This window comes from Xyrauchen texanus, chromosome 15 (assembly GCF_025860055.1).
Source record: "Xyrauchen texanus isolate HMW12.3.18 chromosome 15, RBS_HiC_50CHRs, whole genome shotgun sequence".
Lineage (NCBI taxonomy): Eukaryota > Metazoa > Chordata > Actinopteri > Cypriniformes > Catostomidae > Xyrauchen > Xyrauchen texanus.
Genome location: NC_068290.1, coordinates 29748796 through 29820884, shown reverse-complemented (window position 1 = coordinate 29820884; position 72089 = coordinate 29748796). Strand labels below are relative to the sequence as shown.

The 72089-nt window shown below is 39.6% G+C and overlaps 2 protein-coding genes across 2 annotated transcripts; both read right to left on the bottom strand.

The window, feature by feature from the left end:
* Window positions 1–33913: 33913 nt before the first annotated feature.
* LOC127656183 (src kinase-associated phosphoprotein 2-like) lies at window positions 33914–61418 on the bottom strand. The gene is made up of 13 exons (XM_052144373.1): window positions 61299–61418; window positions 60690–60795; window positions 60558–60583; window positions 59622–59723; window positions 55951–56031; window positions 55782–55865; window positions 55557–55681; window positions 48107–48170; window positions 47867–47998; window positions 47589–47666; window positions 43376–43491; window positions 34349–34451; window positions 33914–34189 (listed from the first exon to the last, which is right to left on the bottom strand). The coding sequence occupies exons 1-12, from the start codon at window positions 61336–61338 to the stop codon at window positions 34359–34361; spliced, it is 1047 nt and encodes a 348-aa protein (XP_052000333.1). The 5' UTR covers window positions 61339–61418; the 3' UTR covers window positions 33914–34189; window positions 34349–34358.
* A 5881-nt stretch (window positions 61419–67299) lies between these two features.
* Window positions 67300–69163, bottom strand: LOC127656112 (homeobox protein Hox-A2b). Its single transcript, XM_052144295.1, has 2 exons — window positions 68791–69163; window positions 67300–68240 (listed from the first exon to the last, which is right to left on the bottom strand). Exons 1-2 carry the CDS (start codon window positions 69149–69151, stop codon window positions 67510–67512), a joined length of 1092 nt encoding a protein of 363 aa, XP_052000255.1. The 5' UTR covers window positions 69152–69163; the 3' UTR covers window positions 67300–67509.
* Window positions 69164–72089: the final 2926 nt, after the last annotated feature.

Here is a 72089-nt window from a genome sequence, read left to right as displayed (position 1 = left end):
GCAGGAACGGGCCCTGGGGAGAAAACAGAACGAGAAAACACAGGGGAGGGGGAGGAGGGGGGTGGAGACACAAGGGAAGGGGCGAGAGAGAGAGAAGAAGAAGGCTCGTCCGCCCTCAGGATCACCGCCAAATGGTCCTCCGCCAGCCGAACAGCTTCCTCCAGCGATGCCGGGCGGTGGCACTGGACCCACTCCGCCGTTCTCCTGGGCAGCCGTTGCGCAAATTGTTCCAGCACCACCTGATCGATGACTCCCTCGACATCGCGGTCCCCCATGAGCAGCCACCACCGACAGGCGTCCCGGAGCCGTTGAGCAAATGCGAACGGGCGATCGGACTTCTCTAACTTCATGCCCCGGAAGAGCTGGCGATTCTCTTCCGGGCTCCGACCGACCCGTTGCAGAATGGCCCTCTTCAGGTCAGAGTAAGCCAAGAGATTTGTCGCCGGCAGTTGTTGTGCCGCGAGTTGAGCTTCCCCGGACAGGAGAGGAATTAGGCGGGCTGCCCACTGTTCGGGCGGCCAGCCCCAGATTTCTGCCGTCCGCTCAAACAAGTCGAGGAAGGCCTCAGGATCATCTGCTGCCCCCATCTTCTGTAACGTGGGCGGGGGTAGCGTAGCGCGGATGTCCGGGGTCACGGCTGTGGCCGGCTCCGTCTCCTGGCAGAGGAGGCTCCGGATGGCGAGCCGGTCCTCTGCCTGAGCCCTCATGATCTCGAAAAACCGGCGATCTTGGTCCTGCCGGAGCTCAAGCAGGGATTGCTGGTGGCCTTGATGCAGCGTCGTGAGGGACTGGAGGACTTCTGCCAGCTGGAAGGACTCTATGGGGCGACTTTGCTCCATGCTTGGAAAGTAAAAATTCCCGGGTTTCGGCACCAGTGTAGCAACGTTACAGGAAGGATGGTAAAGGAGGACACAGGAAACGGGGTTCAAATCACTGAAGGTAGGCTTTTTAATTGCTGTCTTACAAATAGCACAGACTCAAACATATGGCACACTGAGTTGCTTTTTGGGCTCTCTCTCTCGACTGGAGGCTCGGAGTCTGCTTTTATGCCGCTCTCCTCGTGCTCACTGGAATTAGAGACAGGTGTTAGGCATAATTTAGCTCAGGTGTAAGCGCCCTTACCGCTTTCCTCTCCCGGACGGGCGCTTGACCACGCCCCCGCTGCCACAGTTACCTTTAACCCTCACTGTCTCTGGTAATCACAGCGAGACCATTTCCTTTTTTATTTTCCAGTCACCATTTGCTCCTATAGTATTAGGCCATCCCTGGTTAGTTCGACATAATCCCTCTATTAATTGGTCTAAAAATACCATCCTTTCTTGGAGTGTCTCTTGTCATGTTAAATGTTTAATGTCTGCTATTCCCCCATCTCCTCTGTCTCTCTTTTTCAGGAGGAGCCTGGCGATTTGACAGGGGTGCCGGAGGAATATCACGATCTGCGGACGGTTTTCTGTCGTTCCCGGGCCGCTTCTCTTCCTCCGCATCGTTCGTATGACTGTAAGATCGAGCTCCTCCCGGGAACCACTCCCCCCCGTGGAAGACTTTACTCACTGTCGGTCCCCGAGCGTCAGGCTCTAGAAGATTATTTATCTACTGCGCTCGACGCCGGTACCATTTTTCCCTCCTCTTCTCCCGCCGGGGCGGGGGGTTTTTTTGTTAAGAAGAAGGATGGGTCCCTGCGCCCGTGCATTGTTTATCGGGGGCTGAATGACATAACAGTCAAGAATCGTTACCCGCTCCCTCTTATGTCTTCAGCTTTCGAGATCTTGCAGGGGGCCAAGTTTTTTACCAAATTGGATCTACTAATCGCTAATTTTTATCGACGCTTTATCCGCAATTTCAGTCAGGTGGTCTCTCCCCTAACAGCCCCCACGTCCGTCAAGACGTGCTTTAGATGGTCCGCTTCCGCTCAGAGGGCTTTTGACCTCCTCAAGAGGCGCTTTACGTCCACGCCCATCCTTGTCACCCCTGATTTGTCCAGACAGTTCATTGTCGAGGTTGACGCGTCCGAAGTAGGCGTAGGAGCTATTCTTTCCCAGCGCTCTCTCTCTGACAACAAGGTCCACCCGTGCGCCTTCTTCTCTCATCACCTGTCACCGTCTGAGCGTAATTACGATGTGGGTAACCATGAGCTGCTCGCCATCCGCCTAGCTTTAGGCGAATGGCGACAGTGGTTGGAGAGGGCGACCGTTCCGTTTATCGTTTGGACTGACCATAGAAACCTAGAGTACATTCGCTCCGACTTAATGCGCGCCAGGCTCCCTGGGCTCTTTTTTTTACTCGGTTAGATTTTGTTATCTCCTACCGTCTCTCGTCCGGCTTCCACCCTCAGTCTAACGGTCAAGCCGAACGGGCCAATCAGACTGTTGGTCGCATCTTGCGCAGTCTTTCCTTCCGTAACCCCGCGTTCTGGGCTGAGCACCTTCCCTGGGCTGAATACGCCCATAACTCCCTTCCGTCGTCCGCCACCGGTCTGTCTCCCTTTCTAAGTAGCCTTGGTTACCAACCTCTGCTGTTCGCGTCTCAGCTCGCCGACTCCGACGTTCCCTCCGCTCAGGCTTTCGTCCAACGCTGTGAGCGCACCTGGAGGGGTGTCAGGTCAGCCCTGTGCCGTTATAGGGCCCAGACTGTTAAGGCTGCCAACAAGCGTAGCACTAAGAGCCCTAGATACTGTCGCGGTCAAAAGGTGTGGCTCTCTACCCTCAACCTCCCCCTAAAATCCGCCTCTCGTAAGTTGACCCCACGCTTCATCGGCCCGTTCCGTATTTCTCAAATCGTTAGTCCTGTTGCAGTGCGACTCCTTCTCCCCCGCTATCTGCGTCGTATCCACCCGGTTTTCCATGTCTCTTGCGTTAAGCCCGCTGTCCACGCTCCCACTCGCCCCTCTTCCCCCCCCGTTAGTGTTGAAGGCACGCCCATCTACAGGGTCCGCAAGATTCTAGACATGAGTCCCCGGGGTCGTGGTCATTAATTTCTGGTAGACTGGGAGGGTTACGGTCCCGAGGAGAGAAGTTGGGTTCCCTCTCGGGACGTGCTGGACCGTTCACTAATCGACGATTTCTCCGGCACCGCCAGGTTGCCTCCTCTGGAGCGCCAGGAGGCGCTCGCTGAGGGGGGGGGTACTGTCATGTCTTGTCCTGTTTTGTCACGATATGTTTATTCCTTCCCTCTACTCTGTCGCCATCTGCTGGCCCTTCCAGGTTTCTTCTCCCCCCTTTTTCTCCCTTCCTCCAGCTGCTCCTCATCTTCCCTTAATTCTCCGTTAATTCTCTTCGCACCTGCTCCCGCTTCCCGCTGATTTGATCTCTACTTATTTCTCTGCTTTCGCTGTTTCGTTGTCCGAGTCTCACTCGTGTTTCGCACTAGAAACTAACCATAGTATCTTTGTCGCTGTCCAGTCCTGTCCTGTTGGCATCTGCCCCACTACTCTATCTGTACACTGTTAATTACCTGGATGTATCTGTGTTCCGTTCAGTTCGCCCTACGCTGCTAGAGGTCTGGTCTCCACGGTCTCGCCTTGACCCTTGCCCACCCCTGGGGAGCCTACTGCCGGCCATCGCTACACCGCAACCCCAGTCTGCAGCCTAAGAAAACTCTCTAGAGCTCTGAAGAGGCTCCCTTACTTATCGCCCTCTCTGCGGGTCGTTTATGTTTTTTTCTGTACCTCTCAAGGAGATGCTTTGTGTTAATCTTTTTGGCTGCTTAAGAACTCTCATTAAAAGACTTTATTTTCATTGGCATCGCTCTTGGGTCCTCACTTACCTTCATAACAAAGACGCTGAACCCCAAGTTGCTCCCAATGGCAGGCTAACTCCTTGCATGGCAGCTCTGCGGTCATTGGTGTGTGAATGTGTGTGTGAATGGGTGAATGAGATGCAGTGTAAAGCACTTTGAATCGCTAAGGTTAAAAAGGTGCATGAAACAAAAATAGCGACCGACTTTTCTTTTGTAGTGTGACATATTTCCGAGTTAAACTGCTTATCGAACAAGAAAAAATATGTAGGTTGGGACTTGAATTATCCATCAGTTGTTGATTGAATTGTGAAAAGTGGGCATTGCATATTGGAATGGAGATATCGACACACACACCGTTTCCACCGTGCCCACTGATTTGAGAACTGAACGATAATCTAACTGACAACATTAATCAATAACCAGCCCACAAAGGCACACAACACATCGTGTTCATTGTTGCCAACTTAACGACTTTGTCGCTATTTTTAGCGACTTTTCAGACCCCTTTAGCGACATTTTTTCAAAAAAGCGACTAGCGACAAATCTAGCGACTTTTTGGACAAACCTTAGCAACTTTCCAAATTCCAAATATCGCCAGTACTGCAGTATGGCGACATTTAGCTACTTTTCGAGCAGGCTTTAGCTACTTTCCATTGAAAATAGTTGGCAACACTGATCGTGCTCTTTGCTTATGATGAGACTGGAGCCCATTGCATATGAATGAGAAACAAGCGAGTAAAAGATCACAATATTCCAACTTTTTGAATCACAATACGCTAAATATAAAGGAAACAAATAACACTTATTTGTGCTCGTGGTACTTGAGTACATCCCAAGATCTGCATTAAAAAATACGAATAAACTCCAAACACATCTGTCTGGTGTCTGCGTATTCAGTAGTGATCACCTCTGGAAGCGTTCAGGCATGAAATATTTTGAACACAATCGCAAATAGACCTTATTCACAGCAGCGCCATTTATTTTTTTTGACATACTGTACATACTGTACAGTCACTTAAATTGGTTGTGTAGTTGTTTAAAATGTTTTTGGATCATTCCACTGACGAAACACTGAAAAAATTTAATTTCAGATGACATGAGTTGTGAAAATTGTGATAATCTTTTTGATAGCTTTATTACGGTGGTCGACAGAGCTCAACGTGCTGCAACCTAAAGAAGACGCATGCAAATAGAAAAAAACGCATGCAAATAAAAAAACACCCGCAAATTAAGAAAACATCTTCATCAGTTTCACAACACACGTGTGCTCCAAATACTCACAACACAACAAAATACAGAAACGCGCTGCAAAAGCTCACAACACAACCAAATATAGAAACGCGCTGCAAGTAATACAGACCACAATGGAAATGTTTCCGGGGAACCAAATAAGTTTTTTTTTTGTTTGTTTTTCTTTTTATTGAACTATAGCATATACAAACAGCATGGCAACAATCATATATCATTGCAATATAACAATGAAATCAGGTGCAAAATTGCATTACGGAAACAAAAAAACAAAAAAAAGGAGGCTAGGGTTTGTTTTTTAAATCATATTCTTCAATTATTTCAAAAAGTTTTTGTGCATATTTACTTTTCATCATTTGCAGGGCCTTTGTGTAATAAAGAAACGCATTGTGAAATGCAGAAAACCTGGGTTTAACTTTCAAAAATTTAGATTTGTGTATATAAAATTTTCCAAAAATGAGAATGTCATTAACCAGAAAATCATCTTTGTATCTGTTCATAACAAGTCCAAAGACAATGTCCTTATGAGAGAAATCTGAAAGAAGAGGAACCTTTGGGAAAAGCCACTCATGAATATCAAGCCATAAAGCCTCTACATACATACATTGAAAAAATAAATGATCAGTGGTTTCTACTTCATCACAAAATACACAATTTCTAGTTTCAATTCCAAATCTTTGTCGTACTAATTCACTGGAAGGATAAACATCATTTAAAATTTTTAAATGGATTTCCTTGGCTTTGGGGGTTAATGGGAATTTTAAATAATTAGTTCGTAACCTGTAAATTGTTTCTTTTGAGAAGAACTGGGATATCAAGTTTCTATAACCTACAAAAGGGAATAAAATGTTATCAAACAAATTTCTGATAGATTTGTTTGAGAATGTAGTTTCTTTGAAATCGTAACCTCCAATTAAATGTGATGGGAGACACAGGGTGGTGGAATTAGAGGTTGAAAGGAATCCTTTGATTAAACATATAATAGAGTTGGGGATAGCTTTGATTATAGAATTAAATGTGTTCCGATTACAGATAATATCATATTTAAGACAAAACTTCTCATATGAAATAAAACATCCTCTGCTATTGATTAAATGAAGCACCGACCAGATACCTTTCTCCATCCAGTCCTTATTATATAGTGATTTATTTCTTGGGAACCAAATAAGTGACGAACCCGGCTGGGACGTGCTTATTGCACGTGAGCATCCCTATGCCCTACTCCCTTCGAAGGGCAGACGGCAGAGCTCTTCAAGTGGGACTTTGAAGTGAGCATGGCACTAGTGTGCCATTTATGTAGCCGTTTGGAACGCACTTGATGAAGGGAGCAATGAAAGACAACTTCCAACGTAATTATTTTCACCTGGGATGTTCCCATGACAACGCAGCACGTTGTCCATCAGCTGAATAGCTGTTCTGAGGACAGAAATATAATGCTGTTAACATAACGGTTGCAAATAAATTTATTTTTACTTTACAAAAAAACTGTTAAAATATGCGTTTTATATATCCGTTATATATCTGTGTGTCAGTGTCTCAACTTTAAAACTTTGGAACCTACATTACCTACACCTTCTTATGAAACTTTTCTTTATGAAAATTTAAACATAACATGAAACAATTTGTATAGTGTAACTCAGAGCCATGGAGAGAATGGCTCTGGTGTAACTGATGTAAAGATTAATATCTTTCCTTCATGTTCTTCTTCTCTATCTTTTTTATTTATTTTAGTTTTCAGCTCATTGTTCTTTTCTCATTTCTGATGACAATGAACATATTGTTAATACATTTTGTATATTGTATACAAGTTGTATGTCATAAAAAATTAATATCTGTATGTTTTGCGGAAAAAAAAGTTAAAATAAATAAAATAAAATAAAGTAGAATTTTGAGCTGTAAGCAAAGAGTAGAAGAACTATAAAAAAGTATAATATTACAATATAATATTATAATATTATTTCTATATACAATATATTACAATATTATTTGAATATTATAGTTTATTTATAAAAAAATATATATAGGCTTTCACTTCTTGTCAATATCAGTTCTTTGCTGTAAGCACGTCCCAGCCGGGTTCGTCACTTATTTGGTTCCCCCGGAAACATTTCCGTTGTGGTACCTGTGTTACTTGCAGCACGTTTCTGTATTTGGTTGTGTTGTGAACTTTTGCAGCGCGTTTCTGTATTTGGTTGTGTTGTGAGTATATGGAGTACACGTGTGCTGTGAAACTGATGCAGATGTTTTCTTAATTTGCTGGTGTTTTTTTCTATTTGCATGCCTTTTTTTCTATTTGCATGCCTTTTTTTCTATTTGCATGCATCTTCTTTAGGCTGCAGCACGTTGAGCTCTCTCGGCCACCGTACTTTATACAGTGAATGTCATTGAAGAGATAGATGGAAAGTCTGTCACTCACAGCCTCGTTTTCATTCCTGTCAAAAATCAATGATGCGCTACTGTGAATAAGATCTATTCACTGTTATTCATCCTCCTTTGAAATGTAATTTCAAGCTTGTAGGCCTGTAATAAAGGTAGTTTGGGGTAGGAAACCAGATTTTGAAAGGGAAACAGCTGAAAATACAGCTCTTTGCTCAATTGACAGCATTTGTGGCAGATTATTCGTTACCACAAAAAATATGTTTGATTTGTCCCTCCTTTTCTTAAAAAAAAATCAATAATCTGTGTTACAGTGAGGCACTTTCAATGGAAGTGAATGGGGCTGTAAATGTTAAAATACTATTTCAAAAGTATAGCCACAAAACAATATTTGTGTTAACAAGATTTTAGTGTGATAAAATCACTTACATGCTTGTCTGTGTAAAGATATTGCCAATTTTACAACATCATTGCTATGAAGATGTAATGTCAACAAACCCAAAGGTTTAATTGTGATTTAAACAACTTAAAATAACACATGATTTTTACAGATGAATGAATGTAAGTGCTTTTATAAAATGATAAGCTTTACATTTCTGCTTTTAAGTTCTCCAAAAATTGGCCCCATTCACTTTCATTTTAAGTGACTCACTGTAACCTTGATTTTTGCTCTTTTTTTTTTAAAGAAAAGTAGGGACGAGTTGAAAGTAATTTTTGTGGTAATCAAAATGATGCCACAAATGCTGCTGACTGAGCTTAACATATATTGAACTCGGAATATTCCTTTAACTGCAGAGCGGCCTTGCATATGTCAGAAGAGAACAATCAGTCATATCACAGCAAGAGCAAGTTATGAGATTTTGATTAAAATTACAAAGTCAAAGCTTTTTTATTTAAAAAAATAGCAAATATGCATGGATGAATCGTTCACAGTAAGACCAGTCACACATTAATAAAATAAACAGGGACAATTTTGATTTCATGCTGACTTTAAAGGAATATTGCAATGGTAGTGAATGTGGACAGTTTTTTGGAGGGTTTAAAGGCAGTAATGTGAAGCTTATCATTTTATAAAAGCACTTAAATGAATTGTTAGAACTCATGTATTATTTGAGCTGTAAAGTTGTTTAAATCATCGTATTAGGGTTTTGGTGTTACAGCATTACATAGTCATGGCAATGAAGTTGTAATATTGGCAATAACTTTACACAGAAAAGGTTAGTAAGTGATTTTATCACATTAGAATCATGGCTAAACGTTTCAAACAGTGAGTATTTTAACTTTTTGGGATTGGCCCCCATTCACTTCTATTGTAAATGCCTCACTGGAACCCAGATTTTTATTTATTTTTAAAGAAAAGGAGGGACAGGTCGAAATACATTTTTGTGGTAATCAACATGCCACGGTAACACTTTATTTTACAGTGTCCTTGTTACACATATTACATGTATTAACAAGCAACTGACCCTAAACTAAACCCTTTCTCTAAAGTGCATGTTGTTAATTAGTAATAACCAGTAATTACTTGTATAATTACACTGAAACAAGGACACTGCAAAATAAAGTGTAACCTTTTTATTTTTAAAAATGCATTAGCATATGTTGAAATTAACCAACATTGTACTTTTAAAGTATTGTTCATTATTAATTCAAGTTAAATAATTATGTTAATTAATGTTAACCAATACAATCTTATTGTAAAGCGTTATAGAAATCGTTATTACACTATTTCCACTTAGTATGATTTCTACACTATAATTTGTGACATTGACTAAAAAAATTTGAAATTCATGTTCATTTTTAATTTCCATTTTCACTTAAAATATGCTAATAATATAATTTGTCATTTAAAAAAACATTAAAAAAAAAATTATTTCTCTTGTGGTCTGAGACTTGTGGAACCCATTTGATGTATAAGGGGATCAATTTCAGGTTTTATTGTGTCCATACAGCTCAGATTTATTTCTTTTTTACTATTTACATCTAATTAAATAGTACAGCTACAGCAAGCAAAATTATGTAGATTAGAGTTTATGAAAGGCTAATCTGTGCAGGTGTGGTGGATCAGAAAGGCTTGATACAGGAAGCCCACAAACTCACACATGCACACACATTTGTGGCAAAATTGAATTATAAACATAGACATGTATACAGTGATCTACAAGCAAAATCCTTCTCAAAGACTCTTTCATCATTTATACAGTATACGCTATATCACCTTGCATTAACTCTGTCACGAACCCCGCTCCCTCGCTCCGCCCCCTCGAGCTTCCTCGCTCGTTTTGCTCCCTCGGGCTACCACGCCCGTTTTGCTCGCTCGAGCTTGCACGCTCGTTTTTGCTCCTACGAGCTTAAACGCTCGTACACTATCTCCCCCCTCGGGCTCACATGTCCGCTCCCAATGGCCAGAACATTATGTACACCTGCGCCCGCTCTCAGTCACCACATTAGTTTCACCTGCACTCGTCTCATCACCTATCATTGTTTACACCTGCACTCGCCCCTATATATTTCACAACCCGTTCGTCTCACTCCTGTTGGTTATTGTATTTAGTTTCCCGTGTCTTTGCCCCCCGCTAGTCTCGTCTAGTTTTGCTCTCCTCTTGTTTACCCCTTAGCTTGCCAACTCTAGTGTTCCCCTAGCTCCCCTGTTTAGTATCTCGTTGCTTTCATTCTGATTACCCCGGCTTTGACCCCCATGCCTTCCTCGACCTCTCTCCCGGATTTGCCCCTTTGTTCCATTCTGATTCCCCGGCTTCGACCTCCCGCTCTCGTTGACCATTCTCATTTGGATTTGCCCTTTTTCTGTACTTTTGCCTGCCTGCAATAAAACACAGTTTTTGCCTTACAGTGTGACTGTCTCTTCTTGTGCGGGTCACAGAATAACCAACCGTTACCGAAGACAGTCACAATGCCCCGCGCTGAGGATTCGCGCAGCTCACTAGAGCGGAGGTGCACGTCACATTCGGCGCGAGGAGCTAGAGTTTGGAGGCAGGACCGAGCGCTCGCGGCCCGGGGCAGCAGGTATGTTCTTTGTCTGATTTATGTCACCCTGTTTCACCTGTGTCTGCCCCTGAGCCCGTTGATGCTTTCCACGCATCCGCGAGCGCTGTATGCTCTCCATCCCCGGAGAGGTTTTATGGCTCATCGGAGGCGAACCAAGGGTTTTCCGTGCAAGGCAGTGGTTATGTAACTCATAACCCCGTCCTTGACATTATGGAGCCAGCAGCCTGACTCTTGGGTTTGCGCCAGGGGAGCCAACCCTTGGAGGCTTATATTATGGATTTTTGTGCCCTGGCATACCAGGTGAATTTTGATGAGGTGGCTCTGAAAGACATTTTTCAATTTGGACTGAATGAGCCAGCCTCATCATTCATGCCTGGTGGTCGCTGCTCTCTCAACCTGGCTCAGTTTATTGACCTCGCCCTACTGTACGCTGGTTCCTCGTTTACTGTGAGGGAGGCAGAAACTGAACCAGCGTTCCATACCACGGCCCCCGTCTTGAAGCCTACCACGGCCCCCGTCTTGAAGCCTACCAAGGCCCCCGTCTTGAAGCCTACCACGGCCCCCATCTTGAAGCCTACCACGGCCCCCCTCTTGAAGCCTACCACGGCCCCCGTCTTGAAGCCTACCACGGCCCCCGTCTTGAAGCCTGTCACGGCCCTAGTCCCAAAGCCTGTCACGGCCCCAGTTCCGAAGCCTGACACGGCCCTAGCCCCGAAGCCTGACACGGCCCCAGTCCCGAGGCCTGTCACGGCCCCAGTCCCAAAGCCTGTCACGGCCCCAGTCCCAAAGCCTGGCACGGCCAGCGAGTCAACGCCCATGCCTGCCATGGCCAGAGAGTCAGCACCCATGCCCGCCACGGCCAACGAGCCAGCGCCCATGCCCGCCACGGCCAACGAGCCAGCGCCCTTGCCCGCCATGGCCAACGAGCCAGCGCCCATGCCCGCCACGGTCGGCGAGCCAGCGCCTGTAGCCTCGACCGTCCCCATGGCCACGTCCCCTGTTGGCCGAGGACGCAAGAGAAGGAAGAGGGCCCCTTCTCCCCAGTCTCGTCTTGTGCTCAAGACCGCAGAGGTTCCCTCAGAGTCTTCCACAGCTCTACCAACCTCTGCTCTGCCCTCAGAGTCTTCCACGGCTCTGCCGGGTTCTGCTCCGCCCCCAGAGTCTTCCACGGCTCTGCCGGGTTCTGCTCCGCCCCCAGAGTCTTCCACGGCTCTGCCGGGTTCTGCTCCACCCCCAGAGTCTTCCACGGCTCTGCCAGGTTCTGCTCCGCCCCCAGAGTCTTCCACGGCTCTGACGGGTTCTGCTCCGCCCCCAGAGTCTTCCACGGCTCTGCCGGGTTCTGCTCCGCCCCAGAGTCTTCCACGACTCTGCCAGGTTCTGCTCCGCCCCCAGAGTCTTCCACGGCTCTTCCGGGTTCTGCTCCACCCCCAGAGTCTTCCACGGCTCTGCCGGGTTCTGCTCCGCCCCCAGAGTCTTCCATGGCTCTGCCAGCCTCTGCTCGCCCCTCAGAGCCCTCGAGGCCTCCGCCTCTCGAGTCTCCCAAGTCTCCTCCTCCCAAGCCTCTCAGGGCTTCTCCTCCCGAGTCTTTCAAGGCTCCTCCTCCCAAGCCTCCCAGGGCTCCTCTTCTTGAGCCTTCCAAGGCTCCTCCTCCCAAGCCTCCCAGGGCTCCTCCTCTCGAGCCTCTCAGGGCTTCTCCTCTCGAGTCTTTCAGGGCTCCCCTCCCAAGCCTCTCAGGGCTTCTCCTCTCGAGTCTTTCAGGGCTCCACCCCTCAAGCCTCTCATGGCTTCGCCTCTCGAGTCTCTCAGGGCTCCCCCCCAAGCCTCTCAGGGCTCCGTCCCTCGAGTCTTTCATGGCTCCACCCCTCAAGCCTCTCACGGCTTCGCCTCTCGAGTCTCTCAGGGCTCCTCCTCCCCTCGAGCCTCTTAGGGCTCCGTCCCTCGAGTCTTTCATGGCTCCACCCCTCAAGCCTCTCACGGCTTCGCCTCTCGAGTCTCTCAGGGCTCCTCCCCCTCTCAAGCCTCTCAGGGCTCCGTCCCTCTCGAGTCTCTCAGGGCTCCTCCTCCCCTCAAGCCTCTCAGGGCTTCTCCTCTCGAGTCTTTCAGGGCTCCACCCCCTTCCAAGCCTCTCAGGGCTTCGTCTCTCGAGTCTTCCAGGGGTTCCTCCTCCTCCCGAGCCTCTCGGGGCTCCGTCTCTTGAGTCTTACATGGCTCCCCCCCTCGAGCCTCTCGAGCCTTCCAGGGCCTCACCTCTAGAGCCTCTCGAGTCTTCCACAACCTTTTTCCCCGAGCCTCTCACGGCTCTACTCCCAGAGACTCCAGAGCTTCCTAGGGCTCCGCCTCTCGAGCCTCCTACGGCTCCGCCTCCCGAGCCTCCTACGGCTCCGCCTCCCGAGCCTCCTATGGCTCCGCCTCCCGAGCCTCCCACGGCTCCGCCTCCCGAGCCCCTCACGGCTCTGCTCCCAAAGACTCCAGAGCTTTCTATGGCTCTGCCTCTCGGGCCTCCTACGGCTCTACCCCCCGAGACTACAGAGCCTGCCAGGTCGTCGCCTCGGGGACCTCCCACGGCGCCACCTCCATTGGCTCCACCTCCTGAGCCTTCCAGGCCTCCGCCTCTAGAGCCTCCCACGGCGCCACCGTCATTGGCTCCACCTCCAGAGCCTTTCAGGCCTTCGCCCCTAAAGCCTCCTTCGGCTCCACCTCCAGAGCCTTCCAGAACCCCACCTCCAGAGCCGCCTACAGTGCCGCCTCTGACGGCACCGCCTTTCACGGCTCAACCCTCTCCCTGTCCTGTGGCCTCTTCCCTGGCCTCCGGACCCCATTCCTGTCCGGTGGTCACCTTCCAGACCCCCGGACCCAGTCCCTGTCCTCCAGTCGCCTTCCAGACCCCCTGACCCTGTATCTGCCCTACGGCTGCCCCCTAGATCTCCCGACCACCCGCCTGTCCGCTATGTTCCCCCTGACCTTGCCTTGAAACTGCCCATTGACCCCATGGACTGTCTCATTTCCCTCTGTGCCCCTTGGACTGCCCTCAATTTTGTTTGTGTGTTTTGTGGGTTGTCTGTTCAGGGTTTTTTTTGTTTGTTGGGATCGTCCAGCACCACTTCCCAAAGGTCGCGCTCCTCGCAACCGAGCGCGGCCGTCAGGAGCCGTCCGTTATAGAGGGGGGAGTACTGTCACGAACCCCGCTCCCTCGCTCCGCCCCCTCGAGCGTCCTCGCTCGTTTTGCTCCCTCGGGCTACCACGCCCGTTTTGCTCGCTCGAGCTTGCACGCTCGTTTTTGCTCCTACGAGCTTACACGCTCGTACACTATCTCCCCCCTCGGGCTCACATGCCCACTCCCAATGGCCAGAACATTATGTACACCTGCGCCCGCTCTAAGTCACCACATTAGGTTCACCTGCACTCGTCTCATCACCTATCATTGTTTACACCTGCACTCGCCCCTATATATTTCACAACCCGTTCGTCTCACTCCTGTTGGTTATTGTATTTAGTTTCCCGTGTCTTTGCCCCCCGCTAGTCTCGTCTAGTTTTGCTCTCCTCTTGTTTACCCCTTAGCTTGCCAACTCTAGTGTTCCCCTAGCTCCCCTGTTTAGTATCTCGTTGCTTTCATTCTGATTACCCCGGCTTTGACCCCCACGCCTTCCTCGACCTCTCTCCCGGATTTGCCCCTTTGTTCCATTCTGATTCCCCGGCTTCGACCTCCCGCTCTTGTTGACCATTCTCATTTGGCTTTGCCCTTTTTCTGTACTTTTGCCTGCCTGCAATAAAACGCAGTTTTTGCCTTACATTGTGACTGTCTCTTCTTGTGCGGGTTACAAACTCATTGTCTTCCATCAGGATCTGGACTGCAGTAAAAGGGAGGGGATGCGTCTATGTGTACTGTATACACTAAGCTCCATCTGAAAAACAGCCCTCCATGCCACCACTGCCAGAGCCAGACATCATCCCGTCACTCACTTGTCAGCAGGGAAATGAATCTTTATGCAGCTTGTCCCCCATTCATCAGCCTTGACAGGCTACCTTTGCCTGGTTCCGCTCGGATGGGTTCTCTGTCACTGCGGGCGGGAGAGCATATTTCTGCTGGAGATGAAGAAATGACTGTGTGTGCAATGCTGTGAAGTGACTCGTGAGTGGAGTGTCATTTGGTTTGTGTATTAAATGACATCAGTAAACTGCCCTCTTCTTCAAATACTCCTAGAGGGCAAATCCAAAGAGACATGTTTTTACACTGCAATCTTCTTTCATATTATAGGTTGGCTTAACCTCTTGAAGATATAATCTCCTTGTGGAAACAACTAGTTAACATTGTGTGCATTTCATTGTCTTTGCATGTGGGATTTTGAGGAAATATATGCTCAGAAGACCAATGTTTTCCTTTAGTATTTTTTAAAGCATACACTAAAGCATGTGGCAACCTACTAATTGTTTAATCAAGGATTTATTTCTACTTAATCTGACCCATAACAAATTCTTTCATTGGTGCAACCTAATTTGTTAGGTTGATTTATTCTGAATAAATAACATTTTTGAAGCACATTTTTAGGTTAGCTGACAAAATATGGTTTTGCAGTGTATCTTTATAATCAAAGACTTACCCGCCCTTCCCAGTGTGTATGTTTTATAGGGATAGTTCACCCAAAAATGATAATTCTGTCATCATTTACTAACCCTGATGTCATTTCAAACCATGTGACTTTCTACTGTATCTTTAATGGAACACAAAAGAAGAATCGAGTTGGGCAGAATGGACAACTGTAGTCACCATTCGCTTTCATTATATTGAAACAAGATGGAATGAAAATAAACAAATGTAAAAGTGAGTAAATGATGACAGAATTTTCATTTTTGGGTGAACAATCCCTTTAAGCTGTACTCAATCACCTGCTTTGAATCATAATGAAAAGATCTGGCATCTGCTTCCCATATAGACGGTGTACTGTAGATCACAGTCATTGTCTACAAAACATTTTAACTGACTATTAACCTGTAGCTATTCATCTATGGGCCATTGTATCGCACATTTTCCTAAAGTGAGACAAAGAGCCCCTTAGAGGAATCTAAGCACGCAAAACTCAAAATAGCATCATTGTAGCCTGTTCCTGAATGAATAGGCATGACTGATTTCCGCAGACAGATTTTAAATAGGCGTGTGCAGTGCTTAAAGGCGTACTGTTTCATACAGCCACCACAATGTGATGGATATTAGTGCCAGAAATGCAGCAAACTAATATCTTGTTAGTGGAAGAAAAGGCAAGTTCCCAGTGGGTGAGCTCTGTGTGTGTGTGTGTGTGTGTGTGTGTGTGTGTGTGTGTGTGTGTGTGTGTGTGTGTGTGTGTGTGTGTGTGTGTGTGTGTGTGTGTGTGTGTGTGGCTTAGGGAGGGAGGGCCTGGTCTCTTGAGGCTCCCATGTATCCCTGCCAGACCATATAAATCAGCACATGGCCCATGGCCGCAATAAGCTAGAAAATAAAAAAAGCATAAAAGTGTCGGAGTGAAATAGAGGAAGGGAGAATTCTTTTATGATGAAACTAAATTCTCCTTACTCTGCAGTAGATCCACTTCCCTCGCTCTGATTGTTTACTCCTGACACCATTCATCATTACGCTGCCACAAATGACTCAAATTACCACACCTGCTCCTCGTATAATACCCACACAACCAGGGCTTAACACTCAGGTAATTGTTTCAATAGGAATTCCTTTAGTCAGAGCCGATGTGACGTTACACGTGTGGGAGAAATTAAATGCACATTGACACTTTAGGCTCTGGTGTTGAATGTTGTTAATAGTAATGCACAGTAGGAATCTACAGTGGTTAATAAATTAGAACATATTGATTTTATTCAGGTTTTGTTTATTTTAATGTATGGGTCTTTTAAGGGCAAGCACCCTTTGGTAGATAAATTGATGGACCCCTAACCCCTAACATATTGTATAAACTAGCATTTCAATTTTCATACCTTGTTATGATGCTTACATTGAAAAGCAATTAAAATAACCATGGCTGAGTCATATACTTTTACTTAATACATTTCATTGTAGAAGGGAATGATGTAGCTTATCTGTAACTTCTTAATTTATCTTCTGTTGAAGTTCACTTAATATTGTTTTTTTTTATAGATATTCTTTATATTTTGAAGAAAAAAAAAAAAGACGTGATCAAACAATCACACTTAAAGGGACAGATCACCAAAAAATTTAAATTCTCTCATCATTTACTCACCCTCATGCCATTTCAGATGTGTATAACTTTCTTTCTTGTACAGAACACAAATTAGGATTTTTAGAAGAATATTTCAGCTCTGTAGGTCCATCAATTGCAAGTGAATGATGACCAGAATTTTGAAGGTCCAAAAAGCACATAAAGGAAACATAAAAGTAATCCATAAGACTCCAGTGGTTAAATTAATGTCTTCTGGAGCAATCTGATAAGTGTGGATGAGAAACAGATCAATATTTAAGTCCTTTTTTTACTTTGAATCTGCACTTTTGACCAGCCCCATACAGTAGGTGGCTAAATGTAAAGGTCACTTCTACACCAGAATGTAAACATGAAAGTGTAAATTTATAGTTTCTCATCTACACCTATCAAATCACTTCTGAAGACATGGATTTTACCACTAGAGTATTATGGTTTATTTAATGCTGCCTTTATGTACTTTTTGGACCTTCCGAGATCTAGGTCACTATTTACTTGCATTGTGGTTACCAAAATAGCAGAGATATTCTTCTAAAAATCTTGAGTAAATGGTGAGAGAATTTTCATTTTTGGGTGAACTGTCCCTTTAAACGTACACACTGTGGAAGTATTCATTTTTTTAGTCTGTTATAAATGTTTCGATTAATTTAGGAGTGGCCACAATGTATCAAGTAAATAAACTGAAACTCCTATAGGCAACATGAAGGCCTTTGGAAACCATGTAAAGTAAAATTCACCTTCAGCTGTAGTTATTGTTATTACTGCTTATCTCCAATTCCTCACAACATTGACCAGTTTTGTACCTCAAAATTCAATTTTTTTGTAATTATAGGTCTGTATAGCACAGTATGCTGGGGTAAATGACCATCTTGACTTGACATCTGAGAGGCAGTGTTATAACAGAGAATGCACCATGTCCCTGAACTATCCATGGCATGAGTCACATGAAAGCACCTCTCCGGAAACCCCTGTCAGATGTGAGCACACTCTTGGGCTTGTAGTGTTAAATCAGCTCAGGGACACTTTGGCAGGTCTTCAGAGGAGCACGGCCCAGTCATGAATGAGCAGCCATCCCTACGTGACACTGTTAAGCTCAGCATTTCCTACCTGCTCAAGATACTCATTCCTACCCACCTTTCAGGTAATGTTCCAACAACTTTGGCTAATGTTATGTAAAGGTTAGTAACAAACAAATTCTTGGTGATCAAAACCACTTGCTGTGTAGTTAGTTTTCATCCCTTACTTCTGGCATCCATTATAGGATGCCTAGAATAAATAGAAACAGATATAAGCATTCCTTTATGCCCATTTCAATTAGGTTATTCAATTTCTAATGTGTTTCTTTTTGTAAAAGTTTATGGTCTAGACTAAAGGCTCATCTATTTATCCAGGCATATGCCTAATTTATCCTTCAACTCACAATTAGGCGGCTTTAGTTTAGTCTGCCGGAACCCGAAACATACATCATAATTGAATGGCATATAAGCTAATATTATTCTATTTGTTTCCATGGGATTCATATCCCGAGGTTCCTGCCAGATCTAGCTCCGTCCCTGCTTGGTGTTGGACTCCACTGTTACATGTCGCTGAGAGATGATGGCAAAACACAGCCGGTGCTTGCCAGATATCACTTCAGTCTTTTGACTTCAAAGGATGAACTGAAGCCAACTAAAACTGTAAGACATCAGATTTTTCATATGACACTGCCTGAACCTTGGATTGAAGATGGACCCCACCGAACCTCACTAAAATGACCTGCGGGTTGAACTGCAATGCACCTCATCATTTATGTCTCTTCACTTTAATCTATTGATTGACTACACTCTTAAAATGAAATGCATAGACTATCATTTAATTGCCAACAAAAGCCTTCATCAGCCAACTAATGAAGGACTATGCATCTATGTATGGATGGACTTCAAAGACATTAGTCATTAATCTTAAAGTTAATAAAAAAATATTTTATTTGTATTTTTAAAACACTGGACCTTAATGCTTAATTTACAAATTAAAAACCATGACTTATACTGCACAATAATAAGTAATATTGGCATTATATTCATGTAGTTTTTTTTTACCTAATGCTGCAGTTTGTTTCATCTCATATTGATTTTTGGCATTAGAATATTGATTGAGTCTTGTAAGTTAAAACATGTTGAATTAAATATTTCCCCCTAATATTCTCACGTCCTGGATTCTAACCGTAGCTGTATTGTGAATCACAACATTAAGCTTGACTGTACACTCGAGAGTATGACAGCCAGATGCATCTGTCTAAATGTGTGTGTTCATGTGCCTGGATGCTGTAACATTGATCAGTCCAGACAGAGTTTGACAGCTGCCCCTGGTCTCAGATAACTATAGTATCACATGGCTGGTTCCCCCTCTCATCAGCTAGCTCAGACTAAGGCCACACGGGACTATCAGTCATGCACTAACAAGCATTTGCATGCCAAGCTGGACACTTTTCTGGAGTCAGGTGTCAGGTGTGCTAAAGTAGTAAAAAGGAAATAGCCCAGTAAATATTCTGCAACGCTGAAGCGGACGAGCGTGTGGAAGAGATGTTTATAGCAGGTGGAATAACGCTTGTCATGCTGATGGCCCTGATTTATTCTGGGAGAAAATTTGGCACATACAGTATATCACCTCGAATGTACAAGCAGGGCTTCTCTCTTACACATGCACAAACACAGATATACACACTGACATTCCCTGTCACTGTTAGTTGCTTTCTCTCTCTGTTAGCCCACTAAATGCTTGGGGGTGTTGAACATGACACTAGAATGCTGGTTTGATAATACCAGCTTTGCTGAGAGACTGAACTCTGCTGATTTCCTTCTAACATATATCTCCAACCACACACTGTACATGTTACAATGTAAGGATTTCTAGGGGAAATAACTAAGATATATGCAAATAATTTCTAATAATTTCTTGGTGACCCAAACTGCTCTGTACTTTATCCCCAAGTTAACTTAACCACTAAATGAACAATCAAAGCTAAATGCTTCAGTGTTCCTCCCACATTACATTTATTCATTACAAATTATGTAAAATTATGTAATGTGCAGTATATGTGCATCTAGAATGACTGTTTTGGCCACATAGTCTCATGAGAACTTGTAATAACTTGTTAGAGATGGCATAATCATACTATATTATACGACTTGGCTTGTACGTAAAGAAATACATTTTATTCCAATATAGAGACCAATCAATCAACAAACATAATTTCAAAAATGATACAATATAGGCTTCACATTTTAGGCTGCAGTTTAGCTAGCCTCCTATTCAACACTTTATTTTAACCTGTGAGCCCAGTACATATTCATGGACATTGTATTTTGGCTTCGCTTTATGCACTGGATAATTTAATTAAATTAAATTTAAACAGACTTTTCTCAGTTCAGAAGACTCTGGGCTGTCAGTAAAGGGTTAAATCTTCGCCATACAGAATCAAGTGACAAAACAACATGGCACTGACCACAGCAGAGTTTGTCTTTGGGAGAAACGGCAACAAAACTACATTTGGTAAGAAACCTAATTAAGGTTTAACATTGAAAATATAGCATTGTCGAGCTGTTGTTTGTGTTACAGTGCAAAGAGAGAACATTGGGATTCTGTTGCCATAGTAAAAAAAACAACAACATTGTAACATAAAAGCTTTTCCCAATGCAAATTGTTCCAAAATATATTTTCAGAAAATTCAGCTGTAATGTCTGTAACGTTTTAAAAATATCAGTAACCTGCCAGACTCCTGGAAACATCATAAACAATTTGATATAGAAAAAAAATCTGACCTTACTTATGGGGCTTTTTCACTGCACGGTACGACTCGACTCTGACTGCTTTTTCTGGGTTTTCCATAGTGGATAGTATCTGGTACCTGCTACTTTTTTTAGTACCACCTTGGTAGCAGTATAATTTGTTCACGTGACTTTCAAAATGTAAAAAGAAATGGCTGTGCGCAAAACCACACCATGTTCAATAAACGAGGTGCAGACGTTCCTCTCGTTAGCAACGAACAAATCTAATATGTCTTTCAGGAAGTGTCTCAGGCCGCACACGGCTACCACCGGACCTACCAACAGTGTAGGGAAAAGTAAAAAAAAATTGTAAGTGACTATAGAACCATCAAGGAAAAGTGGAAGTGGTTCGATCAAATGGACGCTATCTATACGGTGAGCAATTGGAGGGAGAGTGCACGGCTGGAGTTCACGATTGAGGATGGTACGTTAACTCTATACTCTGCTTGAAAGCTTCACTTAATTTAATTGACCAGCTACTGGAAAGCTTGCTCCTAAAACAACCAGGCCAATGTAACTGTTACACTTATGTAAAATCACCATGCAACAACTGCTTTATGCAGCACAATGAGCTAGTAGCTAACAGCTAGCAGTCGTGCCATTGTTTATTGTTTTGTGTCACGTTTAAGATGATGTCACGGGAGTAGAGGCGATGCAACTATGACGATCAGCCTATAATCCCACCCACATTGAGGCAGCACTAAACAGCAGTGGAAAAGCAAGCTCAGATAGTAAAGCGTCGAGTCAAACTGTAACGTGCATTAGTCCCTGTCACACCTCCATCGGTCCACCGTTCATCTGCCTTCACCCACACTTACTCACAGTACTTCTAATAATCTAATCAGCACCACCTGTCACCAATCACTACTCATCATGAACTCTATAATCTCTCCCTTTCCCGTTAGTTTTTGTCTAGTCTGGTCGTTGTACACAGCCCAGACCACACTTAGCTCTCACTCATTATAGTTAAGTGTTACATTTATCCTTGTTAGTATTTCCTGTCATTTTTGGATTTATCCTGTTGTTTACCTCTAGTATATTCCCTGGCACCTTCATTAAAGATCCTGCACTTGGGTTCACCCTCATCTGCTGTGTTCCGTCTTCCCTGAGCCATGACAATCCTGCTGTCCAGATATGTGGTCATCAATTTTTTAGCAAAACTATTTGATCTAAATATTTATTTGTATTTTTAATTTTTTTTGCTGCATGTTTATTGTGTGCTACTATATTTACAAATCAAAAAGGGAGATGGAGGTTAAGAAAATAAATGTCTGTGAACAAATTTTGTTTCTCTTTTTATATTTATTTGTGCGCTACAAATGAATGATGTAGGCATTAACGGCAATAACCTGTCATCAATAACCCCAATGTGTTCTTTCTTCTGTGGTACACAAGTTATTTTTCTGTTAAAATCTTGGTTAGGTTTAGGTTTGGGAAAGTGATTAGACTTTATAGTTAGGTTTAAGTTTGGGTTAGTGGTTAAACTAATTTGTTGTTTTGTTTATTGTTTTGTAAAAGCTCATATTTTTGTATGAGCCAACTTGCATGATTTCTTATGATTTTGCCATCTCGTACTATTATCACGACTTGTCATGAGACAAGGTTTTGGCTTAAGTATCATAACAAAATAAGCATCATGACAAAGTATGCAAATACTTTAATATGGTACTAAATGTTCAGTATGTTTTGTTTAGGCCAAGCTTAAAATGCAACACTCAGTTTTATAGAGGTCCCTGTTATGTCTCTTTATCCACCGAGATGAAACAGGGCTCTAATTTAAACTGATCCACGCTTTAAGTTGAAAAAACTAAACTAAAAATATATATCCTAAGCCACTGTACTTGTTTAACAGCTGCAGTTGCAAACCCATTTCAGTAAAACCTCTTGAATTAAGGGATGACTCTCTGTTCCTTTGATAAATGGCCCCTCGCTGAGACCTGACTGTACACAGGCAAAATTAACAAGCAGCATGAACAACAATTAATAATGGCCTGAGGTCTGCTGGGCACAGAGCTTTTAATGAATTAGCCATCTCTTCCTCAGCTGCCCTGCTTCTGATTTAAAACAAAATGCCTCATAAAACGTGTTCCTCAAATCACCCTGAAACTACCATAAAATTTGGAGGAGCTTGAGTTTGACTCAAATTCACCCAAAGTCACTGTAAATGTTGAAGTTTAAATGGTGGAGTTTAAAAAAGAAATATTTCAGGTGATAAATAGGTTTAAAACTAGACGTTTGCAGTCTGCCTGGTGAGTGGCACAAATGGACCACAAAGGGACGTGTTAGGAGACTGGCCAATGTAAATGTAAATGGGTCACTCAGTTTCACAGGTATAAAGCTAAATGCTCTGTAGTAGGGTACCATCACAGCATTTCCTTTAATTGATAAAACACTTGCCTGGTAAAATACGAAGGCTGAGAGCTGCAGCCACTATGAATCATCGCAGCCATGGCCAGCATACTTGGAAAATGTGAGACGTCAGCACCCTTCTCCATAATGCCACAGGTCTACAATGGTACTTTACATTAGACTCCTGCATGAGTTGCATCTGCTGCGACTGACCCCAATTAATATTTGCTTACATTTCAGTGGTGTCTGCATCAGATTTAGAGGCGTAAAATGAAGACAGGCCTTAATGGTATGCTGACAGGAGTCCAGTTGGAAAAGTAGTATATTTCCCTAAGGAACGCCTGGGGATACCACATAAATAAAGCCACTGTTATTTCCAAGAGGGTTAGTAAGGTCTGTCTTTCTGTGTGTAATAAGGAATGTGAAAGAGAGCGTAAGAGTGGAAAGGAAAAAAATTGTGAATAATTTGAATAAATGAGTAAAGATGTATTAATGCGCCATAATGTTCTCCAGTTATATGGTAATAAATCACATGTGCTACACCTACAAAGACAGGAAAAATTTATTAATATCTAATATATTTCAATTATATTTATTATCTCATTCCCTCTCAACTTATAAAACACACATAAATGCAAACAAACTCAAAATAATTTCCAGTGAATTGTTGTGGAGTAGTTAACTAAAAGTAGCGATGCTTGTTAACTAAATTTTTCTATAAAATGACAGTAACGCTACTATTTTAACAATAGAGCGCAACAGTGACCGCCCACTTATTCAGCAGTCTGGGTACTGGAAGTTTTTTCCCCATTCATTTCTTCCATAGACTTTTTATAAAATCCTTCATAAAATAGTTGTAAACCATGAACCAAACCATGAACCAAACCCAACTAGCTCTGAGGAGAATCACAACATTACAAATTTTGTTTTAAATCAGACATAAAGACAAAAGTACAAGGCTGTATACTTTCCATCTTTCGTGATGGCAGGGACTATAAACCCATGAAGAATTGCGAATGATGAAAAAAATGATGGAAATATATAAAACTATTGATTTTGGGTTATAAATTATACTTATAGATTATAAGTATAGAAACTATATATTTTACATTTATTGCAAAATATTCCCTTATGTACAAATATATATAAGTAGTTTAAGGGTAAAGGGAGACCGTCTCAATTATGTCATTCATAGTGCATCATTTGAGCGCGCGATTGCTCCATGGAACATTTCGCGGGATTTCTTGGCTGCGGTTATCTGATTGGTGGATCTTTCTTCGCTGTACCATGGGTAATGTAGTAGTGAATTACCATGAATTCTGCCATCATACATGATCTTTAAACAATGAAGTTGAAATAACATAGACGGATGGCTTCGACGAAAGCATATACTATCGATGAACAACCTCATAGCTCACGGTAGGTCAATCTTTAAAAGTTTATAAGTTATAATTTAAAATCAATTTGTCTATGGGATAAATTAAAGGGATTTTTACTTCCAGAACCAGACTGTTGTGCTCTATAGTGTAGCTTTCCTAGTAACGAGTTGCAATTTCCAACGAGTAGCGCTGTAGCGTCACAAAACGCTACATTTGTCACATTCAATGGAGTCGAATGAGTAATTAAACGACTGACCTTAAAAGACCTGACTCTCCCTGTCTCTCTCATGTAACACTGGGAAAACATAATTTAAGTGAATTGGTTCTTTTGGACAGTTTATGTAAATGAACCAGTTAAAATAAACGATTCCCAACTAGGATTTTACTACAAATAAATCGGAAAGAGTAGACCGAATTTTCTTTCGTCAAAAATATATCTTTCATCGGTATATTTTGACCAAGATTTCGAAACATTGCCCTCAGTGGCCAAAGCGGTAAGTGATGTAGGGCATATTTACATTTACATTTATGCATTTGGCAGATGCTTTTATCCAAAGCGACTTACAGTGCACTTATTACAGGGACAATCCCCCGAAGCAACCTGGAGTTAAGTGCCTTGCTCAAGGACACAATGGTGGTGGCTGTGGGGATCGAACCAGCGACCTTCTGATAAACAGTTATGTGCTTTAGCCCACTACGCCACAATATTTAAATATATAAAATCATATATTTATAGATTCTATCCCCAAACCCAAACCAGACCTTACCTTAACCATTAGTGGAGTAAAAAAGTAATGTTAGAGGGAAAAGTGAAACCTGATGCAATGCGCTGCCAATCGCACCAAGTGGAAAGGTAAACACATTTAAATTACTGCAAACAACTTCACGTGTGATCATGTTGCAATACTATGGTTAAATTATGGTTACTTTAGTAAAATATTTTTTTATCCACTTTTTCTCCCCAATTTGGAATGCACAATTCCCAATGCACTCTAAGTCCTCGTGGTGGCGTAGTGACTCAATCCGGGTGGCAAAGGATGAATCTCAGTTGCCTCCGCATCTGAGACTGTCAATCTGTGGGTTTTATCACATGGCTTGTTGAGCACGTTACGTAGACGTAGCACGTGGAGGCTTCGAGCTCTACCCCCTTCGCACAACTCACCACCGAGAGCAGGAGACAAATGATAAAGACCACAAGGAGGAGTCACTCAGCATGCCCTGGATTCGAACTAACGACTCCAGGGATGGTAGTCAGCATCTTTACTCGCTGAGCTACCCAGGCCCCCCAAAATGATTTTCTTAAAGGAATCTCACCCTAATTAAATATATACAGGGTTGGGGAGTAACAGATTACATGTAATGGGATTACGTATTTAAAATACAAAATATTTTATATTTTGTTCTGTTAAGAAAGTCCACGCTAGGTCATCATTTTATTTTCTCTAGTAAGACATTTGATAGTAAGGCAATTATATACTACAAAAAATTTATTCTTGATGATAATTGTTTTTATTGTTTTCCTGTAAAAAATTTTAAATATAAAAAATATCTGAAATTCCTTGATATTAACTTATTTATAGTCAAAACAAGTGAAACAAGTGAAGTATTTAAATTAAGTTACTGACCTTGAGTAATCTAACGTGATACATCACAAATTACATTTTACGGCATGTATTCTGTAATGTGTAGTGGAATACATTTCAAAAGTAACACTTCCAACCCTGAATATATAAATCATCAGATTTTTATTTATCTAAAATATTTTAAAAGTTTCACTGTAATTAGCTCCTTTTTGTTAGTGGCTTTTTTTCCAATTAGCTATTTTTAAATAGTAGTTTGACTAACCAGAGTAGCTTGTATCTTGGGAAGCTTCAGTTACAAAGTAGGTGTTCTGTTGATGTTGTACACAAATAATGGCATAATCCATCTTTAATGATCATTTTAGTTTAGTGTCAGTGTACAGATCATATAAACTGTTTTATTACAGAACTGAGCAATGAACACATCTAGGAAGGCTTTACAAAAGCACTTTGCATTTGATCTCTGCATTATATATACGTTCAACTTGACTCATCAAACTTCTTTTCCATTTGCCCGTTTTAATTTTCAGTGTTTTAGCATCCTTACAAGAATTTAATGGTCTTCAGATTAATTGTTCTGTGGCATACTTGTGAAACCTATATTTTTCCAACAAATTGTAATAAAGGATATGCAGCTGTCCGGAGCAGAGCAGGGGAAGGAGTGCAGATCCATTAACTCAATCATTTATTAGCCTATAAAATCCAATGGAATATTTAGCAAAATGGCCTTCTATGACAGCCAGTGCCATAGCTCTTTCATCACTGCTCAAATTGTGCTGAAGAGGCAAAGGACGGGGAGACTGCCCCCTATCTGCAGGATGTTCAATAATATGGAAATAATACAGATTTTTAGTTGCACAGGGGCATTGCGATCTTAAAATAAGATAGCAGACCAACAAAATGCCAAATACCATGATATTCTGGACACAGCCTCAAACATGTAATCACCCTTCAGAGTTTGAAGCTTAAAATCAGACAGCAAGTGCGAAACCACATCTTATCTCCGATTAGACAGCTTCTAGAAGCATCTATGTTGTCCATGCACACAGATCTCGCTTTGCTATGATGGACTGCTCCCTGTGGCTCACACACCTCCCATTTAATGTAAAACCGCCTATGACTAATTATGGTAATTCATTACATCTCCAATTAGGCTGTGGGCTTATGGCACACTGGCCCCATAAAGAGCAGGATTTATGGAGGCTTTGAATGTCACCCAGAGGACAGAGGGTTGCTCCAAATCATTCTGCTCTGAGCCTCCAGCTCACTAAATCATCGGCACAATAGACAAAGACACTCCACCCTGCTTTGTTCAATAACAAATGCTACCCATCTACCAGGGCCTACTTGTCTCCACTATCACTGTTTAGTATACTTTACTATAATTATCCTGTTTTATATACTGCCCTGCAAAGGCACAATGCAGTAACTACATTTTTCAAAATTCAGTCATGATTGCAATTCGGTCTTTTGATCTGTTCTGTGACAAACAGGTTTGGTTAATGATCATATTCTAAGAAAACAGTGTGAGACCATCTTGAATATCAAACAACTTTGAAGCCATTCTTCTCAGCTTCAGTATTAGCGTAGTTACTGGGTTTTGGCTATGTAAGTGTATTGCATGACCTCATAAACCTAAGCTTTTATCTTCAAACATTCATGTTCCCCATAATCAATAGAGTCAATATTGACCAGCCTATGTGGAGCAGCTTATTTAATCAATGCTTCAATATTTGCAGGGCAGTCTACAGAGAGTGCTCTCTCCATTTCTTCTCCACATCTCTAGAACTTTCCATATATGGACTTGCCATCTGCACCTCCAGCTTTGATTTTCATGACTATCATCTGTGACAGCACAGGAAGAAAGCTTGTAAACACTGACAGTCAGGCAATCCTAAAATGTGAGGACCCATGCCCTTGGCTGGGCCCCACTTTTTCCTCAGAGCAGAGCTGTGTTGGTGAAGGCTGATTTGTTCCCTGGCTTGAGTTGACAGGAGCTGGTGATGTTGTTATGAGCACGCCCCAGCTTCAGTCTTTTAATCAGGCACACAGCGGGGCAGCCCATCTGCTGCTGCAAACCTCCAAGCCACTAAAAAAACAGGACCTGAACTGAATAGTAACTGAATGTTCTTTTAATTCTGCTCGCTTTTGTAGAAGGTATTCAACGTTTTTTACATTTTCATTCATTTACTATTAATTTGGCAGACGCTTACAGTGCAATCAATCTATACATTTCTATTCTACAGGATAATCAATGACAAGAGGGCCAGTTGTGTTGTCTGCTCAACTGATCTGTCAGATATCAAATATCTAAACTGTCCACAGTGGTCGAAGCTGTTGCGCACATGTGAAACAGTACCGAGTCCAAAACTGCATTCTTTCACTTACTTCCTTGAATGGATGTGAAGTGAAAGACACTGCATGTCCAATTAATAATTACATTAATATACTACCAACCCAAACCTTAAACCATAAACTCTGGTACCAACAACGTGCCACACTCTAAAAATCAATGAGATCACATTTTTCCCCCATTTTGGTGGTTGATGTGAACATTAACTGAAGCTCCTCACCCATGTCTGCATGATTTTATACACTGAACTACTGGCACACAATTGGCTGATTAGATAATCACATGGATAATTGTTGGTGCCAGATGGGCTGGTTTGAGTATTTCTGTAACTGCTGATCTTCTGAGATTTTCACACAAAACAGTCACTAGAATTTACTCAGAATGGTGCCAAAAACAAAACACATACAGTGAGACAAAGTCTACGGGATCTCAGATAACCACTCTGTACAATTGTGGTGAGAAGAATAACATCTCAGAATTGGTGCTGTTTTGGCGGCATGAGGGGAACCTACACAATGTTAGGCAGATGGTTTTAGTGTGTGGCTGATCGGTGTATATATTGTAGCATCTTTTGCTTTGTATCACTTTTTTAAAGTTTCTTTTTTCATACTGAGGTAAATTTTAATAATATTAATATGCCTTTATGCCAAAAACATGTTCTCCACAAAATTATGTAAACGATGTTGCGGTGTTATCCTTAACAGGCGTTAACAGCTGTACTGTTGTTAACAGTAAAGTATTTATTAATATGGCAGACTGAAGACAGGTTTTGTTGGTTGGGTTGCTTGCATTATACAGGCTCTTGGAGCATTTAGATGTTGTCATGTTTCATTTGTTACATGCAGGGTTTGGGCAAATGTATAACATAAGTAGCTGTATATGGTAATAAGATACAATAATTATTGTTCCAATTGACAAGTTGTTTTAACAGACATTATGTAAGTGATTTTAAACCTAAAAAATTATCTGCATAATAATACTGTCAGTCAACTTGTCTTAGCAGGTGAATTGCAATAGTTTGTGAAAAAGTCTCAAATGTTTTTCTACATTTGTCATCACTGTTTGTAGAGAGATGAGATTTTTTTTGATCGGCTCTTCGCTAGAGAACTTGTTTGCTTATCTTTCGTATTGTGATATCATGGTTGTTTACTATCGAAGTTGTCAAGTAGTTTATCTCATCCAGGATGAGCTACGGGCAGACCAGCTGAAAGGTGCCTACCATCAGTGTTGGGGAGTAACGAATGTAACAGGATTACGTGTTTAAAATACAAAATATAAGTAACTGTATTTCACTACAGTTACAATTTAAATCATTGTAATTAGAATACAGTTACATTCCAAAAGAATTTTGATTACTGAAGAGATTACTTTGCATTTTATTCTCATTTGTTTCATTTAATATTTAGTCCTTTCAGATGGAAAACATTTCTACATATAAATGATGCGATCCAAAGTGCATTTGAACAGCGGTGAAACACTTTCTTATGATGTGTTACATTCATATGAGCAGACAGAGAAGTGTGAAGTAAGTTTGGAGCAGAAGAAATAGAAATAAACCTTGTGTAAATTGGCAGCTTTACGCTAAGCTAAAATGCTATTTCTAACCATTTTACATGCACGTTACCAAGCATGATCATATTTTTTTAGCAAGAAAATTCACGTTAGATCATAATTAATTTTTTCTAGAGGACCTTTGATATTAAAAATCATCAAAAATCATATTCAGAATAATAATTTTATTGTTTTCCTGTAAATATCCTTAAAGGTGCAATATGTAGCAATTTTCATGTAATATTCGCCTTTTTTTGCCAATATGTGAACGGCTTGTAACGCAACTTAAAAAATTTGCCCTTTCCGGACATCCTAGGTTGCCTATTAAAGTCTGTAGACTGATTTTCATGCGAAGTGAGTGAGCCGCTTTTGCCAGGACAATCCAAATGATGTGAAGTTTATGCGCTCTCCCGAGAGCCTTGCCTCAGACAGTAATAGCTTCTCTTCCGCTATTCAACAGCGACAACAAACTTCAAAACTAGGTAACATTATCTTAGAGATGGAATCCAGCAAACGTCCAGCTCCCTGCACAACACCGACTCCAACACAAACTGGAGCAAGCCAAAAAAAAAAAATCTACTGAATCACGTCTGGCTAAGCGGGAACGTGATCGTGGTCAAGTGAAAACTAGAGTGAACATCGGAAGGGCATTTGATTCCAGGACGGAGTTCGGTAGTATGTAGTTGTATGTGTACATCAGTATGCTATATTAGCTGATAGTGGATAGTTTTAGTTTTGGGGCCGTTTACACAACAACATTTTCAACTAAAAACGGAAAACATTTTATGTGTTTTGGCTGTTTGTTTATACGACAAAGGTGTTTTGGGGACTGAAAACGTAAACTTTTGAAAACGGGTTTCAAAGTGCAAGTTTTTGAAAATGATGCCGTTATAGTCTCTGTGTAACATACAAAAACACGAATTTGTGGAAACGATGTCATGCGCAAGCGTATTACGTGTTCTGTCTATAGGCATGAACTTCGATGACTTGACCTTACCTCTAGGGTGAACAGACCAACATGAGATCACCAGTTGGAGTCCTTAAAAAGGTGGCGTGCTTTATAGTCCAGGGTCACTTGTAGTAATATAGCAACCTCATCGTCCGTCCTGACAAAATTGCTTGATGCTTTTGCCAGCTTCATTGTTTGTATTCACCGCTCTGTGGAAGAATGCTTATGTGCGCGTAGTGTTTCTTTACAAAGTGACATCGCTAACTACTGGCCTGGCATGCATAATACAGTGTTTTTAGTTGTTTTCGCAGATCCGTGTGAACGGGGATAATTTTGACAATGTTGTCGTCTGTACGTGAAACTTTTCAGAAAACGCAAAGGAAAAGCTTTTCCATTTTTACTACCTCGCTGTCGTGTAAACGTACCCTTAGTCTCAAAGTTTGTTGTAAAACAATCATAACTGTGTAATTTTAATTATGCTACTTCATCTGTCAGCATGATGCCGGCTCGTTGTACATTGCGTCATTGTTTTGGTCGATGCTCGCTCACTTGCATTCCTATGGAGTGTGAGCACGAGCACAATCAACAGATAGCTGGCTGCAGTTCACTTAACGGCCACAGGTGTCATTAATAAAAGGGTTTCTGAATGTTACATACTGCACCTTTAAAATAAGATCAATTATATTGATCTTGTTTTAGAAATAACACAGCGTAAGATATTTAGTTTTTTCAGAGAATGTATTTTTAACATGTGTATTTTGTCTTACTGTACTGACAGAGTTTTTATAGTCAAAACAAGTTATTTACCAGTGCTGAAGATGTAATCCAAAGTATTTAGAATATGTTACTGACCTTGAGTAATCTAACGGATTATGTTACAAATGACATTTTACAGCATGTATTCTGTAATCTGTAGTGGAATACATTTAAAAAGTAACCCTCCAAACCCTGCCTACCATACTGAGGTAAACTTAGCACTACCTATTGTAAAGGCGTGAATGTATTCGGCAATCAGTTGCATCGCTTTTAATGTGAAAGGTCCATTCGTCAGTAATTCGTTTCACATTATAACCTCTTCTCTGGTGTGCAAAGGCCATAAGTAATGCACACAGGACACATCGATGTGGTGCAGGTGGCAGTCCAAAGCTGTGTATAGTCACTGCACAGACAAAAGTTTCAGAAACGTTTTAGCCCTTCTTCAAGAAAGGACAAAGTGATGTAATGACTTTGCAGGTTAGTGTATAAAACCAGCGCAACTGCGCAAACTAAATGGTTAGAAAAGGCAACCTTTTTTATGCAATTGGTCTGTATGTAGTCTTCATGCAAGCTGTCAAGACATGCTCGTTGATGAAAATACATTGTATAGGCAAAATTAATAAATTATATATATTATACACACACAATGTATCTTCTGGCCTTGATAATGATTTGGGTTGAATTTATTGGAAAACTTTGTAAGTGGCTCTCTGTGGCGTGGCAGACTTTTGAGCAGCTTACAAAGTGTGTGTGCATTCATAGAAAACAATGGTTTTGAATTTTAGGACACTCTGTGTCTTCTGCCAGAAATAGCCCTAATCCTAACCATAACGTTATGTTATACTAAAAGTAGTTTAGTTTTACTTTGTTACTGACAGAACAGTCCATTGACAGGAAGTGGTTATAACAGGAATTCACAAAGGAGGAAATTCAAAGACTGCATCACATCACTAGCTGCAGAAAATCTAGTGCTGATTTTCATGCAGCTGGACACTCCGTTCGGCTGAACGTCCTCGTCTATGACATCACGTTCCTCTCTATTTTATCTTACTCTGTATTTCTCTCTGTGGAGATGAACACAGCCCCTCCTTTTTCCGCACTGCTCAGGAACTGGTGGGAATGTATAATGAATACTAATGAATCCCCACTTCCCTAGACAGGTGTCTTACCTCCACCCCTCTCACAGCTAACATCCCGTCCTCTCCCTTCTCTCTCTCCTTCCCTGACAGAGAGGAGTGAGCTACTGACATGTGATGTGAATTTAACACACACTAGGCTCAGGTGGAAACATCCTCTCCATCCTGAGCTCCTTAATTAGTGCTGATTCTTTTACAGACTGGACAAATTCAATCAGGGGAGTCACCGTTCCAGATTTCATTCATTCATTAGTTTCTCAGAATTTAATCAGGAAGCACAGCTACGAGAGCAAAAAAAAAAAAAAAAAAAATCATACAGATATGGGTCAGAAGCTTCAGTTAATGTTCACATCTAGGTGGCATGATTGTATGTTCCTGATTGGCTGGTTTGAGTATTTCTGTAACTGTTGATCTCCTGGGATTTTCAGGCACAACAGTCTCTATAGTTTACTCAGAACGGTGCCAAAAACAAAAAGCATCCAGTGAGCAGCAGTTCTGTGGATGGAAATGCCTTGTTGATTTGAGAAGTCAATGGAGAATGTCCAGACTGTTTCAAGCTGATAGAAAGGCTACAGTAACTCAGATAACCACTCTGTACAATTGTAGGGAGCAGAATATCATCTCAGAATGCACAATGTGTCGAACCTTGAGGCGGATGTGCTACAACAGCAGAAGACCACGTCAGGCACTTTATTAGAACCATAGTGTCCCTAATAAAGTGCTCAGTGAGTGTAGATTAGTGTAGTGTAGGGGAGAACCTAAAATCTTGACAATAAACCTGGCATCAAAACTTACCATGTTAACAGATTTGGTTTAAATTAAACAGAAGTTCCAAAAGTATTATTGTCTATCAACTGCGATATTATATAGGATTATGTAATGAGCTAATTAAAATGTCTTTAGTATTTATTTTGTGTGAAGCTTGACTGAACAAGTTAATATGCTAGTAACAATTCGTATGGGCATATTCTTCTTGGCAGAGAATGTAACGGCCTGACATGTGTTTTAATTAAGTTTCTCACTTCAGTGCCCAGATATTTGTGGATGTCAACGCAGTGGAGCGTATGGACCATGAAGAGACAGTCCAATGTGCCAAACAGTTCTCCTACACCAGATAATTAATTCCACACCTGAATAACTGCTATTTTTCTGCATAAAAAGGTCAGACATTTTGTTTCCAGTTGGTTTGTAACATACTGGTATACATTGATCGTACATACAAACAACACCGACAGTCTATGTAGAGAAATGTCTTGTGTTGTCTGATCCTTTGGAAAAATTATAATAGAAAAAATAAAAATCATATGCTGGTGTTGCAGTCTGAAATAAAGACATTGCACATCTGTCTTGAAATAATCTGATGCAAAGCTTGACATGAACACTTATACACTGCTTCCACCTGGTGGCCAAAATCAACTCAATCGGCTTTAAAATAGGCTCAGAGCACTTTCTGAAAGCATTAACACATAATTCATTTTTACACAACTTTTCAAAACATATTTATTATGTATTAATACTTTTCATAACAAAAAAGATTTGCATTCACTCAGTCATTCTTATTAAATACTGGAGCAAACATGGATTAAATAACATCAAGCATCATGTCTACTCACATCTTTCATCACATACATTTTACAATCACTTGTGCTTTTGAAATAACAGTTTGCTTTACATCCTACACAGAATGTCCGACAGTTAATTAGACAGCGGCTTGTTAAACATGGCAGTGCATGAAGCTACAACAGCAGCCCACATCAAGGGGTCCCTAAAATGAACAAAACATTTGATCAAATCAGATAGTTCAATTAAACAGCTTAGAAATATCAGATATTTGAAAAATAAGGGCAAATCAATGTATGTTTGCTTTATGTGTGAGAATTAGATTAGATATGCTTGGGTTACCATTCTTGGATCATTCACTCACCTCAAGTCCCTTACAGAGCATACAATTCCATAAGATACTCCTTGGGCACGATTCCGATGGCCCCTTTCATCTCCCCCACCCACCAGCCGAAGGTGTCGTACTCCTGTGAAAAAAAAAAAAAACAGAAAAGCCGATAACACCCACTAACTGCAGTTTGGGCAAAGCAAGAGAGCAGTGTTCATTAAACTCACTCACTGTTGCGACAAACCTATCAGAGCAGTGACACAATCAGTGAAGTCACATCACATAGATCGATGCCCAAGGGAATTAAAACTGTCAATATTTCTAGTTCATTGACCAGTTCATCTTCAGATTTGACTAATTTTCTTCTCATGCTGTCTCTATCCCTCCATCTCTCCCCCCAATTCTTTTCCACCCCTCCCTCTGATTTTCCAAGGCCAATTCAAGGACAAATGGCCCATAGGACCTATAAAGATTACACGAGAGAACGTGAACAGCCGATATATTTTGTATGAAGTACAACTGATATACGAGCCTGAGTACAGAGTCCTGTTCTTTACATACAGAGACAGATATACAGAGATCAGCTCTTCTCCAGCTTATGGAATAGATAACCATAAAGATAAGAAAGAGATAAGAATCCATCCGTCTGTCTCTTTTTCCCTTTTCACCCCCTCTGTGATCTGTTTGTAATTAGGGAACACAGAAAGACAGAGCGCCATTCACTTCAAAGCCACAAAATCCTGTGTTTTCTCCACATGCATGATATTCTGTTTCTCACAGATGCTTTCTCAAAATTATAAGGTTATACAGAGGCAGATATCTGTCAGGACACAGTTTGATCTTCCTTTGAAAAAAGAAAATGCAGGGAGTCACTGAGGACTGGATTGGACTGTGGAATAACTGTAGCTGCCTGAGCTCTACATAAAATTCCAGTAACCTCCATTTCTAAGACCTTTGGATGAGCTGGATAGTGGCACGCTTCTGGATACAGACATAACATCCAAGACAGTTGATGCATTTCACTGTTAAGCCGAGCAGGGTGAGTGACACCTCCAAATTCTGTTTGAATGGAGATGCTGAATAAAAGCAATACTAAAATGTAAGTATAAAAGTTATATGTAAAACTATATTAGAATATGTCCAGTATAATATACACTCACCAAGCACTTTATTAGGAACACCTATACATATACTTATTCATGTGACTATCTAATCAGCCAATTGTGTGGCAGAAGTGTAATGCATAAAATCATGCAGATATGGGTCAGGAGCTTCAGTTAATGTTCACATCACAGGAAAAATGCAATCTCAGTGATTTTGACTATGCATGATTATTGGTTCCACATGGGCTGGTTCGAGTATTTCTGTAACTGCTGATCTCCTGGAATTTTCCCGTAGAACAGTCTCCAGAGTTTACTCAGAATGGTGCCAAAAAACTAAAACATCCAATGAGCAGAAGTTCGGTGAAGAGGTCAATGGAGAATGGTCAGACTGGTTCAAGCTGACAGAAAGGCTATGGTAACTCAGATAACCACTCTGTACAATTGTAGTGAGCAGAATAGCATCTCAGAATGCACAACATGTTGAACCTTGAGGCGGATGGGCTACAACAGCAGAAGACCACGTCGGGCACTTTATCAGGTACACTACCAATTAGTACACTTATATAGTACAAAAGGTACACTTTTTTAGTGTTCCTAATAAAGTGCTCAGTGAGTGTATACACGTGTGTGTAATAAATGTATATTAAAAAAGGTAGCTCTGATGCTGCATTAGTTCTATATAAATTAAATGCAGCATCAGTGAAGCCTTAAACTTAGTCATTGTACAAACATGATCACACGGGAAGTCCGAGAGTTCAGGTACCCTAGGTTCAGCCACATTATGCCGCCTCCCCAACAAGCGGCATCTCCTATCAGACATTTTTGAATCATCACCGCCGTATTTATCTATCCCGGTGCCACAACCGAATGTGTGTTGCCTTAGCAGAGTGGAAGAGCCGGGTTCGGATCCCGCATTAAAACCAGGAAGTAATCAAGTTTGCATAATCAGTGACGAGCACAATACGGAGGTTTCATTTCTTCTCCTCTAATATTACATTTTTACTCTGCTGATGTTTGGGGTATTAGTTTCTAAAATATGCATTCCTCTTCACTGTCTTACAGCTGAAAACAACTTGCTTCAAAGCTTGCTTTTGGCAGCCCTCCTTGGACCTTTCACCCAGAAAATAGAGCTTGCATGTGCCCATACACCCAACAACACTTAATGCTTTGGCCACTGGGGAGATGGTTTTGAATTTTGGTAAGCACAGACTGAGTTTAGCTAAAGAAAAGTCATCCTATGGTTTCAGATTAAAATTTAATTCATCATTTTATTTTAAATCATTTATTTCTTCAATTGTAATTCCTTTGTATCTACGTTCTGTGTAAATGCACTTTTTTGTGGCAAATATGCTAAAACAAATATACATATATATTTTGCAATGGCTTCATGGTGAAAGCATATGCCTTACTGGAAAAAACTATTTGCAACCACAGCTTCCAGTTTTCAGAAATGTTCTCACAAACAGTATCATTTGTTACACATGAAAAGAAAGGTCAGCTACACAGAAGTAATGGCTACTGCAACATTCAACCTCCGTTTTCTCTGAATCCCAGCATAGTTGAGCCAAACCCGTCTGTCACCGGACAGCTCATAATCTAAGCGACCCCGATTGCATTCAATATTCAAATTCATTAAAATGTGTATGCGTTTTGCCTTTGCACAGCAGTACAGTAAATACTTGAAACATCTCAATCCAGTGCAATGATTGTCCAATGACATTTATAGTCCTTCTCCTCTCTGACATTCAAGTCTTTGAGCTCCCTAAGGCTGACAAGATACTCACTGCTCTTGTACCTTCATCTTACTATCCTTACTGTCCGAGAGCAATGAGGTTTGAATAATGCCCCAGCTGAAGTTAAATATGAAGTTTGTGGGCCCCTACTTGACCTCGGCTGCCTAAGTGATTCCTGCTGTATAATATATAGTGCTTTCTCCAGCCAGCAAACCTCTTACTGCTTGCACATATCTGCATCTGTCTATAAAACACAGGTCTGGTTATGCAGCTGCTGACAGCTGCTGCAGACAGATACAAACTGTAATGGAGAGCATCTCTACATCAAAAACTGTCCTCAAAGAGGAAATGTGCAAACTACAAACAAGAACTCATTTCTGAAAGACAAATGAGTAGATATAAAGAAATCTTTTCTCCGCTCATTTGCATTCACATGTGAAATTCACTGTGTATTAAATGCTGAATGCACGGTTTTGAACAAAGGATATTCATTATTGTGTTAATACTGCAATGCATGGTATGTCATGATGGACATAAGCAGAGGCCAAATTTGTCGTCTTCCATCCTCTCTTTCCACAATGACATTGACATTGTGTTTACATTTAAGGCACTGCTATGGCAACCAATGTAGATATATCGGACATCGACTATACTGTCTAAACAAATGGATCCAGTTTCACTGCAGTCATTCCTAAAAATCAGATTTGAAAAACAACTTGGATTTATGAGCAGTCTGAACGAGGCCTAATCCCATTTTGCAGATAATAGTCATATCTGAACTGTAGTAGAAGAGGTGAAAGCTAAAAACTGAACTGGAGTGTTGAAGAGCAAGTTCCCCAGCACCATGTCCCACACATACGGCAAAATATAGGGCAGCACAGTTGTCCGGATTGTGTGAAACGAGACAGGAAATGCATATGTGAAGGGGTGAAGGGGAAGCTTCCTGTAGCTGCCCTTTGATACAGACACACCTCATTGACAGGACCAGTGCCTGGTGCTGAGGGCTGCCCCAGTGATCAAGCCTTTCCGAGTGTGTGAGCATATGTAAGAGAGTGTGTGTGTGCGCAAATAGCTGGTCGGGCAGGAGGGGTAGATTAAGAGGCGAGTGTGACAAATAAGACTGCAACAAGAAAGCAATGCAGACCGACCTCACTCCGCCAACAAGCCCACACACATGCACACCCATACAAACAACATCTATCTGGAAGGTATCTGGGGGCTATTCCATAGACTTAATTAAGTGGAAGTGGATTAGTTTGAAACTCAAGGCAATGATTTGACTCTTGGCAACATTCATTTACAGGTAAAATGGGACTGTGACGAGGAGGAGGGCATGGCCAGTAGTGATGGAGCACAGCAGGCGCTGAATCAGCTGATCAGTGGGAGAGCGAGATAAGGAGCGGCCGGAGATGCCGGTTCGAGAGAGAGGGACGCACACAGCAGTGTTGCATGTGTGTCTGTTGGTTTATGTTTTATGTAGTGTTTTATCATTAAACGTTTTGTATACTGTTCAGCCGGTTCCCACCTCCTCCTTGCCCATCCTTTAACTGTTACAGGGACACTTTCTTATAATTTGTCATTACCATTAATTTAAAAAAAAGTGTGGCAGTCATCCCATAGTTTAAAATGTAATATTCCAGGTTAAATACAAATTAAGCACAATCGACAGCATTTGCAGCATAATGTTGATTACCACAGAAATATTTTTAACTTGTCAATAATTTATCAAATCACGGTTACAGTAAGGCACTCAGTTTAATCGAAGAAAACATTTAATCGAAAACATTCCCTGTCTTAGGTCAGCTAGGATCACTACTATATTTTGAGAATGTGAAAAGTCAGAAAATGTTTTATTTCTTTCTTTCATCACATTCCCAGTGGGTCAGAAGTTTACATACACTTTGTTAGTATTTGGTTGCATTGCCTTTAAATTGTTTAACTTGGTTCAAATGTTTTGGGCAGCCTTCCACAAGCTTCTCACAATATGTTTCTGGAATTTTGGCCCATTCCTCCAGACAGAACTGGTGTAACGGAGTCAGGTTTGTAGGCTTCCTTGTTAACACATGCTTTTTCAGATCGGATTGAGGTCAGGGCTTTGTGATGGTCACTCCAATACCTTGACTTTGATGTCCTTGAGCCATTTTCTGCAACTTTGGAGGTATGCTTGGGATCATTGTCAATTTGGAAGATCCATTTGAGACCGAGCTTTAACTTCGTGGCTGATGTCTTGAGAAGTTGCTTCAGTATATCCACATCATTTTCCTTCCCCATTATGCACCAGTCCCTCCTGCAGCAGAGCTCCCCATAACATAATGTCCACAATATTTTTCTGAGGTTTTGGCTGATTTCTTTTGATTTTCCCTGATCTCAAGCAAAGAGGTTTGGAGTTTGCATGTAGGCCTTAAAATACATCCACAGGTACAACTCCAATTGACAATTTCTTTGAATTTTTCAAGCTGCTTAAAGGCACAGTTAACTTGGTGTATGTAAACTTCTGACCCACTGGAATTGTGATATAGTCAAATAAAAGTGAAACAATCTGTCTGAAAACAATTATTGTTATTATTAAATCTGTAAAAATGTGTTTTAATGACTTCAACCAAAGTGTATGTAAACTTTTAACTTCAACTGTATAATGTTTACATCTTGTGGTAATATTTTTGAAACAATGAAACTGTGTGTATTTTGATGTTTATGGACTGGCTCCATTCACTTCCATTGTTGGTGCCTCACTGAAACCAACATTTTAGCTTTTTCTTTTAAATAAACAAGGGACGAGTTCAAAATATTTTATGGTAATAACTATAATGCTACAAATACTGTCGATTAAACTAGTACATTTATTTTGACTCACCCCTCCTTTTCTTACAATAAAAAAAACTAAATGCAAAAATCTGGGTTCCAGTGAGGCACTTACAATGGAAGTCAATGGGGCCAATTTGTATATGTTTAAATACTCAATATTTCAAATGTAACAAGACATACTGTAAACAATATGTGTGTTAACATGATTATAGTGTGATAAAATTGCTTTCTTACCATTTCTGTGTTAAGTAATTTTACAACTTTGTTGCCATGATAATGTAAACCCTAAAATGACTGTAAAAATGCAGATATAAACAACTTTACAGCTCAAATAATACATGATTTTTAAGTGAAGAATTAATGTGTGATTTAATAAAATTAAAAGCTTCACATTTCTGCCTTTAAACCCTCCAAATATTGGCCCCCCATTCACTTCCATTGTAATTTGGAAGTGAATGGGGGCCAATATTTTTCCTTTTTTTTAAAGAAAATAGGGACGATTAAACAAAAAAAAAATTTCTAAATCAACATTGACACAAATGCTGTTGATTGGGCTTAACTTGTACAGCACCTGGAATGTTCTTTTAAGCTTTTACAGTTGTTCCAGTTTTCACCCATTTTGTAGTTAAATGTGGTAATTGGTAATCCAAATTATTTTTGTAACATTAATTTGAGATTAATAATGTATGCAGAATAAAGTCCTGCATGATTAAATAAGACAATCCTAAAATCTGTGTCTGAAATGAGGTAGGTCTTTGGCCAGCTCTAATTTGAGTCTGGTTTCTGTTGGACCCCAAACAGACCATGTGACACTATTTTGACCAAACATCATTTACAGCACACAGTTCCTTGCTTTTAAAAGGGGAGAGTATGGTGTGTATGAGATTTAGGGCCTTGACACCTCCCCCTGGTCTGATGGTCAATACTCTTTCAGAGTCGCTGAGGGTCTGGACAGGGGGGTAAATGGGGTGGGGTGTTAGACCTGCAGCTGCTGCATGGCCAAGGGGAAGGAGGTAGGCCACTAATAGCCCCACTGGCCTGTTCCCCTTTCTGCTCTGAATGGCCTATGAGCCACAGCTGGACACTAAACCCACACCAGCTTTACGGTCATCCACAAGCCCGGCAGGATGGAGGAGGCAGGGGGAAAGGGCTACGCTACAAAAAGTGCCAGTAATATTCATAGTAAACCAATCTGTGCAATACCCAATAAAATGGTACAAACAAGCCAAAGCGTCATTGGACTGAGTTGAACATTACTCTCCAAGCATTGGTACATCTCAGGAGTTTCTCAGTGTATTGTGTTAATATAAAGTTATGTTATATGTATAACGTGTATTGTGTTATGTATAAAGTTATAAAGATACATAAGTCATATATTGCAATTGGAGGTGTGTACTGAAATAAAAAAACAAAAGAAACACAAAAAAAAATACAAATTCCAAAACATTATTGTCTTTTGCAGATGTAAAATGCTGCCTCGCCAGTTGTAGCAACTAGATGGCGTAATTGCTCTGAAAATGGCATTCACCACTTGCTCACATTCAGACCACATTCTGTCATTTTTTGACAGCCTGCTGACTTTTAACATAATTAGATAATTTCCCCTTTGGCATGCTTTATATATCCATTACAAATTATGGATTTTTAGCCACTGGTGAAATTCGTATGTCATCTCCGTTTTTCCTGAAGATGCATTATCTTGCTACAGCACATTCCTTTGTTTCTGGTTAAATTAATAAAAATAGGATAAAATGATGGAAAGCTGCATTCACCAGTTCTTATTTTGTAGGCTTCTTTTATGTCTAATCAACTCTGAAGATCTGAACTTGCACCGTTATGCAATGATCACATTACCCTGCTGAAATTTCCAGGCTAGTTTATACTGGATTGTACAAGTCTAACAGGTGGACTAGTATAGCCATGTGGTTCACCAGCAAAACCTTGTTAAGCTGGTTGTCCAACATGATTTTTCTCGTAAAGTTGGTTGACCAAGCTGATCTTGCTGGTTTAAAAGCCTGGTGGGTACACCAGCACACTAGCATTCCATACTGGAAACCAGCATCCAAAACACATATGCTAGTGACCAACCATGCTGGTGCTGTCAGCGGTATTGGCAGACGTGTACAAAATTCTTTACAGCTATTTGTCTATAGTATATATACAGAGGTGATTACTGCTTTGCAATGGCAAAATGCATCAACTACAAATCAGGTTTCTTAGATTAAGATCTGCTTTGACAGACAGGTTTGGCTCAACCCTTACACAACATGCTCAGATTCAGGCAATAATTAGTAGGAAAATTGCAGTAAATAAAATATTTACACTAATACCAAGGCAAAGTGCAGATCTTACATTTGTTTGAGGTAATAAAAGGCTGACAAAAGTATTTGCATTTTTGGGGTCATTCGTCATATAATGCAATGGGTACCAATATTTTGAAGCCCCAAAAATCATATAAAGTCAGCATAAAAGTAATCCATAAGACTTCGGTGGTTAAAGCCATATCTTCAGAAGCAATATGATAGGTGTGGGTGAGAAAAATATCAATATCTAAGTGTTTTTCACTATAAATTCTCCTCCCTGGCCAGTAGGTAGCGATATGCACAAAGAAAATGAATCACCAAATATGAAAGAATGTGAAAGTGAAACTGGAGATTTATATTTATATTAGATTAACTTTGTTTCAAGGAGCTCTGAAAGGTATTGAGCTAATTCTGTTAGCCAGGTACAAACCGCAGTACCCTGCACAGCCTGGTTATGCATCAGAGATGACAGGTAGGGGAAGTTTTTAACCAAGTGCACTATTCTACCACACCTGGTATAAATACAGAGGTGGATTCAGAATTTCCTGTGAACACAAACTGCCATTACAGCCATAAATAGTGACTGGCTGAGATGTGTAGTGTAAAAGGTCTGCAGATGGTTGCCCTTTGCTAAACATGGCATTAAGCTGTCTTCCAATACTGAAATACCCTCACACAGAAGTTCACACACATGCAGCGGGCAGACGTGGAGAGAGGTGACAGAATGCCACTGGCTGCCAGACTGCTCTGCTCAGGGCCAAGAGTGCTAAAATGGTTTCCGTAGTGACAAGACTAATCCCATCACTGCGCACAGGCCGAGAGTGTATTTAGCTTCCACACTCAGCAACACAGGCTTCCCCTCTGCCGAGCACATGAGACACAGCTTGCACAAACAGGCTCAAACAAACCTTTTTGATTATATGTGTTATCCAGACATCACACCATATTTATTTAATAGATTGTGATTCAATGTTTTTTTTAATTCATGAGAGCCTGAGAGGACAGCAAAAGCAGGTTAATAAAAATGACCTCATTTTGTATTATTTCGGTCCACGATCACATGGGCTGTGACTACTGCAGTGGGTCTGGAAATTTCCAGGGCACTGGCTCCTGTCTTACCTTGCTGAGGATGTAGATGGTGTCTCCCCTCTTAAAGGACAGCTCATCGGGGTGCTCACCGGCACAATCCCACAACCCCTGGAAGTAGTTTGCATAGTCTGTGCTCTTGTTCACTGCTGCAGGGAATAATAAAAGATGGAATCACTTGTCACCAAAAAAAAAAAAAAAAGAAAAAGCAATAAAAAAAGGCAAAAAAAAAAAAAAAAATCAAGGTATAAGAAACTACTGACAAATAAATAAAGGACTGATGAAAAACGAGGAGAGAAAGATAGAAAGAAATGACTGACAATGAGAAAGAATGAAAGAACTGGCGAAGGAGGAACTGACAAGGAGTGAAAGAAAGTGAGAAAGAACTGATGAAGAAAGGAAGTATTGACAAAGGAGGAAAGAAATAAAGAACAAACTGATGAAGAAAAGAAAGAATCAATTTCTGATAGAATTTCATCCTTTTTAAATTGTTGTTTCATTCTCAATAGTCGTAACTTCACGCATTACTAAATGTTGTGCTATAAAAACAGTGCACGTTAGCTTTTTGTTTTGATCTCTGAAAGACCAGCCAACTCATGAAGTTTATTTCTGACAGGAATAACTGTCCATGTGTGTATATTTTTGGCTCAAAAGTAAGTGTTTGTGGTTTGGTGATTCTCTGGCTCAGAACTGTCCACTAGTAGGCAGCAGAGAGTATATGTATATTGCCAAGTTGTAACTCGTGTAACTGCCTCTATTGACAGTCTCGAACACATTGCAGCTGCATCATCCTGTAGTACAACATGCAACATGTTTAAAGGTACCATAGTTGCACTCTTCTGTGACGTCATAAATTGTCCTTAAACACTTGATAATTATACTTTGTACGTATCTGGCTTTTGATGAATTTGCCAAATTACTTTTAATAATCCTGAGTTGAGTTTCAAAGATTTTGTTGGCTATGATTTCTTTATGTACCATGTTTATTTTCAATATGGAAATGGATGCATGTTTGATATTTCAAATTTCATGACAGAGATATTCTAGGTAGATTTGATTAGTTGTTCACGCAGCAGATTTTGAGAAAAGCATTCTCATATACAGCAAAAACATATTTACACATCTGTGCTGTTTTAATATATATATAAATAATAATATGAATAATAACATCAGGCCTAAAGCTGTCAACCTAAGCAGCACCTTGAGTGCTGTTCATATAAAAAATATCTCACACATTAATAACTTCTACACATTATTATTTGTAGATACCCAGGGGTACTGATTTGGCAGATTATTTTATTTATTTTCTAAATATAATCTTGTCCACTGCTACACTTACATTTTATTTAGGGCTGCATCCTAATACAGCCTGGCATCAGTGTTATAGCTGAAGCATACATCTGGAATCAGTGCTTACAGAAATGCATTTGCCAAAAATACTATCATAAGATGACAACTAGCACTATTCTGCTCATTTCTAGCAAAAGATCAAGTAAATTAATGTGATCATCTCGATTTCCCTGATCCATGAAAGCTTTATAGTAAAACTTGTATTTTCTCCACCATTATGGCTCTCTCTAGTGCTCTAGCTGGCCGCCTCCTCTGAGCATCTGTTACGAGATCCTGCCTCAGCCATCGTTGCTGTCAGCAGGACTTCCTGTGCTGTAAGCTTGGAGCAGAGGGCCATGGTGGGCCACAGTGCACCAATAGAGTCAGCTTCCTGCCAGTGCCTGCCTACCAACCACTGCCCAGTGCCCAGCACTCGGCAGGATACAGACTTCCCCCACACAGGGAAAGAAAAATCACTGCTGCCCAAAAAAACTGTTGAAAACCATAACTGTGAAAATATCAAGAATCTTTTTTAAGTTATGAAAGATTTTGTTCTACCAATTACCACAATTATTTTAAAGGAAATCACAACTTGAAGAAACACAACATAAATGCTGCACAAAGCAAATGTGCACTTGAATGAAAAGGAAGATGTGAATATCTCAACTAGGGTGTGCCATGGACCAAGGCTCACGTAAAAAGCTGGTTCCTGTGGTGTAGACCACTGGTTATGCTTCAGGACCCAGATTTACCATTGGACTTCAAATGGCAACCCAACAAGGGACCCAAAATTGTTTATCATACAACAGTAAACAAAAATGCACCTAAAATCAAACACTGAAATTTGACCATGTACCGTAAAGGCCCAACAATAACCAAAATTGTTAACATGACATTGGCTGAATAGGAAAGATTAAAATTTTGAAAAGACAAACAACAGAAGAATAGGGACTACCTAGGACATGAAACAAACACCAAGTCAAATATTAAGCTGCTGAATATGACAAATTAACAGTCATTATTTGCAGAAACATGTGAATGAGATTTCAGTCTGTACAAACTATTTATATTCATTGCAATTGAGCCCGTATTTAAATGAACCTTGTGCGGCCCCCACGTCCACATGTGTGGACATTGTATTTTTAATTCGCAAGGCATAATTTCAAAGAAGAAAAACTGACTGAATACTGTTCACAAGACTCTAGACTGTCATTTAAAGCATTAAAATCTGCTGCACCATGTGACACAACAACATGATGCTGATTTCCTTGAAGCGCCAAAAAAAGTGCCTTTGGTAAGAAATTTCTTTAAGTTTTTTAATTGAAACCTGTTTGATAAAAAAGGAGTCTCTACTTTCGTTTGATATGCCAAATTAAAAAATGTGTTCATTTTTCACATGTCAGCGACAGAATATACATATGTCAACTTATGTGGAAACTCGTACCGCATTTCCTCAAAAGTATCATTATTTTGATTATCAGTGGATCATATCACTTCATTTTAATATTCATTTTGTTATATTTTATTTTGTTATCTCTGTATAATACGATTCTATTCATTAACAATAGTTAATGCATTCTTATATACATATTTACTGTACATTTTCACATTGAGAATAAATGGGTTCATCCAAAAGCTGTAAAATTAGGCTTTATATGGAGTTAGGATAAAAACTAAGTGCATTTCAAAATGTTCTGAGACCTGTGCAGACAGACAGCACACTGGAGGTCAAGTCATTCACTAAATAGGGAGCATCCTATAGCTTTCTATGCGGTTAAGTGCATTCAATACTAAAATCAGACCAAAAGTTCAGTTTCAGGCTCCAGATGATTTTTGGACCACTCGACATGTTTGCAGACATGGGACAATGGTAATCAGTACAGAGATTCAGAATTTATAAATGTAACATTTTATTTTAACATGGTTGGCAGTAATTGGATGATGCTGGACATTACTTTGAATAATAATAATTTATTCAGCTTTACAGAAAAATCAGCTGTAATGTCTGTAACGTCTCACTAAATGGAATAACTAACACTCCTGGAAACAAACAATTTAATGAAAATAATCTGACTTTCAATAAATTAGTGTTATTTACAATTTCACAACGTAGACTCAGTGTCCACATATGTGGACATAAATATTTTCTTCAACTTTTTTTAGCGTTATTTTGTTCAAGGTTTTCAAATTCGAGTTTGACTACAGATAGAGTTTGGTTGGCCACATTTGGCTTCAACAATTGATATGAGAACAGTTTTCTCTTTCCTTATAGAAGTTAATAAGCCTATTTATTTAGCTATACCTACTATGGACAATCATATGTTAAGATAAAAAAAATGTCAAAGTCCCTTTAATGGCAAATCAGTCCACTCTGCGGCCATCTTGTCAGCTGTTTTCGAAGCTGTTTTGAATAGAGAGAGATTGTTGGTCAAAATGACGATCAAAGAACATTTTTAAAATCAGCAGTTACCATTGTTGTCAGATTTACAGTATCATAAATTGTGCTCCTTTAGCTTAGATCATGCTAAAAAAAAAAAAACTTTTCAGGCGGCTAAAGCTAATTTTGATACACGTTCTTGGGTTGACTGGCAGGCGATGTCTGCATAAACGGTGATTGGCTCTTTTACATTAAAGGCAGGACTTCCATTTCAACACCCGCCATATTTGGTGTTACAATTTCTCCCATTCATTTTAATACAAGTCATCCATCTCAGGCTAACACTGTCTGATTTTATTGAAGCACTGAGCATTGTTTTTTCCCTGATGTCTTTTTCCCAATCTTTGCTTCATTTATATTTTTATTAAAGTTACTCAGACAAATGATAGCCACACAGGCAGATCTTGGAGTATGCATGGTTTTAAGGGACTGAAAGGGCAGGAAGGGGATGGACAGGCCTGCTGACCTAGTGGTAATTACCTGTCACTGGGGCAGATGGCGGTGGGGGCTTGTTGGCCAGGGTCACTATTGCTTTAGCTGGCTGTGGTACATCTTCCTCTGAGAGGGGGAGAATACATTTGGCAGTTACGGTAATGGGAAAATACAAAATTTCACACTTTCCATTACCATTTTCTACCAGATCCATAGGCGGATCATCCACAAAAGATTTTAACATGAACGTGTACCTTGATAATCAAAACAAAATCAATAAAATAATCAGATAAAAAATATGTGAATAAATATGTGTAGTGACAAACCAGGGAGTTCTTCATAGATCTCGTCATCGATAGCTGCGGGCATGGTTGATGAGGTCACAGTCCTGATAGATGAGGTCATGGCCAAGCAGTCATCATACTCATCTTCATCTTCTGGAATGATTCCATCCATGTCTGAACAGGAAAACACATACATAAATCATGATTGTTTGTGTAAAAACTGGCGCTTGCTAAGCAAAGTTAGGGAACGACAGAATGGGTTTATCGGATACTCAGTCCTACCTTTAATCAAAAAGTGAATTTGCTCCACCCAGTCCTTTGCATCTTTCTCAGAGGCAGCACAAAACTGTAGAAATGGGACACAAGAGGGAAAGAAATGTAAAGTAAATCAATAAAACAAATAGAAATAGTGAGAAATTAAAGAGAGGGAGAGATAACTTTTGTATGAATTAATGTATGAATGTATTTGCATTATATCAATATAAAAATAAACAAAATATCCAACAAAGTGGTATTTATTTTATAGAAACATTGCACAAAAAGTAGTTTGTTAGGTTTTCAAATGATATAACCATAGATTAAGACAAACAAAATTGGAACCTTTCTGGTTGTCAGACTTTGTGGAACACCACCATAGTTAATATGTTTAAAGGAATAGTTCACCCAAAAATAAAAAAAATTCTCTCATCATTTACTGACCCTCATGTCAGATATGTATGACTTTCTTAAGCAGAACACAAACAATGGTTTTTAGAAGAATATCTGTGCTCTGAAGGTCCATACAAACGAATGGGAAGCAACATTTTGAAAGTCCAAAAAGCTCATAAACGCAGCATAAACGTAATTCACAAGACTTAAGTGGTTAAATCCATGTCTTCAGAACAGATATGATAGGTGTGGGTGAGAAACATCAATATTCAAGTCCTATTTTATGATCAATCCTTTCACTCAATTTCACATTTTTCTTTTATTTTTGGCCATTTCACATTCTTCCTGCATTTCGTCACCTACTGGGCAGGGTGGAGAATTTATAGTAAAAAATAACATATATTGATCTGTTTCTCACCCACTCCTATGATATCACTTCTGAAGACATAGATTTAACCACTGGAGTCATATTAATTACTTGTACGTACGCTGCCTTTGTGCTTTCTGTAGCTTTTACTTGCACTGTATGGACCAACAAAGCTGAAATATTCTTCTACAAATCCTTGTTTGTGTTCAACATAAAAAGAGTGTCATACACATCCGGGATGGCATGAGGGTGAATCAATTATTAGAGAATTTTCATTTTGGGGTGAACTAACCCTTTAATGCAGCTGTGGTAACTCTGCTAGGACACCTGTATGAACTTGGGGAACTGACTTCTTAGTCCCTTTAACACCAGTTCAGTAATTGAAAAGTAATTGATAACTGGCTAAGAAAAGTGATTGAAATGTAATTTAATTTTGACAAAATGGCAAAACATTAAGCTTTTAACTGTCTTAACCACAAATCATCATTCAGGAAATTAGCAAGAACTGAACAAATAGATAAAACTTAGTATAGGATAGTTTCCCCATTTGATTTCATCTTTAAAGCTTGTGGGTAAACAGAAAGAAGATTCGATGTTGTTCCATGCAATGTTGATGGCTTAAACAGTTGATGAGTTGTTAAACTTTTCCCATTCAAATCTGGAAACTGACCAGACCAAAACAGAAGCGTGATGAATCTCAAGCCACTTCTTGGTGGTCTTTGCAGTGTGGGCAGGAGCATTTTCTTGTAATACATCTGACCATTCCTCGTTAGAAAACAACTTTTCAATTGTGGGAAGTATGCCTTACTGCAATATTCTCCTGTACTCAGAAGCATTAATTGACTTTTCAAAGTGAAGTAGCTCACCAGCACCAGCAGCTGAAAAGGCTCCCCACACCATGACACCTATTCTTTCATGCTTCACTGTGGTAGAGGTGAATTTATTATTGCATGTCTCACCAGATCTTTAAAAAGACACCTCTATGGAGCATCACCATGCAAATAAAAGCATGATTCAATACTCCACACAGCTCTGCTGAAGCACTTTGAATCAAACTTCCCATATTCTTCCAAAAACTTCACTCTGACTTTGATGTTTTTCTGAGAAAGCAATGGCTTTTTAACACATCGTCTAGACGCAAAACCCGCATAAGATAACCTTCTAGGATAACCTTGTTTTCCGAGGTCTTGAATTCTGTGGACAGTTTAGTTTTTTAGAGAAATGTAAATTTCAGCAGGTGGTCATCCATGCATGAAGGGACCATACAGAAGGGAGGTTGAACAGCTGGCTGTCTGGTGCAGTCAAAACAATCTGGAGCTGAACACGCTCAAAACGGTGGAGATGATTGTGGACTTTAGGAGGAACACCCCCCTCCCCCATTCTAAACAGCACTGTGGCAGCAGTGGAGTCATTCAGGCTTCTGGGCACTACCATCTCACAGGACCTGAAGTGGGAGACCCACATTGACTCCATTGTGAAAAAGGCCCAGCAGAGGTTGTAACTCTGTGCAATGGAAGCTCCTGTCACTAACACAAATTCCTTGTATGTATAAGCATACCTGTCAATAAAGCTGATTCTGATTTCCTTCTACAACATCACCTTTTGTTTCAAAGCATTGATCTATTCTCATAACAGGTGATAGAGAAATAGGGATCTTCTCTGCCTTTAGGGTCTTGTAAACTTCAGAATAGCCACAGTTGGCCCGCAGGCCAGCTATGCGGTTTCTGAGAGCAAGCCTTACATGATATATAGCTTTTTTTCCATTTACTCACTCCTTGAAGTGGAGGCAACTGAGACTTGTCCACCCACATTGAGATGAGTAACCACGTCACCACGAGGACCTACTAAATAGTGGGAACTGGGCATTTCATATTGGGAGAAAAGGGGATAAGAAACTAAAAACATCCTATAGAAGATATTTTTGAAAACTTTGCATACAAGAAGACATACAAGTGAATTTCCCTGTTTCCAGCTTTTTCCCCCCCAAGCAGTTCACTGCAGCAAAAATTAATGAGCAAATGGTGGCACTGAAGTGCACCAGGAGTGCATTTGTTTAATTCTTGCTAACTTCCTTATCAATGGTTTGTTGTGGAGACCATTAAATACATACACACACACACATATACACATATATATATATATATGTGTGTGTGTGTATGTGTGTATATGTATATATATTATTAGATGAAGTCAGAAGTTTACATACATCTTAGCCAAATACACTTAAACACAATTCCTGACATTTAATTATAGAAAGCATTCCCTGCCTTACTTTATTGTAAGAATGTGAAATGTCAGTATAATAGTAGAGAGAATTCTTTATTTCAGCTTTTATTTCTTTCATCGCACTCCCAGTGGTTCAGAAATGTACATGCACTTTTTAGTATTTGGTAGCATTGCCTTTAAATTGTTTAACTTGAGTCAAATATTTTAGGTAGCCTTCCAAAAGCGTCTCACAATAAGATGCTGGAATTTTGTCCCATTCTATGGCACCAGAAATATGACAAAACAATTTGAATTAGAATTATGTACATTTGAATTATAGACTTTTGAATTTGAATTAAAAGTGTGATTTTGACAAATGTAATATTACGTTGTATTTTAAATAGGTTTTAATTTTAATTTTTTTAAACTCCAATCCTGGACATTTCATATTTAACCAAATTGAATTGGGTTTTTTTTAAATGGCACAATTTAATGAATATGTATTTTCAAACAGCTAATTTTTGGTTCTGAATTCGTACACCGTAAATATCCCGTTTTAAAAAATACAGCTTCAAGTTTTCAAGACGAAGAAGAAATTCAGAACACTAAATTCAACATTCTAAAATTCAAACACAGAAATTCAGATATACAGAAAGTGGGTCAGAGAGTAGAGGGTCTCAGAAAAGTCGAACAGAGCATTTTGGCCAATTGCAGGTCAAGGTGCAATAATTCTCTGGCGCGAGCGAGATTCAAAAGGTCACCATTCTGACCATGAAGTGGTTCTTAAACTTTTATGATTTATATTTTTATGGTTAGCATGTTAGCACATTCTCAGCACATGAGACGTTTGTCTAAGCGGTCTCTGGTATTGGTTTTAGTATAAAGTATATTTAGTATGAAGGTGATCAGTATGTGTAAGAGAAAGCATCACATATAACAAAATAATTAATGTAATTCTGCTTCATTCTGTGATCGGAATCTACATCAGATCCAAGTCGAATGTTATTTCAAACACTTGTTGGTGTTTGTAAGTGCGTTTTGAGCTCAAGACATGAACATCACGAATATTCAGATGTGTATGATTAAGCTGGCGTGATTACATTATACGATTGTAGCCTACTAATTTACACACCGAACTCCAACAAACGTCATTCTCACACGGAGAGTGCACATCCCTATTGATGTTTAGTCATATGCCATTTGTTTTTAGTTTGACTGTTAGAATCATTTTAAACGCAACATATAACGTGTTCTTGTCATAAATCTTCAAAGCTGCAAAATAAGTTTAAACAAGCAGAATAAGGTTCGATTTTGGGTAATGTTGATTATTGTTAATAATAACAATGTAAAAATGTATAAGCTTTTTTACGGTTTCATAATTGTATTCATCATTATGAAGGCATTTCAACGCCATTAATCCGCGCGCGTTAGAGTAAAGCGGCGCAAGGAAAAAGGAAGAACTCGCGCGCGCGTTTTAAACCTTCGCGCGCATTGTTGACACTTGCTACAGTCTCACAAGGAAACTGTAACAATCCGCGACATGACATCTCCTGCGCGCGCAATACAAGATCTCGCACGCGAGGATATGGCTGAAAGTACGACAAGACAATTCCCCAAAGTCTCGCTCAAACACTTTTATTTTTGGCAGTAGTGGGGTGGGCTTTGCTCTTTTGATTGTAAACTAAAATGTCATTGGTTACTTACCCTTTTCCGGAAGTCTTTTTTATTATAGTTTTTTTTTTTTTATTCTTGTATGAACATCAACAGAAAGGCAGTCATACCTGAAAGATTTACAAACAAAGACTGAGATTACAATTCAATTTACACATCATATTCTCCACAAAATACCAAACGATAAATTACAAAAAATAAGTAAAATAATAAAAATATATATATGTATATATACATAAAAAAAAGTAGGGGAATAGGAGATTTCTACATTCCTTCAACAAAGAATAGCCTACACATATTTTGCTTTGGGACTTTTCATCCCACTCAATGTCTCTAAATACACTGAAAATTCCTCTGTATTTCAATGTTGTTCTTGTTGATTAATGGCGTTGAAATGCCTTCATAATGATGACATAATGATGAATACAATTATGAAAGAGTAAAAAGGCTTATACATTTTTACATTGTTATTATTAACAATAATCAACATTACCCAAAATCGAACCTTATTCTGCTTGTTTAAACTTATTTTGCAGCTTTGAAGATTTATGACAAGAACACGTTATATGTTGCGTTTAAAATGATTCTAACAGTCAAACTAAAAACAAATGGCATATGACTAAACATCAATAGGGATGTGCACTCTCCGTGTGAGAATGACGTTTGTTGGAGTTCGGTGTGTAAATTAGTAGGCTACAATCGTATAATGTAATCACGCCAGCTTAATCATACACATCTGAATATTCGTGATGTTCATGTCTTGAGCTCAAAACGCACTTACAAACACCAACAAGTGTTTGAAATAACATTCGACTTGGATCTGATGTAGATTCCGATCACAGAATGAAGCAGAATTACATTAATTATTTAGTTATATGTGATGCTTTCTCTTACACATACTGATCACCTTCATACTAAATATACTTTATACTAAAACCAATACCAGAGACCGCTTAGACAAACGTCTCATGTGCTGAGCATGTTCTAACCATAAAAATATAAATCATAAAAGTTTAAAAACCACTTCATTTTGAATCTCGCTGGCGCCAGAGAATTATTGCACCTTGACCTGCAATTGGCCAAAATGCTCTGTTCGACTTTTCTGAGACCCTCTACTCTTCCCTGTGAAACACGGAAGCTTGATCTCTGACCCACTTTCTGTATATCTGAATTTCTGTGTTTGAATTTTAGAATGTTGAATTTAGTGTTCTGAATTTCTTCTTCATCTTGAAAACTTGAAGCTGTATTTTTTTAAAACGGGATATTTATGGTGTACGAATTCAGAACCAAAAATTAGCTGTTTGAAAATACATATTCGTAAAATTGTGCCATAAAAAAACAATTCAATTTGGTTAAATATGAAATGTCCAGGATTGAGTTTAAAAAATTCAAACCTATTAAAATACAAAGTAATATTACATTTGGCAAAATCACACTTATAATTCAAATTCACACAATTCTAATTCAAATTGTTTTGTCATATTTCTGGCTCCATACCATTCCTCCAGACAGAACTGGTGTAACTGAGTCAGGTTTGTAGGCCTCCTTGCTTGCGCATACTTTTTCAGTTATTCCCACAAATATTCTCTCTGAATGAGGTCAGGGCTTTGTAATGGCCACTCCAATACCTTGACTTTGTTGACCTTAAGCCATTTTGCCACAACTTTGGAAGTACGCTTGTGGTCATTGTCCATTTGGAAGACCCATTTGCGACCAAGCTTTAACTTCCTGGCTTATGTCTTGAGATGTTGCTTCAATATATCCACATAGTTTTCCTTCCTCAACAATTTTGTGAAGTGCACCAGTCCCTCCTGCAGCAGAGCACCCCCACAGCATGATGCTTCCACCCCCATGCTTCACGGTTGGTATGGTGTTCTTCAGGTTGCAATCCTCACCTCTTTTCCTCCAAACATAATGATGGTCATTATGGCCAAACAGTAAAATTTTTGTTTCATCAGACCAGAGGAAATTTCTCCAAAAAGTAAGATCTTTGTCCCCCTTTGCATTTGCAAACTGTAGTCTGACTTTTTATGGCAGTTTTTGAGCAGTGGCTTCTTCCTTGCTGAGCAGCCTTTCAGGTTATGTCAATATAAGACTTGTTTTACTGTGGATATAGATACTTGTAAAGATGCTGGAGGAAACAGGTAGACAAGGTCCTTTGCCTTTCGCACCAAACTATATTAATCTCTAGGAGATAGAATGCATCTCCTTCCTGAGCGGTATGATGGCTTCATGGTCCAATGGTGTTTATACTTGTGTACTATTGTTTGTGCAGATGAATGTGGTACCTTCATGCAATTGGAAATTGCTCCCAAGGACGAACCTGACTTGGAGGTCCACAATTTTGGGTGATTTATTTTGATTTGCCCATGATGTCAAGCAATGAGGCATTGAGTTTGAAGGTAGACCTTAAAATGCATCCACAGGTACACCTCCAAATGACTCCAATTATCCTATCAGAAGCTAACTGGCTAATTGCCTAAAGGCATGACATCATTTTCTGGAATTTTCCAAGCTGCTTAAAGGCACAGTTAACTTAGAGTATGTAAACTTCTGACCCACTGGAAGTGTGATATAGTCAATTAAAAGTGAAACAATCTGTCTGTAAATAATTGTTGGAAAAATTACTTGTGTCATGCACAAAGTAGATGTCCTAAACGACTTGTATAAAACTCACTAATATGAAATCTGTGGAGTGGTTAAAAAAATGAGTTTTAATGACTTCAACCTAAGTGCATATTAACTTCTGACTTCAACTGTAAAATAGTATATATAAATCCTCATTATTTGAGGATAAGAATACACACTGCATGTTCTTACATGGTACACAAATAGACCAACCTGATATACACGCTTGTCTGGAGCAGAGATCTCAAAGCAACAATCTCGCTTAGCATCTTTCCGCAGATTGTTGTTCATTTTGACAGTGTAGCCAACAATATTAAACTCTCCCTTCTGCTGTTTATCTAGTAATATGTAACAATATTGCAGATTATAGATTCATCAGATTCAAGAAACATTTAAATCACAGACAACACATCTGATCATAAATGGTAGCCGTTTTACCTTTCTCACTGCCATAGTAGTAGAATAAATTGTTGCTTAAGGCACACCATCTCTTCTGCCACTCATTGCCAAAGAAACTGTGATCTATTTGGACAAATGGAGGTTACAGTTTGTTATAAGCCTTTCACAATTTGTTTGCAGGAATCTTTGTGTGGATGCAATAACCCACCTTTTCTGCGCTTCTCCAGGTTACCACTCTTCAAAATGGATGGAAGGTCTTGAGCTGCCACCGGAGGAGACTGCTGAACTCCTGATTCAAATGAGCAGAAGGAATTGTTTATCTTGGTGTAGCTTATTTATAACTAACAGTACTGTTCTTACAGAGAACTAATTCTGCCCTTCAGGTTTCCAAACCAACAGTTATGAGGGATTCAAACCTGAGTGGGCTGGATAGGGTTTCATGCACCGTTTTTCTTTTTCCAGGTACACCAGTATGAGAAACAGATGCATACTCTGTTTTGAAAGCAAACCTCCCCTCTTTTTACACTGCCCTCCCCTCTCTTGTGTACACACTACCATTGCATTGCTGAATGAGTGTGAGAGTGTAGGTGTTACAAATGACACTGGCAATTGTGGAATGTTTGCAATTATGTAAAAGTTGGTGTCAAGTGAGCATGACACATCCTGACTGTGAAAAGCAAATAGAAAGCCTTTAAGGCTAGAGCTAATTTCTGTTAAATCTGGTAGAAAATAATGTACAAGTACTGTCAAAGAAAACATAAATCATACAGTCTTTTTGAACAATCATTGGCCAAAACCTAAATTTATGGAAGTTTATGGAAACATTTGAGATAATGAAAATACATCGGTACAGTGCTTGGCTTTGATTTTCACACATCTTAATACACATTAAACTCGCCAAGAAGAAAATCACAAAAACCGATAAACTCACAAATGTACCATGAGCACCCATTTTCATAGTATGAAATAACTAATTTAAAACACAGCAACTGTGCTTTGGACCCTTGCTAAAGGGTCCAAATAAACAGTGAAAACATGCCTCTGCTTTGATCATCAGCTACATAAAATGACCTTCCTTTTTTGTGCAATGTGTCCAATGCATCAAATAAACTAAAGCACTCAAACTATTAACAGGTTAAATGGTTACATTCAGTGCTGGGTAGATTACTTCAGAATTGTACTCTCAGCCTAAGAAACTGCTGAAAAATCACAAAACAAATTTATATATCTCATGGTGTAAATAAGGAAACTGCTCCGAAAACTGCTTTTGTTTTGTTCCCAATCATGTCAACTGCAACAGAGTACAATTTTGTGTTGATTCAACAAAACAATTAAATGTTATAGCATTACAAAAATTTTCCTAGTGTACAAAAACTTCTCCAAGTGTCCAAAAGCCTCTCCAAACAAATAAAACATAATAATTGTACATAAGAACTAATTACACATGCAATCACAACTATTACTAAGGGTTTGCATAGCATGTACACAGGATTTTAGTAATGAGATTTCACAGAATGAGTGCCATTTGAGTCGTGATTGAGTCGGTGTCATGTACTTGGCTCCATCTCCTGGTGGCCATATGTAACAGTCACTCTTTGCCCAAATATGGATGATTTTTTTATCTGATCTGAACCCAATCCAATTGGTTTAGCGATTTTGTACCGAGTGGTAGTGTACACAGCATCTGGCTATCTGACATCTTGCAAACTGCCTGAAAACAGATGGGCTTTCCTGGATCAGATGACATAATCTGAAATGATGTAGCATCATTGTGCACAATGTGCTTCATTTTAATAATCTAATGATCTATGCATCCGATTACCTCGTGTGTGGGCTTGTTTGAAAGATAATCGCCTCCTCTAAAATGGTATGTTATATTTTATGTTCTGTTTATTTTCAGTGAAGTTATAAGTGAAAACGCAACACATGAGCAACACCTGTTCACAAGAAACAAATGTAAAAGACATATACTTATCTATTTCTCACTATATTTTTGTCTGTGAGTAAAACAAATAGATAATACAAAACAAAAAGTTGCGAAACTAAAACAAAATTTACCCTGTTAATGTAACCGGTTCTGCATTTATCTATGAATTAGATTGTGAATCTGAAATTATGTGTATTTGGGTATTTTTTTGCATTTGATGGACAAAACCTTTCCAAAGACATTGTGACACATGGTTATGTGACACGCAGAGGGATAATTAGGAGTTGGTAAGATGTGCAATATAAAGTTGAGAAAACATGTAAGCACACCTCCAAATACTTCATTAGATTTGACGTAGAGTTCTTTGCAGTGGACAGGATATTAAGTTTTGGAAGGCAGAGTCTACAGTGAAATGATTTGTGTAAATCTAGTAGTCAAATTCTGATTGAGACCACTTAATCTTCAGTGCAATTATAACCACCTGGCTAGTGGTTGGTATCAGGTCTGGGTGTGCAATTTACAACCCTCCCCATCTTATCCCCCTCTCTGCTGATTTAGAATAGAAAAATATATATAAAAAAAGAACAATTAGGAGAATCAATAAATTATGAACAATTTTCTGTTGTTGTCTAATTAATATGTAACCCATACAAAAGTGACTGTAATTTGATTAAGAGTATTTTAAAATGTGATCTGATTACAAGTACCTAATTATTGTAATTTGATAACATAATCCAAAATGTAATCTGTTACTACCCAGCATTGGTTACATTTTACATGCAGTCAACAAATAAAGCCTGAGCGGTGTCTGCTCTGATATGAAAACAATCTAATTAAATGACGAACTTGCTTACTTTAGCTGAATAGTGGCATTACACAAACTCATTCATTAACTTGCTTTACTTACAGTACATTTGTGCAAAATAACACAAATGCAAATAGGCTCAAAAAGCTTTTCTAAGTGCAGTTTTGATTGGTCTAGAATCTGCATTGTAGCTAACGTTTCAGTCCCATGTTTCAGCTGAACAGCTGTTCAATTTGGCAGGCACAGTGCAAAAGACCTATAAAACACATGAGTGAACTAGAGCAGGAAACCTTTTCCTCCCATACACACACACACACACACACACACACACACACACACACACACACACACACACACACACACACACACACAATGCAAAGAAACCACTTCCAGCCTGCATTCTGGAAGCCTACCCTAAGTCCTTATGTAACTCTGTGAGTTTCAGAAAGCAATAATCAAATGTGTCGTTACTCGAAAGGAGTCAGAGGAATTGGATTTCCTTGAGTTCAAATTCTACCAAAACATTTCATTTAGCAGAGGCTAATAAAACAGAAGCCTGAATTGACATTGGCTGTGGGCGGCATTGTCTGAGCTGTAAGCCATAAACCATTTGCTCAGAGACAAAGGAGAGCTAAACCCTTGACGTCTGTGCCTTCAAACCGTTCCTGAGTCTGTTGCTGGGTTACATCAGTCTTTCAAGCACCTCATTCAGCTTTTGTGTTCTTCTACCACTACTAAAAAAATCCAAGACAGGACATGACAAAGGACTGCCACAATGATACTGTGTTATGACAGCTGAGGCTGCAGAATAGATGATAAGTGGTTCATTCATAACCAGTGAGATAGAAGGGGTATCCGTTTTTGTTTCTTAGTTCAAGTGTATTGTAATTTATGTACAGTATAAGTGTTTGTGTTTTTTTGCAAGGAGGATATCAATTGATTTATTATAGAATTGTTAGTTTGAAAAAAATGTGCAAAAAGTATGCAAAAAAGAATGCATACTTGCAATTCCATTGCCATTCCATTTGCCTTCTATCAGAGAATTAATGAGGGCAGTTGTTATCTGTTATTTGAATCTGGAATCACAAAGCTTCCTTGTTCCTTGTGTACACATGTAACATTGCAATCCCTAAAAATCTCTACTCACCATCATAAGCATTATCCTCATCCCTGTCAGTCTGCTCTGAGTGGAGCGATCCGCCGTCATTATTGGCGTCCGCCTCGTCCATCTCAGTGAACTCTTCATCTCCTACATAACAGAGTCTTCATCAGCACAGAAGGCCACAAATTGAACCCTCAACCAGAAAGACACATTAACAATATATAGCAGATATTATATATGTTGCCTGGAGACAGTGATATCTGATAGCACAGGAATCTGGATATGGTGCCCAGGTGGTGAGGCATTTTTGTTTGCTTTATCTCCAGTTGCATTGAGAGGCACTTAGCCATGTTGACGAGATATTCAAGAGTCACTTTGCATATATGTTGGATATTCAAGGAATACAAAGGGTTAACAGAGCACATGTTAAACCAGCCTGTTTATATCTTATTTCCTGACCATTTTATAAAGATTAAAGTTCATACTGATCACAAACCTGAAACATGCAAGAATTTTGCAAATGTTGGCAGCATAAAGTTGAACATGAACAGAAAACTTGGTTTCTTGGTCACGGTGTAATGGGGGTAACAGTGCAAATCTAAAGTGCATGGGTTTCAGTGCCCACAACTGCTTAAACAAGCCATGCGCTCTACACACATCTAAATTAATTACAGGAAATGCAAAGCTGAACTGGGCACAGTCTGTATCTGCTGGCTTTTCTGTTATCACCAGCATAAAGAATAATAATAAACCTGTTATTTGCACAAAAAAAATCTAAAATAAATATGTGTTATCAGAATTCAGAATGAGTTATATCAGCAGTGTATGAATGATTTTACTACTTTATGTTGCAACTGGAGAGACTGAACCACACAGAGTAGTGCCAATGGCAAGTGAACATCTTCACAAGCTCCATTCTAATTTGTGGCCCCTCCCTTTCGGGAAACATACATACAGAAACACAAGCACATTAAAACTTACCTTTGTCCTTGAAATCCTGAGAGTAGCTGGAACAGAGAGCGTTTGGATTTGTTGAATACTGTATCAACATATGTCATGGTCACAAAAACATTCAGGTAGCCATGTCTACTACAATGATGCATTATGCCGTACCTCGATTTCACTTCTTTAATACGCTTGACAAAGGCATCCTTTCTTTCTTTTGCCTTCTTGCTCAAATTCTCCCCTTTAAGAACATCCGTTAAAAAGGTTTCCAGATCTGAGAAAACACACTGTTCAATGAATATCAAATCATCCCCTCTTATTTCTAAAATGATTACACAGGGTATTCAAACAGGTGCACGTCACATTAAGAAACTCTTGTCTTTTCCCAACTAAGGATTATTTCAAAACTGATCTATTGACTGGCAAGTTGGCTACATGTTAGTCTACCGACAAACTAATTCCCCAGAACAAATCATATTTTACTTGAAACAGCACCAGTCTCCCTTTTTGCCGAATTACCTTACTCGTTCAAATAATACGTTAAAAACAACAACTGCAAAGATATGAACGTGATAGAATGAAGTCTGCTTTGAGTTCTAACGGGAAATATTCACAACGTGCGTGCGTCGGTGGATGAAACTTCCTCTTTTAAGCGAAGTAGGCAATAAACAGACACATAAATAGATTTGATAACATCTGACAAAATCTTGTCTTGCGCCCGCAAGCAAAACATGCACATTACCAACTTTTGTTTCTTTCCAAACATTGCGATAGTACCTGAAATGAGTGTCGTTAGGTCTTCCGGGATGGACCTCATTGTGATACACCGCTTGACCCAGTAAGATAGCCTTCGAAACACGGAAGTTTCAAGTGGACTGAGAGATACGGAAGAGGTAATGGCTTACACTGCCAAAACCACTATTCAGATTAGACAGCATTTATTAATCACGTTTGCTGAGGGAGAAACATACCTCAAACAGTGCACTGGGAAGCACATGTTCCCTTCTCCAGTCTTAATGGCTCAAATTGACTGGAATGTTTCATAGAACAATTTAAACTGTAGTTTCGCTTTAAATATTTATTGGTTTATTCCATGCATTCAAATGCATTGGATTATGTGAAGTTTATCATTTTTGCCTATGATGTTACTTTAGCATGTGAGAGAGAAAGCAGATGGGGAAAAACAACATGCAAGTGCTATTGGCAAAGCAGCAATCCTCATGAGCTTGAGTTTGGTAAGTTTACTGGTGGATGTTCTGATTTTGAATTGCCCAGAAAACTCCCTCTCTCTGTATATACACTCACTGAGCACTTTATTAGGGACAACATGGTCTTAATAAAGTGGCCAACATGGTCTTCTTCCATTTGTAGCCCATCCCCCTGAAGGATCAAAGGGTGTAGCTAGGAAATTACTTTTGGGTTGGCCTGAATAAAAATGTATGAATTAGTTTTTGGGTTTTTTGTTTTTAAAACAAATTTTCCTTAATTACAGCTCATTCAAAGCAGCTCATTCAAACAGTTCTTTCACACTTTCAGAAATTATCATTTATTTTTATATATATATATATATATATATATATATATATATATATATATATATATATATATATATATATATATATATATATATTTAAATATATTTGAAGTCAAAAAATAATCTCAAATATTATATACCCGCCCCACCCTTGGCTGCACCATTGGGTTCAAAGTGTTGTGCGTTCTGAGATACTATTCTGCACACTAAAATTGTACAGAGTGGTTATCTGAGTTACCATAGATTTTGTCAGCTCGAATCATCTGGCCATTCTCCATTGACCCCTCATTGACAAGGCATTTCCATCCACAGAACTGACTCTCACTTGATGTTTTTGTTTTTGGCACCATTCTGAGTAAATTCTAGACTTTGTTGTGCAGGAAAATCCCAGGAGATCAGCAGTTACAGGAATACTCAAACCGGCCCACAAACAATCATGCCACAGTTGAAATCACTGAGATAAAAAAAATTCCCCATTCTGATGGATGATGTGAACATTAACTGAAGCTCCTGACCCGTATCTGAATGATTTTATGCATTTAACTGCTGCCAAATGATTGGCTAATTAGACAATTGCATGAATAAATAGGTGTGCAGATGTTCCTAATAAAGTGCTCGGCGAGTGTATTTACTACTGCTCCATTTGTGGAGCTTTGCACTTATCAGCATATTTGGATGTATAGCTGGGCCTGTTGTTTGGAGAGGGGCCCACTTATCCTGAGGAGTGAGGCTGGTGAAGAATTGTGATGATGCACAGCTTTCATAGGAAAACACATAGCTATCCATCTCCATCTGGCTCTGTGTACACTCTCTGTGCTCCTGTGCTGTTTCACAGAGATAACTGAGTACAGACCCCTGCCAACAGACCTGCACTCTGTCACTTTCAGAGTACGATAAGGAGTTTAATTCGTTTTTTTCTTTATTGTTGTTATGATTGTTATATATGTGATTTTGTTAACATGTTAAATATAGATTTAAAAGGAAAATTCTAAATTCATTTTGCACATTCTTTGGAGGGTATTGGTGGGTAATTATTGAATGCATAATTTGCAAACCTTGTAGTAATATACTTGAAAAGAGACAGTTCTAAAATGACTTCGGTGGGAAGATTCAAATGCAAATTTTACTTGTCTTAAAGTATCGGTTGGCATACTGCACTGACATTCTGCATGTTTGAACACTGCTTGAGCACTGCTTGAACCTCGTTTGACCTGGCCGGAGATCCATCTGGTGAGGAGGGGGAAAGAGAGGTGAAATGCCCTTTGACCTTTTGAAGGAGAGTGAAGCAGCTTCATATCTCATGCTCCTCAGACAGCCCTGTTTGATCTGGACTCACCTCAGTTCACACGTCTCAGCTTCTGGCCCCAACTCACAAGGGAGGAATGTGTGCGTGAGTTTGTTCATGATGCACTTTTTAATTTGTTTCATCATAACCAGTTTACCTACATGTATAATTAAATTAGACATCTTGCACTTCTGTTCATATCAATGTTTTAGCAATTTACTCTGTTGTTTTCTCTTGGTTAAGAACATGTATTTTTATCATTTTTGGTCGATGTTAGATTCTGTGGTAGGCAGCTCTGTCATGCTTGTCCATTTGGAAACCAAAGTCTGCAACATTCTGATTAATCCCTTTTTTTTTTGCATGTCAGCCCTTTGATATGAGAGACAGGCATTTGCTTAGATGTCAGAGAGCTGGTGGAGAAATATTTATTTATTCACCCCAAAAACTCAAAATATAGGCTCTTTAATTTTTACCAACATTTTGGCAATCAGCCTTTTTCAAGGTATCATACCTGAAAAAGGCTGATTGCCTAATCATTGGTAAGAATTTTTTATTATTATTATTTTCCACAACTTGCACCTCTGAATTTAAGGTGTGGGTTTACTTGATTGTCACTTTCAAAGATCGTTTTACCCAAACATTTCTGAAATCTGCCCAATTTGTGTGGCAATTACATTAGACTTGAAAATAGCTGAAATCAAGGTCACCAGGAAGTATCATGACATGTGTCAGGTAAGTCGTATTTGAATCAAAACACCTGATCGGCCTCCGAACCTGAAGGAAAACATCAGAGGGGCTGCTCTTGCTGCTTTTATTCACATTGCCTGCAGTGGTATCTGTGAAGTTCAATTTTGTGGTGGATGAGAGGGTGTTTTTGCCCCTTGGCTTCTGAGGGATTAGCCTGCTCAGGTGTTGTTTTTAAAAGACTTAGAATTAGCTTACATTTAAACTCTAAACATTTAAACTGTCTCTTGACACTCAATTTCACCTCCTGTTTTCCAGAAGTAAAAAAAAGTCTTGGTCCCCTGTTTGGATTATTCAGTTTACATTAGCATTGATCTTTTAGGTCAACAAATGAATTCATACAAAATTTCAATTCATTATAATATGTGAAATGTACATTTTTAACTGTTTTATTTGTGTGTGCTTGGCAGGGCTTTCATTCTTTGATAATACATCAGATGTATTTATCTGTGTAATTCATCTAAGTGTTTCCAGTGGCTGTGAGCAACTAGTCTTTAGTTCTGCAGTACACACTGACGACTCAGTTGCAGCCTCAAGATGAAAAAATCTTTTATATCAGATGAAGAGATGTTTAAGAAGCAGACCATGTAAGTGCAACTTGAATAATTGCATACTTCAAGAATTCCATAAACATGATATATGAGATAATATCATGCTTCAGAGAGCTAATTTGCTCATTTGTATTCAGCAGCGTTGCTGCAGTTGGCCTTGAATTCTGATTTAGATCCATAAATGGTTTAAATCCTTAGGTGACTAAAACATTACATAACTGCAAAGGATAGATAGATAGATTGATCGATCGATCTAAGTTCATATAATCAGAATTTGTAATGCATTTCCATGCAGAGGGCTTGCTGTTTATGTTTGGCTCTGCAATAATTTCATGTCACCACCCACAGAAAATCTGCATGTAGCCCACCTGCATAGGAATGACAAAAGGGACCACAAAGATTAAATGCAAGGTTTCCATGGAAACCAGTTGAAGGCTGACTGCACTGGCTTTAAATGCCTGCAAAGACATTACAGTGGACAAGCAGTTGGCATTTCCTCTTTAGGCATTATGTAGTTTGCTGGGACAGAAATGGTCCTTTTCACAGATGGTGCACTATTCCTTATGCACCCTACACAAAGCTGTAAACCTAGGTGGCCAAATGATTTTATTTGTTTAAGATCATGAAATAAATGAGACCCAAACTTTATATTATTATAATGTAATTATACTGAAAGTATCCCTGTAATACCATGTTTTAACATGCAGTATTAACACACTTCCATGGAATAAAAAACATGTTGTGTGTGTGTAGAAGATGCTAAATAGTGCAACATTAATAGGTAAGGCAACATTTAATTTTGGGAACGGCAGATTTTTGTGTATAACTTCTCAAATGCAAACAAAACTCAGTATTGAACGTGTTTAAAGGTTTCGTTTGGTCAAAGGACATCAGGCAAACTTTTTTCAGCCTTGATTTTGCGCTAGCCGCGTAGAGCTCCGAAGCTAATTTTATCTTGGTTTTAAGTGCGATTAAGGTGGTGTATACACAATTTTCAAACACATTTTTACAGTAGCTATTATAGTTTGTTTTAGAGACTGCTCTTCTTTTGGGACTTGACTGTGATAAAACAAATATTTGTGAGGCCAAGTTGGTCAATGCCTCTGTGGTGTGAGCTGTTGGCTGGGATCCTCATTACCAAAGCAACACTTAGCCTACCCAGTAATTGCAACGTGGCTTCAGATATTTGGAAATTAACCTTGCTAGATTTCTTCAAAGCCTGATTGATTCCACTGAACACCAATCTAGATGTACCCCTGATTCCGTCTAATATAATGTGAGGCTGTAAATGCACCCTAACTAATTCAATTTCATTTTTCTGTAGACCTTGCACTTTATTGAGGCATTAGCATTAAGGTTAGCATAGAAAGAATGACTACATGAGGGGGAGTATACAAGTAAAACATTGGATGCAACCGCCAAGGATAATAAATAGTGAAACTCATACACTGTAATAATTATGCACTTAATCACGCTGCACAAACTTTCTTTAAAAATTATATATATATATATATATATAAAATATCAGATATATATGAAATAGCCAATATATACAAATATGTCTGTTTGACGTTTGTGTGTAGAACTGGAGGTTAATTATTGTGCAAAAGAAAATATTCAAATATAGGAAAGACCGTATAGCACCAATCGGCTACCAGTCGTATTAGTCCATATGGGACATAAATACAGAGTTCAGATTTTGGCAGATGTAGCAGGCCTGAGACACACATCTTAAGTAGGCCTATACAAACGAGATTGTCTCCTCTATATATTCAGATAGTCTTTGAAATTTAAAGGTAAATATTTTGCCGCAAATGAATAAAACGCTGAACTCGATCTGACAACTCGCAACCACTCATCAGTTCATTTTATGAGATTCTTGAAGTTCTTGCAACGTTGCCTGTTGATAAAACGCTCAGTCGTTTCATAGCTCTTATATTAGCTGCAAAGATCTGATTCATTTTTGTTACATTCGTCAAACATAAACTATGTAGATTAAGTAATATTTATTTAAGTTCTAAATTTATTCTAAAAAAAATTGGTTTCCGTATTCATTCTGAGCGGCGGATTGAATTACGCGGAGTGCTGCCTCAACACCAACCCCCTGTCGAAGGTTTAATAGGCAATAAAATTGAATTGCTGAACTCCAAAACGTTACAGCTCTTGGCCAGGAGACTCCCTGTGTCGTCAGAAGGGTCTTATTTGTGTCCGCAGCATCAATATATCAATCACCTTCTTGAGGTTAGACCACAAATTGGATGGCATCTTAAACTTACCCATGGGCTCATTTTATAAAGTAAAAAAAATAAGCGCCAAACAAACTACAGAGAAATTAACAAAACATAATAAGAAAAATAATAGAAATCTGATAACACACAATTACTAACGTGCGAATCAATTTTGCACACTCACTAGTTTTGGGTAGCGCGGTTCTAAATATCGATTTCAGCTTTATAAATATCAATAGCCTATTTTTACACAAAACGTTTCTATATTAAATCAGCAAAATATCAGTTTATACCAACCAAGAAAACAGCAATGAAGATTTTTCTCTTTAGTAGATTGAATCTGAAAAGTACCTATTTTTTCTTCTTCTGAATATTGCAGAAATAAATAGCAACGCTGTTTTTGTTATACAAATTTATTCTATGAAAATATGGCGCTTTGCCGGTGAGAGATACAAAAATAAAACGTGAAAAATGTCAATTTTTCCTGTCATATTTTCTCTGTAAACAAAAATGGTCACTCGATTATTGAGAAACTTACCTCATTGATTAATGCGCTAGGCCTATTTTTAAAGTCCCAATTAAACACACAGGCCATCTTCATTGTGAGAAAGATATTGACGTCCCTATAATGAAACTTCAGTTAGAGTTAGTAGCTCAAGTGTTGTAGGTCGATTGTTGTAAGTGTCTCGGAGAAGAAATCAAAGGCCTCCGTGGATAAACCAATGGGGCTGTCTACAGACTCTGACAAACTTGGGGACACGGCATCTGAGAGGTGTAAGCAGGAATCGTTGGAGAAAACGTTAAAGTCCTGTAAAGAGACGTCCAGGGCCGAGGGGCTGCCATTGTCCTGGCCAGATGCACAATCCGGGGCCATTGTTGAGCCGCAGATAGGAACAGTGGGTGACGGGTTGGGGAAATGTTTCAGATGTTTGTCATTGCTACCTAAAGGCGAGACAGTTGCGCTTTGGGAATCACTATTGTGTCCATTCTGTGACTGTTGAGAAGTTAAGGTATTCTGTTGATATGGATAACCCTCCCTTTCCAAAAGCGCTCCAGATACATTGTTTGCCACTTGCTCGAAAAAAGATTTCCCATCACCCCGTCCTCCTGCCTCCTCCAGGCTCTGTGCTTTCCCCTCGCCGTGATGGTTCTCTTTGCATTGCGTTTGCCGTTTGTGTTTCATCCTCCGGTTTTGGAACCAGACTTTGACTTGCCTCTCGGTGAGGTCCAGCAGAGCGGCGATCTCCACCCGCCGTGGCCTGCAGAGGTACTTGTTGAAGTGGAACTCCTTCTCCAGCTCCAGCAGCTGCGTGTTCGTGTACGCCGTTCTCAGTCGGCGAGTTGCCCCATTGCCACCATCAGAAATCTCGGGCGAGCCTATGAAGGGATTACAACGTTATACATTATTGTTTCGCCACTAATTATAACTCTTGATTGTTACAACGCCGCTGTGGGGCTTATAGCTGACCTCGCAAACTTGTCAAATAAATCGAGGGGCATAAATTGTTTGTGGGAATGATGCCACGGCACTTGAATTATTTGTGTCCTCATCCCCAATGCCAGAATATACTGTTGTGTCTTGTGTGAGTGCGGAGAGGTCCGAGTAAAGATTAATGAACACGCCAGCTGCCGAGTTGAGTAATGGCAATCTATCATTCTTCATTACTGTCAAATATTAAAATTCATGCCCTGCACTACAAGTAGCTAACAGAGTTTAGGTGCTATTCAGAATGGACCCTCCGCAGTCAATAACTGGGGGGAAATAAATACATTTAGATATTAACTTGTACAGATATGGCCCATGAAGTAAAAGTATCAAAAGTAACATGAACTTATATTGCACAACTACGGAAGTAAATGCTACTATTTCAACAATCAAATAATAACAGTCAATTGCACTAAATTTAAATAAACTATTCCGTTTTACCTTGAGGGGAGAAGTACAGTGGACCAGGATCCGTGGTTGTTGCTGTCGAAGTTGTCTGGTTTTTCTTGAATGCTTTTTTCTCCTTCATCCAAGGGTACTCTGGGGGTAGGGATGCGGCAGGCAGTGGGCATGAGCCATTAGGGTTCTGCTTGGGCCGGCTGTGGCGAGGGTGGCTGCCGGGGTTCAGGCTTGGAATGGTCTGCTCAAAAGGAGGAGGAATCAGTGTCGAGTGTGAAAGCGTCGAGCTCTTGATTGATGAACTTTGAAATGCATCACCGACAGGGGGAAAAGATGTCAGGCACTCAGCGAGCGACGGCTGACTATTGATAAAACCCGTCTCTCGCTCGAATTCGTAATTCATCTCCTCCAAGTCTTGCAAATTCGCCGTTTACAAATTTGTGACCCAAGGAAGATCTAATGAAATATAGTGCCGGGTTAAAAAAAAAAAAAAAAAAAGAAAAAGAAAAAAAATATTTAGCTGATTACGGCCGTATGGGGACCCCGGTGCCATTAAACTATTGCTTTCATGGATACAAGGTTGAAATTGGACCGTATTGCTTGTCACATGATTACCTCTGTCCAATGACAATTTGGGGCTTAATCAAAAGAAGCCACTGTCTGTGTGATTGATCGAAAAAAAGTCCAAGAGGAACGCCTCACTCTCGGGGACGGGCTAGTTTATTTACGCATTGATGGTCAGTTTGCCCACTGCTCAGTATATTGTAAGTATAGCCAGTAACTGTAACAATTTGAGAGTTTGTCCGTCTCCTATCTGTCATTTATAGTTTGACTGGCCTTCGACTGCCCCTAGAAATCAACTGGACAAAAAAAGATACGCCAAAAGTCATGATTGAAGAAACCCATTCATATTGGGGTTTACTACTTCTTAGAGAATGCGCGCTCTCATTTGTGGGATGCACGAGCAAAAGCGCGTGCGACGGTACGCGCGCGCACAAATTGCGCGCGGACATGTTCTTTTAAAGCACTTAAGCGCGCACACTAATGCATTATGTCATGTAAAATAAAGGACTGAACTTTTGAAACTACCCAACTACATGCATTCAAATGAAAGTCGTAGAAATGAAATATTTCTTTCTTCAGAGAGGAGTTCCTCAAGGAGTGCGAATAACATTGTTTAGTTTCCATAAAGAATGTATTATTATAACAAGATCTAAACACGTATTTGCTATAAGCTATACTTATTTGTACATTCAGACAAAATAGTAATGTAGGTTACTTTAATAGGCCCTATCTAAATTTAAAAGAAAACAGCGACTACACACTATTACTCGAATTGACCTTCAAAATGCAAACAAATACTATTAAGTAAACTAAAAGTATAAATCCCAAATAATCTTTAACGTTTAAGAATGTTCCTTATATATTGCCCTCAGAAGTCTAAGCTAAGCTAAGACGGAGTATAGGCCTCGAGCACTTTATTGCTTATATTCTAAACAAAGAGCCCTGGAAGCCTGCACGCTATCAATCTTACACGCCAAAAGGTCTGACAGCTTCGTGCCCTAAGAACACATTTAAACCATCTAACACTCCCTTAGATCGTATGTGACCAGGAATAAGAGAACAACGTAGTACTCATGGTTAAGAGTTCCCCATCTTATAAATGAAATTTACAAAATTGATATTTTTCAACTAAAGGATTGTCCTCGTTCATAATTTCATACCGGATGTGCTGTTAATGGACCAGCGTTGTTTCGGACCAAACATTCGTTTCTTCTATATTTTCGTTTTTTGGAAATTCAGCTTTTATCGAAGGTTTGGAAATGAATAGGATTATTTAGTAATTGTAAGAGAGAACGGTGTGTTTTCCAGCAACACGGGAGACATTGTGTGTAGAAGAACGTGGGTGTCGGCATTCTTCAAAAATACCCACTCCTTCCTACACATTTCCAACACGAACGAAATATTCTCATCGTTTCTCACGAGCTGAGCATCGTAACTTATCAAGGATGTATCTTTACGCATGTGTTAAATTTAATATTTATCATATGTTAATTTATCTATTGTAATAATAATTCATATTTACAATGCATTGTAATTATTCTCGTTTGTCAGGCCTGACATAATGAATATGTGAGTATACTATATATATATGTATTATATTGCGTTAAATGAAACATTTTTTTATTGCAAATTGGCAATCTAAATATGAATGTTATTAACCTGCGAATGTATCAAATGCATTTACACGAAGAGGAGACAAGGTTTGAGGTTTTTGTTTTTAAATGGTATCGGAATTGGTTTTTTTCCCCTTCACATTCTAAATTTTAAATTAACTCCAAGATTTCACCATCTTTCCAATACAGTCTTTATTTTCTATATCAGCAAAATTCTCAAGGTCACTCGTAGCCTATATAATAAGCTCAATCTTATTGAGACTCTGTGTATGACTGTAAATCATTTTGATTTGGAATAAATGCATCAGACTGAAAATTTCGACATTTCAGGCCTACTTCATTACTGGCCACAAAATGTTAATGGAGACATTCTCTGGTGTTGATTTTGAAAGCCGATCTCTCCCGAATGGAAACACATAACGTATGAATTAAATAAGTGTCGTTTTAACTGAGATGTTGAATCATTTCGTCCTCGTGCTGAGTAGAGGTTTCAGCACAATATGTTTTCGGATGCGTCTGGCTCAATGGACACCTCGCTGACCGTCTGTTGGATTTAATAATAATGAATACTGACGGTCAATGAGCAGAAGATTCAGTGAGTTAAAAAATAAGCGATCAGTGTAAACTAGGTATAAAGCATTACTAAATATGCATTTCAAGAAATAACCACAAGTGTTTATTATTATTATTTTATTATTATTATTATTATTATTATTATTATTATTATTATTATTATTATCATTATTATTATTATTGGTGTGGTTGTTGTAAATTAAAACAATTTTTTTAGCTGGCAATTAATTGTAATATTGCAAACAAAACGCAAAATCCATTTTCATATTAACAACATTTATAAAAGTTACTTTGCTCAATTACAGTACGTAAAGGTTTTTGTTGTCTTGAATTTGTTGAGTGAATATATTTATTTATTGTGGTAATTCAGTTGATCCAGTAATTCAGAGGCCTCTGTAGTACCATATAGATGTGTAGATACATTAGGGAACATTAAATCGGCACTGAACATATATTTTTGAATATCAGTAGGGCCTATAACAATATAGTGATGAGAAATGATCAGATGAGTGGACTTTGTATTTACACTGCTTCTTCGGTCAGCAACAAAGTCTACAAACCCATTCGTTTATGTAAAAATAAACAAATATG

Coding starts and splice junctions, on each gene's coding strand:
- LOC127656112 (XM_052144295.1), bottom strand. CDS start 69,151: ATGAATTACGAATTCGAGCGAGAGACGGGTTTTATCAATAGTCAGCCG. Junction 68,241..68,790: donor ACTGTACTTCTCCCCTCAAG/GTAAAACGGAAT, acceptor ATCCCTTCATAG/GCTCGCCCGAGATTTCTGAT.
- LOC127656183 (XM_052144373.1), bottom strand. CDS start 61,338: ATGAGGTCCATCCCGGAAGACCTAACGACACTCATTTCAG. Junction 60,796..61,298: donor CCTAACGACACTCATTTCAG/GTACTATCGCAA, acceptor GTGTTTTCTCAG/ATCTGGAAACCTTTTTAACG. Junction 47,999..48,106: donor AATTCACTTTTTGATTAAAG/GTAGGACTGAGT, acceptor TTTCCTGTTCAG/ACATGGATGGAATCATTCCA.